We start from the raw sequence: 62,297 nt of genomic DNA, 5'->3' as shown, positions 1-62,297 counted from the left end.
CGGCTCCAGAGTGCAGCTCCCAGGATGACCTGTGACCCTGTTCACAGATCACCTTCCCACAGGACCCTTCCTGAGGTCCCAGGGATGTTTGGGATCTCAAAGCAGAAGTGGCACCATCAACTTTGCCCTTATCTTCCCCAATCTTGGGTGCTGCTACCACATTTTCTGCTGTCTCCCAGTGGCAACTGGCAGCATCCTCCTTCATTGCAGCACCTGGGGGATGTCTTCTCCTTCTGCTCGAGCTCTGCTGCAGGCTGTGGCTAGGTGTGCAAGGACCTGAGCTGACACACCAGGCTGGGTCAACTCAGGTTTCCTCCAGCATTGGTGGGGTGTCCTAGGAGTACGGCACAAAGAAAACTGAGCTGGCCCTTCATGGGGACATCTAAAGGTCTAACAGAAACTTAATTCAGGTGCAGGCTGTGTTTTGTGAGTGAGGAGCTGTGTTGCTACCAAACCTGTCCCTAGAGGCAGAAGATGTGTATTTATCCAGTGCTGTTCCCGAGCTAATACCTATGTCAGGGATAATCTGCAATCAGTGTAACCAGATCTTGGCTCATTGAGAGCTGTTCGTATGCCACAGTGATCCACCAGTTTTTTCATCATTTGAAAATGTGTAAGTGTAAAACACAGTGCATGAAGGGATGGCTCAGCTGTTGAGTCTGGTTGCTTCTGCTGTGAGCATCACCCTTTCATAGCCTGCTCAAAATCCAGCTGAAAAGCAGGGAAGTTTTCCTGCTTCCATCCTGCGCTCAGGCGGGCTGGTTCAGACTTCCTGGGGGATAGGAACCAGCTCCTAAACTCCAGAGTAACAGAAGAGTGAATTTTAACCTGTTTATTCATATGGTTACCTTATCCTTTATCTTACATAATGTCTGTCCAGTGCTGTATTCTTATGGAAATCTAGCCAAAGTAATGAATTTTACCCAAAGAAGAAGTACTATCTTTTATGTTGCATATAAACCCGAATTTATATTTTAGGGCAAATATAGAACATCGATCTCCACGATGCTCTAAAGCAGGATTTCAGCATAGAGCACAGCTTGACAGGCTTTTCCAAGTAAAATTTACCATCTGTAGTTGCCTGTTAAATAATCAGAGCTTGCCCTCTTCTGGTCATAAGCGGTTGTACATGGGAAACCGGAAATTATTATCTAAAAGACTCATTAGCAAATGGTATATTTTAAGAGTTAATGTTTTTAAAATGTATTTTGTTATGCTGTACATGTTTTCCAAAGTTTTGCAGAATCACAGAATCGTCTAGGTTGGAAAAGGACCTTGAAGATCATCTAGTCCAACCGTTAACCTAGCACTGACAGTTCCCAACTACACCATATCCCTAAGCGCTATGTCGACTCTACTCTTAAACACCTCCAGGGATGGGGACTCCACCACCTCCCTGGGCAGCCCATTCCAACACCTAACAACCCGTTCTGTAAAGAAATGCTTCCTAATATCTAGTCTAAACCTTCCCTGGCGCAACTTGAGGCCATTCCCTCTTGTCCTATCACTTGTTACTTGGTTAAAGAGACTCATCCCCAGCTCTCTGCAACCTCCTTTCAGGGAGTTGTGGAGGGTGATGAGGTCTCCCCTCAGCCTCCCCTTCTCCAGACTAAACAACCCCCGTTCCCTCGTACGACATGTGCTGCAGACTCTTCACCAGCTTCATTGCCCTTCTCTGGACACGCTCAAGTAATTCAATGTCCTTTTTGTAGTGAGGGGCCCAAAATTGAACACAGTAATCGAGGTGCGGCCTCACCAGTGCCGAGTACAGGGGTAAGATCACTTCCCTGACCCTGCTGGCCACACTATTTCTGATGCAAGCCAGGATGCCATTGGCCTTCTTGGCCACCTGGGCTCACTGCTGGCTCATGTTCAGCCGGCTGTCAATCAACACCCCCAGGTCCCTCTCTGACTGGCAGCTCTCCAGCCACTCCTCCCCCAGGCCTGTAGTGCTGCTGGGGGTTGTTGTGGCCAAAGTGCAGCACCCGGCATTTGGCCTTATTGAAACTCCTACAGTTGGCCTTAGCCCATCGCTCCAGCCTGTCCAAATCTCTCTGCAGAGCCTCCCTACCCTCGAGCAGATCAACACTCCCACCCAACTTGGTGTCATCTGCAAACTTACTGAGGGTGCACTTGATCCCCTCGTCTAGATCATCAATAAAGATGTTAAACAGGAGTGGCCCCAAAACCAAGCCCTGGGGGACACCACTCGTGACTGACCACCAACCGGATTTAACTCCATTAACCACAACTCTTTGGGCCCGGCCATCCAGCCAGTTTTTTAGCCAGCAAAGCGTGTGCCCATCCAAGCCACGAGCAGACAGTTTCGTCAGGAGAATGCTGTGGGAAACGGTGTCAGAGGCCTTACTAAAGTCAATGTAAGCAACATCCACAGCCTTTCCCTCATCCAATAAACAGGTTGCCCTGTCGTAGAAGGAGATCAGGTTTGTCAAGCAGGACCTGCCTTTCATAAACCCATGCTGACTGGGCCTGATCATCTGGTTGTCCCACATGTGTTATGTGATGGTACTCAGGATGAGCTGCTCCATCAGCTTCCCGGGCACCGACGTCAAGCTGACAGGCTTGAAATTTCCTGGATCATCCTTCCGACCCTTCTTATATATGGGCGTCACATTGGCCAGTTTCCAATCTGTTGGGACCTCCCCACTTAGACACGACTGCTGGTAAATGATGGAAAGTGGCTTGGCGAGCACCCCAGCCAGCTTCTTCAGCACCCTCGGGTGTATCCTGTCTGGTCCCATAGACTTGTGTATGTCTGTGTGATGCAGTAGGTCACTGACTATCTCCTCCTGGATTGTGGGGGGGTCGTTCTCCCAGTCTCTGTCTTCTGGCAGAGGAGGCTGGATTCCCTCAATACAACTAGTCTTGTTATTAAAGACTGAGGCAAAGAAGGCATTAAGCACCTCAGCCTTCTCCTCATCACTTCTTACCATGTTTCCTCCTGCGTCTAGCAGGGGATGGAGGCTCTCCCTGGTCTTTCTTTTGCTGTTGACATACTTATAGAAACATATCTTGTTATCCTTGATTGCTGAAGCCAGATTAATTTCCAGCTGGGCTTTAGACCTCCTGATTTCCGCCCTGCATAGCCTCACAGCCTCTTTGTAATCACTGTGAGTCGCTAGCCCCTTCTTCCAAAGGCTGTAAACTCTCCTTTTCTCCCTGAGTTCCAGCCAAAGCTCCCTGTTTAGCCAGGGTGGTCTTCTCTGGCGTTGGCTTCTCTTACAGCACCTGGGGACAGCCTGCTCCTCTGCCATTAACACTCCCTTCTTAAAGAGTGTCCCGCCTTCCTGGACCCCTATACCCTTCAGGACTGTCTCCCAAGGGATCCTGTCAAGCAGTTGCCTAAATAAGACAAAGTCAACCCTTTGGAAGTCCAGGATGTCAGTTCTGCTTAGCCCTCTCCTGGCCTCTCTAAGAATAGAGAACTCTATTATTTCATGATCCCTGTGCCCTAGTCGGCCTCCAATCACCACATCATCCACCAGTCCTTCTCTGTTCACAAAGAGGAGATCCAGCAGGGCACCTTCTCTGGTTGGTTTACTCACCAGCTGCATCAGGAAGTTATCTGCCGCACATTCCAGGAATCTCTGGGACTGGTCCCGCTCTGCTGTGTTGTACTTCCAGCAGATGTCTGGGAAGTTAAAGTCTCCCACAAGAACAAGGGCAAGCGATCGTGAGATTTCTCCTAAATGCCTGTAGAATATTTCATCCACCTCTCTGTCCTGGGTGGGTGGCCTATAGTAGACTCCTACTACAACATCTGCCCTGTTGGTCTTCCACCTGATTCTAACACAAAGACATCCACTCTGTCTTCTCTACACTTGTACTCAAAGCAATCATAACAGTCCCTAACATACAGCACCAACCGACCGCCTCTCCTTCCTTGTCTGTCCCTCCTAAAGAGCTTGTAGCCATCAATTGTCACACTCCAGTCATGGGAGACATCCCACCATGTTTCTGTAATAGCCACTACATCATAATTTTCCCGTTTCATCATGGCTTCAAGCTCCTCCTGTTTGTTACCCATGCTGTGTGCATTGGTATACATGCACTTCAGATGGGCTGATGTTTTGCCCCCTTCCCCCTTCAAATTAGTTTAAAGCTCTGTCAATGAGCCCAGCTAACTCCTGCCCCAGGATCCTTTTCCCCCTCTGGGACAGGTGCATCCCATCTGATGCCAAAAGGTCTGGTGTCCTGTATACTAACCCATGATTGAAAAATACAAAGCCCTGACGGTAACACCAGTCTTGGAGCCACAAGTTCATCTGTTGAGTTCTCCCGTATTCTTCTTCATCCATCCCCACAACTGAAGGGATGGAAGGTTTGTTTAAAAGTCTGTTGCAACTGAAATAACTAAAAGAAATTTAAGCTGAAGCTCAGCTGTTTCCTTACATCACTTGCTTGGGCTGCATCGTGGATAATGCCTTTCATGTCCTCCATCTTCAGGAGCTGCCCGGGTGCTTCCTTTTCTGGAACATGTTTCACCAAAGACAACGTGTTACAGTAGGAAGACATTTTCCAGCAACTGCTACCCAAAAGAAAGGGAAGCTGTCATCACACTGTAAACTTGAAGAAGGAGAATGTTTCTCTAAATAAATTATCAATTACATGCATTCCTACTGTCTTTGTGGACATTTGAATAGAAAAAAACCCCTCAATTAATTTCCCCAGAGCAAGAGTTAAAGCTCAGATGCTATCAGAGCATCAGCAAAACAGTGAAGTTATGAATGGTTGAAGCACAGGCATTTTATTGTACATTGAAGAAGCCTCTAATCCATGGGGAGTCCATAGCAGGCTCTTGTTTCTGCTACTCACAGAGCTATAGGTTACACTTACATATATACTGCAGGCTGGATTTTAGGCTCCTCTGTCTTGTGCCCTAGTTCCAAGTATTGGGGTGGAGGTGGAGAAAGAGTTCAGTTTTTTCCAAGGATGACAGCTTCAAGGGTGACCATCCTCTCTCCTCTGCTGGAAGATGAAGCCTACTTTTCAAACATGAAACACAGCTCCCTGTATTTCTGATGTTGCTTTTATCACCTCCTCAGTCTCTCTTCCGAGAGGGTTACTGTATATTATCTGTTGCTTTCTAGACATGTTTGGAGTTTCAGTCATGCAGATATTCTCACAGTTGTGAGAGTTTCTGATGGTGGTGTTGCAATAGTTGTAATTCTGGCTACTCCTTGTTCCACATGAAAATATCACCCCTTTTTGGTTTTACAGCTACACATGGTCGTGCCACCCATGTTACAGTGGAGTTAAATCTGAAGATGTGTGGGCTCGGTCTTCAGATTTCAGAGCCACCAGCTACCTTATGTAAAGACCTAGTGTAAGATGTGCAGCAGACTAAATGGATATCCGTCTAAGGAAATCCCTGGTGTATTTGGAGATAATCCCCATTATTAAGACTGACCACTGCATGGCACTATTGCACCAGCATCATTTGTGCCAGCCATGGCACTTGTGCACCAGCATGACTTGCACCAGCCCTCAGGCATGGGAAATACTATCTAAAAATTTCCCATTACCTCCCTCACAATATCCCTTCTTCTGAGTGAATGGCTGCCTCCTTCCACTGCTGAAATATGCTCAGAATGGGGCATGTGCTGCGAGATGGCAGTAGGGCCTGCCTCTTCCTGTGCAATCCTCTCTTCTCTCCAACAAAAACCTGATGAGAGAGTTTGATTCGACATGGTGGGATCTCGGAGCAGTTGGATGAGAAGGAAGATGTTCATGATGCCGTAAATGTAGGTTTCGGACTGTGTCTCTCTCCTTCTGGGAGATAAGATAGAACTACTTCTCTTCTCTGTATGGTTTAAGGTTTTGGGAGTAAAACTCTTTCCTACACTGATCACAGAGCCTGTCCCTCTGACAGGACTGCTGAAAGGCAGACAGGTAGACAACTCTGTCCGTGTGTACGTAGGATGTTGCTGTTTGGGGATCCTGGAGTGAAGAAACAGACAGACATTGCTATTTGGCTGTAGAAGGGTTAGGATTTTGTTCCAGTCATTAAAAAAAAAACCTCCACATGACAAGAAACGTGATAACAAATGGAAAAAAAAGGCGTTGTTTCCAAGTTCAGTGATGGGTTTAAACCCTAGATCCAAGCCTCCTAACTTCGGAAAAGTTTGACTTGGTTTGAGCATAAATTTTGTGGCTTCAGTGGGACCATGTGAACTATGGCAGTTTTGAATTGTTCCTGTTTGACTACTTTGGCAGTGTCTTTGTGGCAACCTTGACATAACTGATGGGTTAGCTAATAGGAAACGGAGCCCTACCCACCCTTGGAGGGACAGTCCTGGGACCTGTGGAGGCCACAGGTCAGAAGCGCCTTTCTTGGTGTGCTGCACAGCTCTGCCCTGCTGCTGAGCTGCTATAAATCTCAGTGAGAGGAGGGAGCATCTGCATAGTGCAACACCAGCGCTTCAGGCTCTATCCTGTCCTGTGGGAGGTTTCAGGCAGCCTACGGAAAATGCTCTGCATTTCAGCACCAGCTGCTCACAGCTCACGGCACGTAGTTGGGCACCTACAGTTAATCAAAGTCCTGAGAGTTCTGCTTGCTGTTGAATTAAAAAATAAACTGAGATATTTCAAGTAGCCAGAATGGTAATACTTTAAAAATGGATGTTTTGAATATTTTATTACTTTTCAAGTAATCTATACTTAATCTTTACTTAATCTATAACTCCACATGAGAGACCCATGGCACAAATATGCTTTTGCTAGCACAAGCAGGAAGGAGCTAGGAAGGTAGTACCAAAGCAAAATATAAGGAAATAATATAAGGAAACAGGAATAATATAAGGAAATGGCCATGCTGCAGCTCTTCAGATACTTCTTTTTGCTATTACAGGTTAAATATGAAGTGTATTTTCAAACAGGCTTTCAAAATACAGTTATACCTTAATAAAATGAACTCTAGACCCACAGCTGTTAAAAGACCCAAGTGAACAGGAGCAAAACATGGCTACAGAGTTCACACTGTCTTGTTCTTCACTCATTTCCCTGGTGCAGTCTTGGTACTTGTTGAGAAGCATTTCCCAGTCAATGCTCGGGTCTGTGCTGGGGTGAGCATGTGCTGGGGATCATCCCAACAGGCACTTTAGATATAGACACCCTCGTTTGTGGAAAAGAGTTTAGCCCCATGGAAGCAAGGCTGCCCTGCTTGACCTCAGCATCAGAGATTTGTCCTTGGCCTGTTCTCTGGGCAAACGTAGCCAGCAGGACAAACAGGAAAAGGGCTCGAAGCATGGCCAGAGCTTGTTAAGGCAATGGACAAGGAAAATGGTAAATGACTTGCCACTGGGAAATGAAACAAAAATTCAGGAGCCCTCAAACCAAGATCCTACACCTTAAATTGAAATATAAGCTTGTCTGAATGACCTTTTCTAATGGGGCTTAAAGCAATATACAAACTTTGAAGGCTTGGCAACGCTGAAGTTCATGACACCCAGATTCAAAGGCTGCTATTTGGCTTCTCCACGAGGTTTACTTCCAGTAATTTTGCCAGAAAGACAAGGAATTCGGTGAAGGAAACTAAGCTGCCATAACAAGTTGGAGTACTCCTCTCATTCTGTGGTACAAAGTTCATTGCACACAGAGCTGAGCTTGCAGCCTTGCACCTAGATCAACCTCTGCTGTTTTTTGACTGCAGGCCAAGTCTTCCAAGGACATAACTTGGCTCTGAAATAAAATAGGCTGCAGGGGTCTGAAACTGGCTGTTGCAGATCAGGAGCTTTTGGTCCATCTCTCTGAAAGAGCAAGTAAATGATGCCACTTTCATGACTGTAAATCAGAAAACTAATCCTAGAGGTAATGCTTGATCACCTGCCAATTCTAAGTGGGATCCGATCCACTTTTATATCTCATCTCTGCCGCTCAGCAGCTTCCCTAGCAATTTTGTGTTTTTCAATAAATTCTGTGAATTACCCTGAAAATCAGTGTGTTAACAGCCAGAATCTTGCTGCAGCTATTCATGTATGTTCCCAGAGTTACATTATTCACTTTTCTTTGCCCAAATTGGTTTTTTTTCCCCAATATTGAGTCAAGATTAAGGTGTGCATGTGCATGTGAGTGTAGCTAGTTCTCTTTTTTAATAAACTCAGTGCTAGAGGTCCCATTTGTAGGCTCACTTTATATGGTAATCTTTAAAAACAACCAGCCTAAGCACTGGAAAACACATAGCAGGGGTTAGTCCTGTATTAGCAGACTTGGTTTATTAATAGGTCTTATTTAAGTCTCATTTCCATGCTTTTATGACTACATTAGGTTTTCACCTCACATGGGCAAATGTCAGAGAAGTAATGGAGCGAGAGAAGAGACAAGCCCTTTTTCAGTTCACAGAACCCCAATTCTTTATTAATCACAGCTTGCTCACAATGACATACAGGAAAATAGCACTAATGAAGAGTAGAATATGCAGGCAGCAACCTCCAGGGGGGTAGGGACAACTTCAAAACTGTAGCTATTTTGGGGATGATGTGTTAGGTTTGGTGATACTGTACTTGGCACAAGCACCCTGTCTAGTCATTCCTCCTGCTTCAGCCCTCTTAGTCCTAGATGTCTGTCACTAGGTAGGGTTGGCTAACACTGGAGAGTAAAGGTCATGATGAATGGAAGTCAGCAGTGTCAAAAAAAAAGGTAACAACTGGCTCATGGGTTCCAGGTGAAATATTCAGTAGCCTCTTGTACTATTACACATGTAATGTGGTAGCATCAGATAAGTATCAATAGATCATGGTACCTACAGATAAAGCCACTTGATGCTATCTATTAGTTGCTTCATCAATAAATTTTCAAGTGGTGAATTAAGCTCACTTTACAATTAGCATTTGTATGGCTGATTGGCATCATCCAGAATTTGTCATAGCTTGATGGTTACAATGTACCTCTTAAATTTGCCTCAAACTGATCCCACTTGCTTTCATTCTGTTGCATAGCTGTATTTGTTGCCTCTCACCTCAAAAAGCAGAAGCAACAAGTACTGCAGGTGGCTATTTAACCTCAATTATATAGCACACTACAGAGTCCTGTAGTGTAAGTTGCATTTGAAGAAACTACATTTTAAGAGCCTTTTGTCTTGGACAGCTGAATGTGAAGTCACAATACCTGTGATCTAGTCACTGTTTCAACAAAGCTTATTGATGGCAAAGCAGTCTAGGTTATTAGGCAATGACTGGTCTCTAGCACCATAGAACTACTACTGACCTCGTGGTGGGTTGGAATGAAAGTCGCAGGGAATGGAAGTAGACGTGAGGTGCTTCAAATGAACAGACCCAGCAAATTCAACCGAGTGGAAATAGACAACATCAGAAGCCTGTTACAGGACATGTAAGATTATGAAATAACTTGCATAATGCAATACTTGTATTTTTTAACAAAAATGTAAGTATTTACAAAATAAGATCCAAGTTTTTTAAACATCAAGCAAATCATTCTGCAAAGAGACCGCATTGTTTTTGTTTTTATTTTTGTTTCTTTTTTGAAGTTTTTTATTGAGTTCTTGATTTTTATTTTTTTTAAACCATGTCATACATTTCCCATACTGATATCGCATGATCCATAATAATATAGGCAGGGGGAGTTTACTAATGGTGGGGATGGGTCACATCCACCATTGCTGTTTTCAGCCAGACAGTTCCACCTGGAGCTCCTTGTTTCTACGGACCTCTGCAGCATGCCTCTCCTGGAAAACATCAAGAAGGGAAAAATCAAATCTCTTTCTCATTCTGCTTGCCCAGGGAGGCTCCTGATGACAACCCATTTAGGCTGCGCATTTCATGCTTGTGCAAAACTTGTTTCACAGCACACCCATCTTTAAGTGATGCAACTCAGGAGAGGTGTCATCCACCAGACCATCCTGAAGCTTGTTCGATGCTTACATTCTACTTATACTCTGGAGCTCAGTCTTGTATCTGATATGGCCTTATAATCCTCAGCACCTCACAGTTTCATTTTAAAGCCCCACATAGAGAGGTGCTGCTTGCAGCATAAAATGTGCCATGTGCTCACATTTGCCCTTTGAATTCCTAGATGTTAAACTAAATATAGGGAAGGATGAGTGGGCTTGAATTAATTGCTTGCACACTGTATGCAAGAAGAAGTGTTAGTTACTGTGTTATCTGTAGCATTTGTGAAGCATAAATAAAGGCCCAAGAATTTAGTTCCACCAAGATGGGTCAATCTGAACATCTCAAACATCCCCTCAGGCCGACCAATGAAACTAACTGTCCTCTCCATTCTTTCTGTGGCTGTGATGGAGAAGGGATGTGGTTGCCAAAAGTCAATGCTAGGCCCTTCTGTCAACTTTCAGCCATGCTGTCTTCCCTTTTACAAAAGCAGTCATAATTCATTTAGACTTACTCGAGCCACTATATATTCAGATACTTCTGTGGAAATGGGCCTGTGGTCAGGAATAACAGCTGTCAAATGAATTTAGGAATGTTGTACTTGGAGTATTTGTAAAACTATTATTTTTGTCACCTTCAGGGTTTTAGGGTTTTTGGTTTATGCCTCTTTCAACTGTCAAACTATCAGACTTTTACCTCTTGTGTCTGTTCACTGAAAAAAACCCCAGACAACCAAATGACAAACATAAGGTGACTTCAGTTTAAGGCACTCCTTATGTATTTCCATGCATTAGAGGGTCTTCTATGGTAAAAAATTCACAGAAGTCAACAGTTATCTTTTTATTCTCTGAGTTGGACTATGGATCACAGGCCAAGACAGTTTATTGCAACAACTGAAACTGTAAACCACAGTTCTTATAAGATCCATAATTCTGAATGCTAGATTTTATAAGGGATTTGTTCCTCAGGGCTGTATTAACTGCAGTATATAGAAGTTATCTTTGATTGCTAGAACACCTAGACACCAATACCTTGGGGCATTCACAGTTCTGTGTAACTTCTGAAGATTTGGACCTAGATATTTCACCTCTTCTTTTCCCGCACATTCAGGGTTTGCTTTCATGTTGGCAAAACTATAGTCATGCAATTTTTAATTACTGGTATGTACAAATGTTCCCAAATGAGTTATGGTCATCTTTGTTGAGAAGCCTTCTTTGGATTTCATGGACATATGCCATCATATTGCTGTGGAAATGGGGTTAACAGACTGTTAACATTAACCTAGGACAGAGAGATGTTTCAGCTGTCCTTCCCATTTCCTTTTGGATGTCAAGGATGGCTAATTGGCTTTTCCCTTTGTTTTCATAAACTTTGGGATATGTGCCTGCAAACTAATCTAATGCAAAAATGCCAAGTAAAAACCAAGTTCTTAAGCTCAAGAATTAACCCATTTGCATACTCACTTGTAACATCATCCTTCGGTTTCTGTTGTTTCTTTCCTACTCTCTGAGACACTTGTCTCCATCAAAGAAGCAAAGGTACTTATGAAGAAGATCTCATTGAAAACCACTGAGAGTTATTTTCTTTCTGTTAGTCAATTTACTAACATATTAGAAAGTTTATCACTGAGAGAAACAAGTGATCACTCATGGAGAACTAATTATTTTTTTCTTAACAGTTCTGAATCTTTATTTGCATGTTTCCCTCTCTTGTGCAGAAGAGTTGTTTTGGAGAAGGGCACATTTGGTCCTGCATGGTGGGGTTTGTGATCTACCTGTTTCTTCTGGTTGCACCAAAGGTCTCCAAAGAAAATTTACTCTCCTAGTTGCAAGACTTATGGAAGACCAGACCTTTCTGATATATATGAAAGATTTTATCCCATATTTTTTCATCTTTGAGAAACCAAGAACTACAGACATAGGACAACTGTTTGATTTATCAATAACTTTTCTTGAAAGACGAAATCTAAACACAAGTGACCTTTCATTTGTTCACAGCACTTCTTAAAGCTAGAAAATCAAACTTTCTCTGGAGAGAGTCCAGTGAAGGGCCATGAAGATTAAGGATCTAGAGCATCTCTCAGCCTCTCCTGTGAGGAAAAGCTGAGAGAGTTGGGACTGTCCAGCCTGGAGAGAAGGCTCCAGGGGATCTCATCAGTGTGTGTAAATACCTGAATGGAGAGTGCACAGAGCCAGCCTCTTTGCAGTGGTGCCCAGGGACAGGACCAGAGGCAATGGGCACAAACTGAAACACAGGAGGTTCCCTCTGAATATCAGGAATCACTTTTTCACTGTGAGGGTGACCAAGCACTGGCACAGGTTGTCCAGAGAGGTGGTGGAGTCTCCATCCTTGGAGATATTCAAAAGCCATCTGGACATGGTCCTGGGCAACTGTCTCTAGATGGCCCTGTTTGAGCAGGGGGGGTTGGACCAGATGACTTCCAGAGGTCCCTTCCAGCCTCAACCATGATTGTGTGATTATAGATGTTCAGTCTTTCAAAAGTGACTGGTGGTTTGGATAGGCATCAGGGGCTCTGACTTAAAAATTGCTCAAGCTGAGATAAGAGCTACCCACAAGACCTCTTCAGAATGTTGATTAGATTTTCCTTTCTAGTCTAAGGTGAGGAGTGGTGGTGTAGTTACCTTCTCTTGGAGACGTTCAATAAGAGCAGCTAAATTAGCTTCACGGTTTTCTTTGATCTGTTCCATTTTCAGTATCAGCTTTTCCTCTGCCATTTTGCTGAAGTTATTGTTCTCCTCCAAAGCTTTTTGAAGCACTTCTCGCTCATGTTCTCTCTTCTCTGCCAGATGTTTCAGCACCTGGGCCTCCTGGGACTGGAAACAGAGACACACGTGGCTGAAATGAAATACTCATGTGGAGCAAAGTAACCTCCATAGGGCAACATTTCACTGAGTTTGGAAACTACATAATGTTTGTTGCTTTGTTGTTACATGCACTGTTTGGAAAGATCACTTCTGTGTACAAACCAGATTAGCTTCAATAACAGGGGTTTAGAGGCACTGGCTAAACGTGGGGTACACGCCTGAGGCAGCAGCAGAGAAGTGTCCAAAGCACTTCTGTTAACAAGAAATGCTGTCATGTGTTACTGACCCGGGTTGTCTGGGTTACTGCAGTGGTTGCTCAACATCTGACAGCTGCAGACTTTTAGCTATAAGACTTTTATTTGCAGAGATAGGGGATTGGGGGCTGAAGGTATGTACAGTGTTAAAAGGGAGGTTGCCGACATGGGAGAGATGCCTATTTCAACTCGGTTAGACTATTCTTTAATGTGCTTGAATAGTTAATAACAGGCTTTGAAATTTACTGTTGTGAAAGACAGAATCAATTCAGACAATGTTTTTTTCCAGTGATTTTTATGTTTGGCTTCATCTCACTGATTAGGAAGGGGAAAATGGGTTTTTATTCTATAGAAAACAAAAAAGCTAGTTTTAGTTAAAAATTAAAATTTTGCAAGGAAGATGAAAACTGCAGGTAGGCATTAAACAGATGCAGCCTATCCACAATACTGTGTTATTCTTCTTTGTAAACTCATTGCTCAGAAGCATAAGCTTTGTTATTTATTTTAAATCAAATTACTAACATGAAACCACTAATCCTAGGAGAGAAGCCAAAGAACTTGCAGCATTGCGCCCACCCTCCAGGCAAGTCTAATCGAAACAACAATATGTTTCAGAGGGCTTATTTGGAAATGATAAAAAACATTGTGCGCTTTTGGATAAAATAAATTAGAGGGAGCATGAGAAGCAAACAAAAAACAGGGAATGAAATATGGCTCTGGAAAGCTAAGTGCATATTTCAGTGCAGATCACAATGCACTGTTGTCATTGTTACCCGTGAAAATGAATTAGTTTAAGGCCTAAATTAAGGACTTTAACCAATAATTACAATTAGAGGTAATGAATCCTATTAAATTCTATCATGTGGCTTTAAATGGAGTGAAAAAAGCTGCAATTCTTTTACATGAGTGAGATCCAACTAGGAGGAGAAAACAAATATTTCAACAAAGGTAAGATACACATAAAGCCAAATGCACTGACGAGGCAAATTAAGCAGATTCTAGAAAAGGCTGCAAAAGCCAGGCAGAACATCTTGCAGCAAGACACCGGAGTAAAACATATCTATCTTTGAAAGGCTGTAATGGTTTGCTTGAGATCAGAGGAAAGAGCTACTTTCATCCATCTTGGCCACTTAATATATTTGCTTTCACCTCTGACCTGGTTGCTGTTCAGGGTTCATTTCTCAAACTGTGATCCCTGGAGCACTTACTGATGGGAATGGTCTACTGAAATGGTTGGTACCTTACAAAGCTGCTTCCTGGCTCTTACCTCCATTATAGCATATGTTGAACAGAGAGTAATAGAGCAAGCATTTTTCAGACCCTTGACTGACAGAAAATAACTGTTTTGCAGGCCACAAGATGCTGCAAATGGGAACAAAAAGTCCCCAGACAGGTACAGCCAAAAGCAGAGGGAGTTTCACTAGTGGAGAATCAAAGGAGGATGAGCCAAACAGAAAAAGAGCTGGGCAAAGAAGGAATTTTGTAGACTAATTGAAAAATCATAAAAGCCCCATAAGTTTAACAAAAAAAATCAATAATTTTAATAATCATATAATAAAAATAGGTTATTTTGAAGCAAAATATTTTATTTCAGATACTTTGCATTTAACATTTGGTACAATGTAAAACTGAAATAATTGAACATCTTCATCTTGCTTTACCATTTTTGGACCAACTTCAGTGGTTCAGTTTGACCAGTGCTTGTGAAGTTACTCTGCATTTTGTGTTTAATTTAGTATTCCATGGCAACCTTTCACCTTTTTGGAAAAGTTATGGTCATGAAATTTTGGTTGCTGATATGAATTTTGTGAACCCTTTGCTTAAGTGATCTAAAAGTAACTTTGATTATCTAAGAATCTATTTTCCTTCCTGTTGGGAATTTGTCTAGAAAAGGTACTATGATACTAATTGTAATGTCCTTTCCCATGAAACATTTAAGAAGTGACTTGTTAATTTGAAAGGCTAACATTTAATCATGTTTAAGTACGTATATATAATGTGTTATAAAATCAAACCTTTTCGGATTTGGAAAACAGACATTTCCAAGGACATATCCAGGGTCTGTGGAGATGCTATAAAAAAAAGTAAGATTTGGACTGTGCCTATAAGCAGCATTTTTGAAAAGAGCATTGGCTTTCAATGGGAGGTAGCAAAATGCCTTCGAGACTTTGGGGCACTTGCCCATTTTTTCCAGATTTGTTTTCTTCCATTCAGACCCTTTGCCATCTGGAACTACTCCTCATTATCATAAATCCAGGAGAACAGCAAAAAATTAGAGTTCCACATCAAAGTACACACAGTTCTGGAGGCTACACTTGCAGACAACACACTCAAAAGTAATTTGTCCACTAATGCACGATAATGAAGAAAATCCTTATACTCTAATTCAGTATTTACTGGATGCAAATTGCATTTGCACCAGTAAGCATTGGAATGAAAGATAAACCAGGCCTAGGAACTGACTGAGCAATCCTCATGCAATTTTTCTCTATGATATGCCTTCAATGGCATTCCTTTTCCTCACTCAAAATGTTCAAGGTACTCAGACTGGTTCAAAACAAAGGGCCCCTCCTCCCTGCCACAAAACATCCACGGGGTAGAGTCTCATTTAGACTGATGTTCCTCTTTCAATGCTGTCGTACCCCAGCTGTGAGTCTGCCTGTTTCCCTGGTGTTCAGAACTTTTTTGAAATCCCCTTATGACAATTTTGGAAGGGTGTTGGTATGTTTTTGTACTGGATTGTCAAACAATTTTCTGTTTCCAACACATTTGGCAAAAGAACTTGGCCATCCTGTCTGTTCAAACTCTACTACACATCCAGAAATGGGTAAATGAATGACTCCGGATACCTAGTGGGGCTGGGATTAATAGACTCCCTTTGTTCTTTGTGTTGGCTTTTAACTGCTGTGTTTGGACTCCCATGGTCTTGATACAAGATTCCAACACGCATAGGAAGTTTTTATTTCAAGTTTATTTTCAATTTGGTATTGTTTGAAGTGCTGGAAAGGATATTTTCAAAACCTTGATAGTCCATGTTCTAACACACTTGCAAATAGCTTATGATAAGTGCTTCTTGTACAGCTATCATGAGAAAATGAGTAAAAAAAGCTGGAAATGGGATGAAAGATAAAGAAATTAATAAGGAGAGTAAAGTATGAAATGGCAGAGAAAGAAAAAATCAATACTCAAGGAGAAGTATCCAGAAGCCACCTTAAATATAGCAAGGCATAATCAATGTGGCTACAGCTGCAGCATCTAATGCTAGATGTGGAGGAATAAAACTGTTGCAAAACATTCCTGGTACAGATACCTTCACTCCTAGAAATGTACTGCTGTGCTAAAAAGAGGGCTAATGCAGGCAAACTCCTACGATATTCATGTCATATTTCTAAAGGATCATGTGCATCCCCAGTTTTCAGAGACGAGTGATTCAGAAGGAAATCCACGTCTCATACATAGCTGGCCAGAGACAGATGCAGACAACTAAACACTCACTTCATAAGCAAAATTATTTATGGCAACTGGCTTTGGAGATACATATCTTTTAAAATTACTACTCAGAGGAAGAAAATGCCTCAGCAACAGGTGCTTTATTTTCTCACATTTATCTATTGTTCTTTGACACATACACCCAATATTGAGTAATTTATGCAGAGATAAAATTAAAGGACTACTTTTAAATAAGAAATGGACTCAGACAACTGCTTTTAAACTGAGATTTTCAGCCTGAATGCATTCCCCTTAATTACTAGGATCTTTAGTTACTAGGATATATGAGGCACACTACCAGTCACGAGAGCTCCACTTTCATAACACATTCATTCACTGGCTGGATTTTTTAAAATTCAATTGTTCAGCAGAAGCTGCATTAACCTTGGTATTCTTCAGTGCACTGTTTATTTGAGAGATACTACTAATGGAGCAGAATGCAAAGACAGGATTAAAGGCTCCTACTGCAATGTAAATGCAAAGGTGAAGCCTAGGTATTAATCAGAAAGAAATGGTGAGTTGAAATAATGATGTTTTCAGGGGAAGTAATTGAGGTTGGGATTTTTCCACGTAAAAGCAAGGGAACTGACTCAAGCTAGAACTCACTCATGGCACTGGCTTCTTCAGATTTCTGCATGGTTACATCCTGTTCTTCAGTGGGAATATTATTTGTATTACATTAGCATCTGTTCCGGGTGTTGTGAGGACTCACTGTCCCAGGCAGTGTGCAAATACATAGGGTGAGGCACCTCGTCTCCCAAAGCAATGACAGTCTAAAGAAACACGAAGAAGAGGGCTCCTGTTTCTGCTCCATGGGTCCCCAGAGCAGAGAAGTGAAATGGCCATACAGCAGAAGAGTCAGAGACATCTGAGCTGTAACCATAGGTGAAGTCCTGCTTCCACTCAAACTAGACGGTGCAAAATTTTGCTTGAATTTAGATAAGGATCTCTTTTTTTTTGCCTGGTCTGCCAAGGGACCTTTGGGTCTGCATTACTAAGAATGTGAAGTAGAGTAAAAGAACATAAAGAGCCCATTCATGATGTGATTCAAAACAACTCACTTTCTCTCCTCAACTGGCACAAAATTGCTGCTCTCAAGATTGTGACCCATGGAGGTCAACAAGGCATGTTGGAGGGATGCAAGGTGTGCCACCTGAGCCCTCCATCTGATGCTCCTCTACCTGCTCATGAGGCATTTTGTGATCTGTTGACAGGTTGAGGGCCTGCATTTTAAAATTAATGAAGATCAATGTCAGTTTGTCTTATGATTGTTCATTAGCAGCAAAACCCATGTCAGACTGCAGGGAGCAGCTTTGCCAGCACTGGTATGTATACTGTCTCTGCTTGTGACTATGTGCTCCGAGACAGACCATGCTGCCTAACACCAAACCCTCTCCTACCTGGTAGCAAGTATCTTCCTGCAGGCACATATTCCACAGGCTTACGCTTTTTGCATGAGGAACTGTGAAGTGGCTTGCAGTTTTGGTATATCTTTTGCAAACATTAGGGGTGAAGCACCATCTGTGGAAATGCTACAGTGTAAATCAAAATGCGGCAGAAACATCCAGTACCGGTACTGATTCCACAAGTATTACTGGGACCCTTACATGGAAAAACACTTCATGCTTTATTCCCTCTCCACACAAGCACAGCTGAGGGCCAGCAGTAACAAAAAGGAGATCAGTGGATGGGCAAGACAGGAGGCAAATGTCTCAGGCAGTGCCTGTCTTCCCTCCCAGCCTGCTTGCTTACAAATTTGGTGAAAAACCAAGGAGGGAAGCAGGAATGAGTTGGAAGAAAGCAACCTCCACTTTTGCCAGGGAAGGTGCTGATCCCTTCTACCCCTCTCCTCTTGCCTGGAGTGGCAGTTTTGTAGGTCCCATGCAATGTCTAGGACGGAGCATTTGTCCCTCAGCTCCACCGCCTTCCCTGCCTTGGCGAAGCCTTTTTCCCCAGCAGCCTGCTGTATCATGAGGTAGAGCATGCGTGGCTTTTTCAATGCCAAAGGAGAGATGGTTCAAGTGTTAAGAAGTGCCTCTGGGCAGGCTGTGGGGCTAGCTCAAAGGGGCGGCGAGTTGGGTGCTGAAGCCTGAGGCAGAGTGTGGCCACAATACTGACAGAGCTGCCCCGGGCTGACTGCTTGCTGTGGGGAGCACAGCGAGCCTTGCCCAGGCTAGGCTGCACAGGGGATTATCTTAGAGCATTTCACAGTAATGGTATTAAAAACTCATGTAACTGTAAGTCTATATCCAACAGCATGAAAGTTAAAAAATATGACTATTCTCCTGCATTCTTTGTAGTGCTAAGCGCTAGGGACGAGCCTGATTCAATTTCATCCCAATACAAAGTCATTAAAAGTATTTAATTACACACTATTTCTCTCCCATAATCCAAAGTCTAGTAGAAATGCACATCCTTTTAGTGGTTCATTTTTATGCTAGTAAGTTGAACATGGGCAGTAAAGATACATAATTTGACATATGCTCTGATATTGATCTGTTGATAAATGTTAAAGATTCTGTAAGAAATAAACTTCTGTTGCATTCAATGTCACTGTGCTCTAATTTCTCAAATGGGAAGGATGAAAAGGTCTGATTATCCACTGAAGTGGGAAAATATAGCACACATATGGCAAAGAAATAATGGGATAATAATGACATGCTGTAAAGAGGATTCTATAAGCGGAAAGGACAAATCTGCAACTAGCCCAAATGGGTCTTGCTGTGTGGTGCAAAAGGAAAAAATGCCTCAGGTGAAACTCTCAGTTTGGTCTGAGAGTATGAGGTCATGACTGTCAAGTGAGGTAGAGAAAAAGGGGAGAAAAGGAAAGAGCCCTGTAAAAGCTTATAAGGGAATAAACAAGAATGATAAACAGGAAACAGCATAAGCAGGAGACGGCTGAAGTGCATGTATTGCTGTAGATGTTCTCATGAGTTTGAAAATTTATTAATGAACACTGCCTAATTAACAGAGCAGAACCTAATTCCTAAACCGTGTGAAATCGATTAGTATTTTTTCCAAAAAGGCAATTCTCATCCATTAGTTATACTTGATTTTAATTAGAACTGTGCTGGAAGGACACGATCCAGAATGGTCATGCCTGACAGCTGTTATACATAGATTGAAAAGTATGATAGCAACTGCCATGCTGAATGTCAGAAAAAGTCTGACTGGTTTGTCTAGCAGCAGAAAGTGGAAGATGCTTAGGGAAAGTGGAGATAAAGTTGGGCAAATCTGCGTAGTCCTTTCCTTGAGATGTCTCTCTCTCTCTCCCCCCACCCCCCTCCCTCTCTCCCTAGCTTTCAGCAGTCACCAGGTTAGATATTTTCTGAGCCAGAGGTTGCATTCATATAAGCATTTCCTACAAGGCAGTGCTCTATCAATTTTGCTATTATCTTTTTGAAATAAATATTTTAATAACCTCTAAATAGTCTGTGATAACAAATATAGCTTTATTAAACAATACATGAAGAGGTGATTCCCTCTCTCTGTTTTGAAATTGCTGTCTGATGATTTCATTGAGTGTTTCTTCCCCTTTGGATTGTGTGAAACAGAATATAATTGTTCCTATTCATCTTCTCATTACCATTCATGACTTTGTAGACTTCTATCTTATCTTTCATCGGTTGTCTCCTTCCAAGCTGAAAAGTGGACTATTTAATTTATTTTCTTATGGAAGATTTTCTATTCCTCTGACTGCTTTTTTATCCTTCTCTGCACTATACTCTTTTTCAGGCCAAACATGAAGGCAATAGTTGAGATGTGAGAGCACCAGGGATTTTAACAGTGATGTAATCAAGTTTTTTTCCCTGTTCTTTGTTCCTTTCCCAGCAATTTCTGCTGCAATGCTAATGTGGAAGATCTTGTCTATTAAAATAACTCAGTTATATGTTAATTCAAAATGAATATAGTACCAAGGGGAAGAAATGGCAGGTGTCTGTACTGCTACCACTGATTATCAGTTTATTGCATAATGAGTTTTTCTTTAGGAAGAAATGAACAGTAATGACATCAGTGAAACGAAATCTCTGGGACATTCAATTTATATTTCCCATGAAGTATATGCATAATATCAGTCTTCTTAATTGCTGCCATTTCATTCTGTGTCCATACTTGAGTATATGTACTTGGTACAGAGGCACTTCACAGATTGAGTCTTTGGGGCATATCATCATGTGCTTGTGTGAAAGCCCATACTTCTGGGCAGGTGCTAGTGCAAATGCATATTCCTTTCACATACAGTCATGTCCTTTTACTGAAATGAATACTCTGACATAAGTATTTCTCTGAAAGAAGCAATAGAGCTAATGTGTGTGCATTAGAAGCATGGAGTCTTGTGTTAGCAAGGCAGCAGGAATGGCAAAAGTGGCAACACTTCAGTGTTCACCTAAATGAATTGTTCAAATGGGTGAGGTCCAGAATAGTCAGGTTTCACTGCAAATCATAACTGTGGGCCAGATTTTAAGGACCTGTCAGTAATCCAGATCTACTAACTTCAATGAACTCACATCTCTCCACACAGCAGTGTAATCACTCCATTGGGTTTTTTTGGAAGCGACCCTGATCTGGTCTGAAAGGAGAATGAAGCTGCTTTTGTTGGAGCCGCAACTTGTGCTATATGTGGCATATCTGCTGTTCCTGGACTTCGGTATGCATTTTTGTCCCTATCCGGAAAAGATTCTGCAAATGTCAGTTTTAGTAACAAATCATATTGTTTAAGAGATAAACGAAAGGCTTAGAGATGTCTAAGCTTGTTTCATTTTCAGATACCCTCTACCAGGGACTCCATGGGCAGGTGGAAGGGGTTTCTAACTCCAATTTAACTGGTGCAAGCAGATTTGCCACAAAATAACATTGATCACCCAGTTGAAGGGCACAGAAAGTCCTTCTATGGCTCCTGAGGTTTCTCAGGCTTCTGTGGCTCTCTTTTTATGCCGTAGCAAAAGGAAACATGGATTAACCAGGACAATATATTACCACATCTTGAGTTTTCTGTGGCCATTGCAGCCAGCCACGACTTTCCTGAAATGGTGCAACACATCATAAACATTGGGCCCATAGAGAAAACTGCTAATTTTCAGACTCATAGTTCAGGCTGGCTATGGTGAGTGTCTCATTGGCTTTGCCTGTGATTCTCTAACTTCTCTGATCTGGAATTTGGCCTTTTATCTTCTGAAAAGAAAAAGCAATCTGAGCTAGCTCTTGACTTACAGCAGATAAAGACCTCTTAAACACATCAGTCAAAATGAAAGCCAAATGAACAGTTAATGCAGACTTCCAACTCCATGCACCCTGCATTTGTGCTAACCGTTGTGAAGAAGGTGTAACAACCCTTCTAAACCCTGTGTGACAAACTTACTGATTATGAAACAGGGCTTTGCCGTTATGGGTAAGGTCATAAAGAAGGGAAGACTTAGTCTGTAGATAGCCTTACAAGGCCAACTTCCAGCACTATTGAGACTGTCTGCTATAAATGCCTCTCTTATAGCTGCGCTATGGTAGCATCTTTATTCAAGTGTGTGGTGAATGATCCAGAACGCTCTTTATTCAGGGCTAACATGTTTCCATACTGCATAAATAAGACATTTTAGCTGCCTCAGGCAGGCCTTGTGAGTAATTTCCATGGGCACTACAAAGAGTCAAGATTTGGTAGCCCATACAGTAGCTGTTTGAATTGCACAACCATTTCTTAAACTTGGACACCAGAAGAATTGCACTGGTCTTCTGCAACTATTATAGATGCTCTGAATGAAACACACACTTACACTCACACAGTAAGCATGCATATTTGAACCCACTTGGTCCTCCTGTCCGAAGCTATGTGTATTTTGTGATGCATACTTCCCAAGCATCAAAACCAGTGAGGTTTGTTTGCAAGCTGCTGAAAGAAAATAAACTCCCCAAACCAGGACACATGTTAACAATTTTTGTCCATGCAGGCCACTGTGAGTGGCAATGGAAAACATACAAATGGACAGGAACTCAGCTGTTATTCTGTACACTAAAGTCAGGTCTAATTGCTAGCATTTTTTTAAGGAAAGATACCTTTCTCCTCTCCTCTGCAGCCTCCAGCTTTTTCTGGATCTCCTCAAGAGAGAGTTCTTTCTTCTTTGGAGAAGCTAAAGTTCGTGGTGCTTCTGAGACCGGAGATGGAGGCTTTAGGATCAGTTCAAAGGCCTGGCCTGAGGCACGTTTGTTGATTTGTTTCACTTCCATGTCTGCACAATAAAGTGAGAAATGGTAAGCCCTTCAATACCTCAGTGGTATCAAGGAGAGAAGAAGCACAGACATTAGTGTAGGATCAGAAGTACAGACAAAAGATTTAGCATCTTGGCCTTGGGCATTTTAAATGCAATGGCAGATTATGGGCTGAAAACTGTTCTCAGGAGAAGTACATTCCATTTTATCTGTAATAGCTTAATTATACCTTAATCTCATAAAGATAAAAATTTACAGCAGTTTTGGAAGCTTATTTGGGTTCTGTGTCACTTCAGACCCCCTGCGAGCAGTGCTCAAGCCGATTAATTTTTTAAGTATGCTTTCATCTTTTCTTGGTTTCCTTGGGAATTATGTCAGCTGTAAAGAGCCATAATTCTCAAATGGGTAGTAGGAAAAGTACAGCTCAGTATGTGAGGCCTAGCTTTAAGAGTTAGTTGCTATTAGAAATAATATCCAGCATCATGGGTAACACACAATCAGTAGAAAGTCCAGACCAAACCCAGCAAATAGATTGTTAAATCAGCAAAATATCCACTGAGTAACGCTATATGGACTGGGATGTTCAACTGAGTCATTTCCCAGCACTAGCACATTATCTGGCCTGCCAGATGAGTTCCAGTGAAAGTCACTCACCATCATATTTATAGATGTTCATGTTGCGAGGTTCCGGGTAAAAACAGGAGCAGATCAGAGACAGCATGGACAGCTCCTTCATCTTTTCCTTGTAAGCTGAAATGAGAGATCTTATTAACATGCGTCACTTTCTCAGCTTCTCCTCAGTGAATCTCTAGCTGAGGTGACTGGCTGGGGACCAGCAAATCTGCTCTATCACCCACCTGGCAGATTTCTCTAGAATATTTGCTTTCAAGTATTTCTTCTGAACATTAAGCCTTTATCAAATCACAAATGTGATGCTCAGTACTGCAGAGACTGCTTCTGATCTCCTGCATGACTTCAGCCTTAGGTGTAATGCAGATAGTTCTCTCTGGTTTATAGAAAGTGAATCTGGCTACCAGGAAATGTATTTAGCATTGGAAGAGTGCCATGACTCCACTCTCTCCTGGCAGGTGGAGAGCCATGAAGCTCTTACAAATTCTCTGACGTATCCAAATGCAATTGAGAACAGCTCTGAAATGCTGCCCATGTGTTGCCATAGGCAGATGCTAAAGACATTATCTGTTACAAATGAAAATGTCATCCAGATAATTAAAAATAAAACCAAAAATGAGGATACATTTATCAAATCCTTTGCCTAATGTCCTTAATATGCATAACTACTTGAAACAAAGCTTTTCCTTCCTCGCTTACTGGCCAAAATATGGTGCTTCCATACTCAAGGTCTAGTGTATATCAGCTGATGCAATAAATACCCTTTTCACTTACCTTTACGATGTTACCTTTACTGACTTTGTAATGCCTACAGGCCCCAGCCATGGACTGAGGAGGAGCTGGTCTAGAAATGGTAGTACCAATACCTAACCATTATACAATGTTCTGCATTCACCCTTTTTAATTGCTATCATCCCAGCTTGTAAGTAGGAAAATAGTCTTGTATCTGGTCACTTGGCAAGTCAATCACAGAGCCCAGCCTAGAGCCAGCTCTCCTGGGTCCTGGGGCAATACCCTAGCCACTGCCCACATTGCATAAAGTATCTATATTGAGGGGAGGGTTGCTTCAAAATTCATCTTGGCACACAGAGATCTCTGTTACTATCAAAATCATATCTACAGAGGTAGACACTCATTTGCTGCCAGCATGTGGAAGGCATGGCTTAAAATACAACTGTGGCTGAAAGTCTTGTACTTAACAGAGTAGACCAAATTAATCCTTATGTTACTAAAGGAAAATCAGACAGCCCTTTGATCTTCAAATTGTGGATACATATGAAATTGTCATTCAGCCTTTATCATTGATGCTCTTGTGCTTTTTGAATTTGATTTTCCTACTCAGAAAGGCCCCTGAAGTTGATGAGGGCTTGAGAGCCATTGGGTTCTGCTCAGTATGATGGTATTTGAATGATCCATCAGTTCAGGAATGGATTTCTAGCTGCCAGTGGATGATTAACTTAATTAAGCTTTGCATAGGGGCCTCTAATCATGGACACTAAATAACACACCTAAAGGACATACAGCTTTTCAGAAACCATTGGTGAAAGCCAGCTTCTCGGGTCAAGAGTGTACTGAAGATTTTGCCTTCTGTGTGAGGAAACTGTCAAGGAAGTTTGGATTTGACCGGTTATTTGGTTTGAAACATAACTACCTACTAGCAAGGAACAACTCAAAAATCCTCTGAAGAGACAATTCATGTCCAACTGATGTCTGTTAATAGTCAAACATAATGATATGTTCATTCAGGCCTCCATCCAACAAAGCATTTAACTGCATGCATAATTCTAAGCACACCGGTGTGGTTGTCCAGCCTGTCCTTTGAGGAGGGCTTGCCCAGGCGGCTGCCCACACCACCAAAATTGTATCCTTTTCAGCAGGGAGGTTGTGGAGTGGGTGCACATGAGACCTCACGTGCTGCCTGGAAGGCTGCTAAACATACAGAAAATGGACGCTGAGTTGTGTGTTAAAGACATGGCCATTGATGACACAAGCTGAAAGCTAAACCTTCTTGTACAAGGTCGGCTGTATCACTGCTACAACATATACCTTGAAACATCTTTGTAGAAAGAGGCATGCAAAATAGCGTCCTAGGAACCCTGCCTCTTTGGGCCCTTCTTACGATTTTTTATCTTTGCTTGACATTGAATATGTCTTGTTTTCTAGCAGCATCTAAAACAATTAGAAGAAGGTGTTTGCTCTCCCAGCTTGCCATCTACAAAACATGGCTGGAGAAAGATAAGAACGTGCTCAGCTCTCTTTCCTTTCAGTACAATAGCTGCACTGAAAGCACGCTGGTGAAATCATTGTCCTATTTCATTCTGGCTACTGACAGAATTAGGATGACTCTCCATGCTTTACAAGCATTACATTTTCTTTTCTCATGGTATTGATTTAGTCTCCATTTGCCCTAGAAAGTCCTTCAAGCGTAGTTGAAACTTGGTTTGAATACTCACAGAAAGTTCTGGAGGCTGCTGCAACCCTGGGAACCAACCAGCCTGCTGTGTTGACAAGTGCTGTTTTTCCTGTTGGAGACTTAAGGGCTGAGGGCCTCAAAGGAACTGAAGAGCTACACACCTCCCCAGGTGTCCAACATCAGTATTGTGATGACTTGTACCCCTTGACTAGACACAAAACCAGCTTATTTGGCAGCATGGAGAAGCAGGAGCTCTGCTTTGCTCAGCTATCCTTTCCTTAAACCACCATACATTAGGAAAAAAAAAAAAATCAGTAATGTTCACCCAGTTAGTGGTCTGATTAGAGTGGCTGGCCCATGTCACACAGGTTGAACAGGGAGATAACTGCTTTTCCAAATCCCAAGAAGTTAGTGTTTTAGCCATGGAAGCCTGTTCTCTCAAAAATAAATGTTTTTTCTGTTAAAAAAGCAGTACACTTAGGCCAGAAAGCCAACAGCACAGCATTTATGCAATCTGCACAGGACCTCTTGTGTTAACTGAAATAGGCACAAAAATTATCTGTGGAGCTTTTAAAAACGCTTGAAGACAAGCAATGACTGCAACAAAGTTTATTTTCCAAATGTGTTTCAACTGGCTTGCTAATTATATAGCTCCTTGTGCAGTCATGTAGGGTACATATCATTCCATTAACTGTGCAAGTTAAATGAAGGAAAGTAAATGATGGTAATTGTAATAGTACAAAAGCTCTGAGATGGAAATTGCTAGGAAAGAACAGTTAACAAAAGCTGGCAACAGATTCTTCTTAGTTATATGCAGCAAGATTTAAATGTTTATATGCATTAAAAGCTTCAAAGTTGGGCAAGAGCAGAACTCTGATTTTTGCTAAAACCAGAAGGGATTTCAGTATTAGAAATTCTTGCAGTTTTGCTGTGAATATCCTAGTATTCACAGGTCTTCTTACATTCTGAAGCTGTGTGATTATTTCAGAATCTCATGTATTCTTTAAAAAATAAATTCCTCATATTCAGGGTTGCAGAGAAAGCCTTAGAAATATTATCTAATGCCCCTAAAAGCTCTGACAGTTTCAGAGAAGGAAAAACTCATATAGCTTTGAAACTCAAGAATGCATTATTTTTTTCCGAACGAGTCCCAGATGCACCTTACCATACTGCTTTAAACCAATTTTATCATTTTCTCAAACTTCAGGCATTATTTTTAACAGCTACATTTAGAAACTGTGAAACCACTCCCTGAGTTGGGTGAACATTTCCATGCTCTTTATTTGTGGGCTCTTTACTTGCTGGTCCAGGTAAGATCTCCCGGAGGCTTTCAACGGTGCCAGTGCTACATCTGCATGAGCAAGCAGGGAAGCACAGCAGGACTGGGTGTCCAGAGGGGAACAATTCTAAGGACTTCATGACCATGCTGTATGCATTTTGGGGGTCTTTTCTTTAGATTAGTTCAATCCCATGGTCTGAAGAACCATTAGTGCCTGGACCATAGTAGATATACTGCTAACGCACACCTTCCAGTTTCATTACCTATCAAGTAAACCAGTTCGTGCACTCTTGAGACTGCTCTGCAATGTGAACTAAAACATGGTCAACTGGGGTGTTTTGATGATTGTCTTTGAAAGTACTCTCATCTCAAATAATATGCTTATTCAGATACATCCTATATTCCTCCACTAATGACAGAAAATTAATCTACTGCCAGTCCTGAAGCTCACTTGCCCACTGAGTAAAGCTAAGGAAGAGTGCTATGGCTGCCATTAGAAGTCAGCAACCACCTATTTGTTGCTGGAAGAAATAGGAAGATTAGGGAAAACACTGGTAAAACCACCCCGTCTGTTCTCATCTGTTATCCAATAGCTATATGGAATTTTTTACACTTTACAATGTAAAATGAAAATCTGACTGACAGGCCATGGGCAATTTGGGTCACATTTTGTTCCTTGGCAAAGCATAGTTAGGACAGATTGCTGTGTCACAGCAGAGACCATTATTCATAAGCAAGACTATTTTTAACACATGAAAGCAGAGAGATAAGTGTAAATGTTACTTATAATTAACATCTGATGAAGGCAAATCTGTTGATTCCTTTTGCCTTACTGAATCCAGTCCACATGTAATAAAGTGTTACTGATTTTTGACACTTCAAGTCCCACTAGCCAACTAGTTCTTTAATTTCTGCACACCTGGAAGGAAACAGAAACTGGCACATTGCCCATGGTCAAAAAATGCAACCCATAACACAGCTCAGCTCCATGTTCCCTTGCCAGGCATTTGTGAGACAGTCAGCTTTCTGAGACTGAACTGAAATCCTGCTTTGTTTTCTGCTTTGGAAGAGACTGCAGGAGTAAGAGGGAAGATTGGGTGAAGCATGAAACACAAGGTAGAGAAGGCCTACCACAGCCATCCTTCACATCGATTTCTCACAGATGTCATTGACAAAGCAGTTTGTTACAAATTTCACTTTGATAATGCTCCCTTTGAGGTGCTAGAGTTTTTGGTTTGTCAAGACAATGCTTTAAGTCATGAAGAGCCATGTCATTTTGTAAACAAGACTCTCTTGGACAGTTTTCTAATAATCCATTTTAGTAGTGTGCTGCATCCTTTTCTGTGAAATGAAATAGTGTTATATGATCATAACTGCAATTGTTTTCCCAGAGCTGGTGAGGTATTTGAAGAAAACTGTATGATGAGTCCTGGTAAAGTGGTGAACTAGTACTGGGACTAGTACATGGGACTGGGAGAAGCAAAACTCAAGATGGGGCATGAGTGATAGGGATTCTACAGATCATTTAATTTTTGGCACTCATCTGAGATGTATGAGTCTGAGATTCACTTTAATTAATGCTGGCCATCTAATATTTAAGACAAGCTGGTTTGCAGCAGTCATGGAAGCTTTCATTTTAGTCGATGGAGAGAGAAGCACCACCAGAGAGCGATTGGTCCCATTCCAAGAGAGATGTCTAAGATAAATGAATTAGGTTGTCTTAAGGCCAATGAATCTCTCTCCATTGTCAGAAAACCTAAGGATGTTTGTTTATAGGCTTATGGAGTCACCAGTGATGGAGGGAATGAAAGCAAAAGCCCCTGCTGTGAATACATCTTACCCTTATGCTCAGTCATTAGCGACATCTCATTTTGGTGGTTCACACAGGTGAGGCTTATTTTGTTGTTGTCTGAATGCAAACCACTGCTCAAGAGAGTATTTGGTGTGAGTCCATCTCACAACCTTATGTATATGTGTGCTTTTCCAGTTTCCCCAAGAAAAATAAGGTCGCTTTAAATTGTGCTAACAGTTGATGGGGTCTTTAATGCCTTACAGTGGTCACCTTTTTCACTGGTGGGAAAGGTGGCACAAGACCCTCACTCACCTGGGGCCATTCTTTGGTGGTTAAGTCTTTAAAATTGCACTCTTCATATACTGCAATGCAGTTCAATATAGAGATGAGCATAGGGTTTTGGTCATCTCCCCTGTCCCCGAATTTTTTGATATTTCTGTATCTAGGCCATAGAGTAAGAAGGTACTATAAAATGGAAACAAGAAACAGAAAATGAGGAAAAGAAATTGTGAATTACTGAGTTTCCTCTGTTAACAGAGACTAGCCTTTCCTACCATATGTCCAGAAAATAAGAAAGAAAGAACCTGAACAGATCTATTCTGGTTTTGTGGCAACTGAGAGTTTTAAGAAGTAGTTTTAGGCATTAATTTCTGTAACCCTCATGACTGTTCTGAGGTCACTGAAGCTACCTATGTTTTGACAGAAGTATTAGCAATTTCATTCTCTCCAACAAGAGATCCTTTTAACAAACAGCTTTAAAATGGTTTGGGATAGAATCAAGCATTAGTGTCATTCAAAAAAGCACATGACGGCAGTGAAAATCAGGAAGCACTGTAGCATCAGTTCTTCAAAACACAAAAGAGATGTGATGGATGTGACCCTTTAGATTTATTAAGACTGTGTCAAATTTTACAAACGAACCCTGTCTTCAAGTGCAAGCCCTTGTATCCCACTTCTACAGCATAGTTCAGGTGACAGCACAGGATCTGGCTGGAAAACCCATCCCAAGGAATACACAAGCAGCTGTAGTAATGATCAAAAAGTACTGCCCAGTAATGATTTTCTTGCATCTATGGTGTGTAGGTGCAAAAATGCAGTTTGAAGGGTGGCACAAATCTGACTGAAAGTTGCCCCTGGATTTACAGCTTAATCACTGATGATGACTATGGATTTTTGGACTAAAATGGACTACTCCAGATGCCAAACACTGTGATTTTTAGTTAATGTGTGTGACTGGATTCAAATGTCTTTGTTCACCTTATTTTCTGATGTCAGAATGCTAATGTTAAGATGTAAAGTTACTATTTTGTATTATTTCAATTTATGTAATTTTCACTGGTGAAGCAATGAGAAAACCCATCTGCTAAACCCTGGCTGTTACAGTCACCTGTGACATGAGTTAATGGGACTATTTTCTTGGGCAAATACAACCACATTGTCAAAATGAGATTTTAATGGAAAGGTTTTTTTGAATTTGGGAAAAAAAAAGGCTTGTCACGATTACTCAAAACAGTGATGCAGATGCTTTGCCATAGTCACTATTAGAGAGTCTTGGGCCATACTGTAACATCCATTTACAGAAATGAAAACACACACATTTCCTTCCAGTGTGGAAGGAGTATAGATGTGTGCCTGTCAGAGCCTGTTGGTGCACTCAGGGCCCTGATAGCCTCACTGCACTGCACGCTGGTGGACACATGGGAAGAACAGACAAGAAAGCTATGGGTAAGCTTCTCCTCCTTCTCCAGCTCTGCAGAAACTGGTCTGTAGCAGTGGCAGAGCCAGACGCTGCACTCTCTTCCGAGCCACCCCTTTGGAGAGCCAAGTGCATCACATCAGCATGAGGAAGCCCTTGGCAGTTCCATTCCAACCGTCCTCTGGGACTGAGGGGAAGTCAACAGAGCCCAGTGCTAATACAGAGGTCTGTGGCCCTCCTGAAATCCATTTGAACTTCAGGGAACTTTAGCCACGGTGAAAAAAACACCTATTTTTCCAAGGGGAAAAGACCTCCTCCTTTAAGGTCTGCTTTGCCTTTGTAATTTTTTCAAGGCACGCCCCCCTACCTCCACCCTTCCTTACCTCCACACCCCACCTCCCTTCCCCCAATTTTCTTCCCATAGAGCTTTTTATGTAGGAAAGGATGTGAGCTACTAAAACAGACTCTGAAAACAATGGAGAGGATGAACAGTGAGGAATGAACTCAAAGGCTACAGGACTCCTAAGACAGCTTTATTTCCTGCTAAACATTAGCTAAAAACAGCTGTTTAGTTTTTTTGCAGTGAGAAGTTCAAGCCCTGTTCTTCAGATTCTTTGGTAAGATGCTGACATTTAAGAGGTGGAACTTAAGCCTACCTTCATAAGAGGCCTCCACAGCGACAGATAGTTCCTGATACACTATTATGACCTAAGTGTGAAAGTCATGTAAGCATCAATAGTTTGCAACTCTTGAAGGCAGCCCCATCCAGTAACCATTCTGATACCTGCTGTCCCTGTGTTCTGTGGAAGCACAAAAGACTGTGGAAATTCAGCTATGGGATGATGTGAACTAAAGAGATTTTCCTGAATGTGAACTGTGTGGAAAAAGGGAATAGTCTGTAGCAGCTGCACCAGGAGGAAATAACCCTCCTTACCTGGCTCACCTTACCTGCTTGACAACTGATGTTGGTCTTGTTATATACATGGACACAGGACAAACAGTCTCTTTTGACTGATATTGTAGCAACCTTGGCTCTGTCATGTCTTACAGAAAAATTCTCAGTTTTAGTTTAGGACTAATGATAGAGTAGTAGTAATAATTCTGCACGTATCATTCTGGGTCTGGTCCTATCATTAATTTTCTTGTTTCAAGAAAAATCCCTATGCCCTGACCTATCACTCAGAGTCTTATATGAATGATTTAAGAATCAAAACCTTAAGCCCTGGATTTTTGAATGGTCAGATTTGCTTTCCGTGACTTAATGCTCACTGTGTGTAACATATTTCCTTCGCATCTATGCCTGAAGGGTTGTGACATAACCTTTAATGCCATTAAACTCTCTTACTTCTTAGACAGGTTACACACAAAATGGCTTAAAAAGCCAGATATTTCACTCCAAAATTTCCACTAACATGACTTTGAAGATCCCCCCTGGTAAGCAGCACTGAACCAGAATCTCAGTCTCGGTGCAGGCTAAAAGCAGCATTTTCAAGAATGTTAATGTTCTCGTGTGAAGGCCAGAGAAGCAGAAGGCTTCTCAGAGACTCTCCTCAACACACCTACCCCAGCCCTGCTGTACACAGATTATCTTGTCTCAGCATTTCTGAGATTGGGGCTACCATCTGTACTAGCCTGCCATAACAGCAGCCTAGTAGAGTTTGCTTCAGGACTTCCCTGCAGCAGGACAACCCCCAGATTTATGATCCTTCCCTCAGAAGTGGCTGTGTAGTGCTTAGGAGCCCTCTCCCCAAGCCATGCTGTTTCCTAGGTGCAAAGCTGTGGTGCCTGGCTTCGTCCTGAGGCCATGCTGGCGGCTGAAGCACGGGGGAAGGATTTGCAAAAGACGTGGTCTTCTTCAGTGTCTTTGTAAGTGCGATGTGGACTGAATTACAGCTTGGAAGTTGCAGAGCCTGCAGACAGCCTGTGTTCCCTGGACAGCCCTGGCATGCAGATATCAGTCACCACAATGGAGCATGCCTACAAATTGCTACTAATCCACGCACTGGGTGGGAAATGCCATTTTGAGTCTTTGTGTTGAGCACACTAGTTTCCCCTGGAGCACACCCTGCAGTCAGGGACTAGGCTACCAGAGACTGATGCTACGATCTTAAGGGTTTTTTTGTTATTGTATTGCAGGAGGACGTGGAGGCTCAGCTGAGATCTGCACTACTTTCTGTACAAACATGTCTGATGCGAACACTCTATGTCAAGGAGCTTATGGTGTAAGTGAGAAAGACAGGCAAGGGATGCTGGGGGAGAAATGACCCAGAGGTGAAAAGAACTGCCACAGGTCACAGACCCGCTCTGTAGAAAAGCTTTATGGAGAACACAGGTGTCCTGATTTCAGGATGACCGACACCTCTGCTGGCAGATCCCCGTCTCTTTGAGAGTGCTGCAGGCAATATGGGTGCTGGCTGGTGAAACAGCCCCTAGAGTGAGGATGCAAATCAAGCATGATGAAACAGAACGGCAAAGGTTTAGTTATGTAGTCTACTATGATCAAACAGCATCTTCCCAAGGTGTGAATCGTGCTTCGTGTTCTGTTTTAGCACAGTAAGACTGGGTTACTACAGCACGGTGCGACAGAGCTGGCTGCCAGTACTTCTTTTATTTTTTTGAATCTCATCCTCAGCCATGTGTGTTTGGAATGGTGGCATTTATTAAATTCTTCCTAATGATGTCTTCAGAGGCTTCCACTGGCTTAATTCTGCATCACCCTGATCCCTTTATGTAAGCTCAACAAACTCTTTCTGGCCTTGCATCACCCAGCCATGCATCACCCACTGACGACATATGTAATTTTATTCCATGGTGGCTGCGTATTATCATGCCTAGAGAGTTATGACATAATTCTGGCATATTGTCAGTCTTCGTAATTGAAAAAAAATACGGTTTCTTTACATCTGGACACAGTAGATCCTTTCTGGTTTTGTACTGATATTATTTCAATTATGTTATGAAATCCCTACCCCCATCTTTGGTCTGAGATTACAGTCAAATTGTTCTAAGAGCTTCTCAGGAGAGCAAATTCTTAGCAGAATTACCCATGTTCTGAAAGCAAGCCATTGAAACAGCACCAAGCAAAGGAATGGCCCAAAATGCTTCAGCAAAGCAGGCAATTAAGAAAGAAGGGGTAAAGTATCCAACTTTTTCTGTTTTCATCATTCAGGGAGTCTCAGCTGTTGTGGAGTACCTCAGTCAATGGAACCGAGATGCACTGTTACAATGCCAGTTTCTGTTAACAGATAGGCTGGTCCTTGCCATTTGACAGGGACCAGATAAACATGTGGTTTTAATAGAACTGTAAGTCAGATACAAAATGTGACTTTTTTTTATAACTCATATAGGGGTTGTAACCACAACCATCATTAATACACATCCTGTGCCATTCCAAAGTGCAGATATCTGTGATGTCTTCCAGTATTTTAAAAATTGTGCTTTGAACTGATGAAGGCCAAGATATTAGCTAGTTGTAACTTAAAGCTCAGGAAACAATAAGCAAATTCAATTGCAAGGTGCATTTTTTTTTTCCCCGAGGCAAAGAAAATACTGAGGGCAATCAGCTAAGTAGAAATTTGTGTTTATATTATGTGGGATAAATGCAATTATAATTTGTAGTATGGTTGGACTCTTGATCTTTACATTCCCGTAATCAAATGCTTTCTTTGCTTGCTGAGTCATTTCACTGAGTACAGAACCTATTGCAATTATTTTCACACTATCATTACCAGGAGAATCCATTTTAGAGACAATATGCTGCTGTGAGGGCTGTGGAGGGTACCCCTCAAACTAATAATTTCATATAGACTAGAAACCCCATTTTATAGTGTCTGAATAGCAAACACATAGAAGCATTCATTATTTAGTTTATATATATGTGTATACATAAAAATGTATATGTATAAAGCTTTTTTTACATACGTTTATTGGTTGATTTTGAGCAATCTGCATGTATTTAATGTACTTATCCCAAAGCCAAATATGTGTAGCCGTGTCTTTATGCTACACATTCATTCTTACTGACTGCCATGACTACAGATTGAATGTCAAAATGCAAAAGACAATGAGAGGATACAGTCTGAAAAATCTAATTTTCTTCTGGGTTTTGAATGGAATTTTAATTTTGTGGTACATTTTAAAATAAGAATGTCTCATCAGTTTGAATAAAGGCATTAGTTTGCTTTCTGTACACAATTGCAAATGACATAAGTAGATTACTTAAAAATGAAGGCTTCCTATCCTTGCAATAATACAGACAATGGCATACACATTATAATTGTATTAATTAAAAATAGTATTTTAAATGTAAATTACTTTTAAGTTTCTGTATAAAACTGCTTGATATTAGAGTTTGCCTGTCAACGTAACTCGTATTTGTGGAGGATTTTGCTTTAAACCCAAGGAGGTGTGATAATGGAAATTGTGTTGCAGATGCCCTGATACTCTGGTTTATACTCTGGTGCTTTATAACATATGGCTTAATTTCCCTTTTTCATAACAAAGGTTATAGAAATTGAAATGCTTTTATACAAATTTAAGAGTCTACTCAACTGGGTATGTGCGGGAGCAAGGGGCTGTATTTATTTAATTACAAGATATTCCAAAGGACTGAATTTCTGGGTTTAGAGACATTTAGACCCTAACTTAAGAAAGTTTCCCTATGTAGGAAGCCTATCAAGGGTGTGTCTGTCCTCACAGAAACCCTTTGGTTCAAAAATAGTATCTTTAAGTTTTGTAAGACTTTGAAAGTCCTGCCAAGTCCTGCCAAAGAGTTGGCAGATGTGCTTGCCAAGCCGCTTTCCATGATTTACCTGAAATCATGGCTAACTGGGGAGGTCCCATTGGACTGGACAACGTGACACCCATCTACAAGAAAGGCAGAAAGGAGGATCCAGGAAACTATAGACCTGTCAGTCTGACCTCAGTGCCAGGGAAGGTCATGGAGCAGGTCATCTCGAGTGCCATTAAAAGTCATATAATGGACAACCAGGGCATCAGGCCTAGTCAGCATGGGTTTATGAAAGGCAGGTCCTGCCTGACAAACCTGATCTCCTTCTATGACAACATGACCCGACTATTGGACAAGGGAAAAACTGTCGATATTATCTACCTGGATTTTTGAAAAGCATTTGACACAGTTGCCCATAGGATTCTCATAGAAAAACTGGCTGCCCGTGGCCTGGATGAGCCAACGGTCTGCTGGGTCAAGCACTGGCTGGGTAGACGATCCCAGAGAGTGGTGGTCAGTGGAGCTAAATCCAGCTGGCGGCCAGTCACAAGTGCTGTTCTTCAGGGCTCGGTGTTGGGACCATTTCTGTTCAACAACTTTACTGATGATCTTGATAAGGGCATAGAGTGCATTATCAGTAAATTCGCAGATGACACCAAGTTAAGTGGGAGTGTGGATCTGCATGAAGATAGGGAGGTTCTACAGAGAGACTTGGATAGATTGGATCGGTGGGCCAATGTTAACGGCATGAGCTTCAACAAGGCCAAGTGCCAGGTCCTGCACTTGGGCCACAACAACCCCATGCATTGCTAGAGGCTTGGGGAGGTGTGGCTGGAGAGCTGTCTGGAAGAGAAGGGTCTGGGGGTTCTAATTGTCACGCAACTGAACATGAGCCAGCAGTGTACCCAGGTGGCCAAGAAAGCCAACAGCATCCTGGCTTGTATTAGAAGTAGTGTGACCAGCAGAAGTAGGGAGGTGATAGTCCCCCTGTACTCTGCACTGGTGAGGCCACACCTTGAGTATTGTGTCCAGTTTTGGGCACCTCAATACAAGAGGGATATCGAGGTGCTGGAGCGAGTGCAGAGGAGGGCAACAAAGCTGGTGAAGGGCCTGGAGAACAAATCCTATGAGGAGCGACTGAAGGAGCTGGGACTGTTTAGTTTGAGGAAGAGAAGGCTGAGGGGAGACCTCATCACTCTCCACAGCTACCTGAAAGGACATTGTAGAGAGGCTGGTGCTGGTCTCTTCTCACAGGTGATTAGTGACAGAACAAGGGGGAACGGCTTTAAACTCCAACAGAGGAGGTCTAGACTGGACATTAGGAAAAAATTTTTCACAGAAAGAGTGGTCAGACAGTGGAATAGGCTGCCCAGGGGGTGGTGGAGTCACGATCCCTGGATGTGTTTAAGGGTCGTTTAGATGAGATGTTGGGGGATATGGTGTAGGGGAGAACTTTGTAGAGTAGGGCTGATGGTTGGACTCAATGATCCAAAGGGTCTTTTCCAACCTGAATGATTCTATGATTCTATGAAAGCACTGCACAGCGTAAGTAAAAATGACAGCAAATTCCTGATCAAACATGTTGATACAACGTAGATTCTGTAAAACTCACCTTTTCATTTGGTGTTATCTCCTAACAAGTGGGCAGCAGAATGATTAGGAAAATTATCTTTTGGCAGGTTCCCAAATCTAGAAACTGGGGCTATGTCTAGACATTTCAATGTTCAACATATTCACTGTGAAAATCTATTTTCACATCATTTAAAGACATAAGATAATTTTCTGCTAGTATTCTACACAGTCCTAAAGAGAGTACAAATGCCCAAGTGAGATTTCAGATGATGTTTCAGGGAGTGGCTACAAAGACTCATAACTGTCAATGCTGAAAGATAAAGTCTAAGCACCAAAATAAGAATGGATACTGGGGCAGTGACTTTTTAAAAAATAAATTTACAGAAATAAATTCAGCATATGTAGGTTGCCTCTGTGAGTCTCACAAGGAAGAGGTTTTTTGCTGTTTTTTCCACCTTTCTTTTAAAGGGGTCAGACTGGGAAAACGCAGAGAGGAAGCAGGCCAGAAGAATCACTATGTGTGAATCAACAGAAGGGGAGGTTGGGTTCACCAGTGGTTGAAGGTATTTGGTGCTGTGGAGCTGCACCTGAGGTACTGCATCCAGTTTTGGGCCCCCCAGTTTAAGAGGGACAGGGAAGAATGGGTGAAGGAAGGCTACCAGGAAGGTGAGGGACCTGAAGCATGTGGCCTGTGAAGGGTGGTGGAGGGAGCCAGGTTTGTTTAGTTGGGCAAAGAGGTGGCTAAGGGACAATATACTAGCTGCTTACAACTATTTGAAGGAAAGATCAATGAAATGACAGACCCAAACTCTGCCAGGTAACACAAGAAGGAACAACAGCCGCAGGATGGTCTCACAGCTTGTGAGATCATCCATTCAGAAGCTGGCTAGACAAAGTTGTGATGGTCTATCTTCAAACAGGACAGGCTAGATAACCTCTAGACGTCCTTCCAACCAGGTTCTCCGTAGTTTAATTCCCAGAGCGAGCTCAACTTTATGTGTGCTGTTGTGGGAGGGAGGGCTTGCTAGCAACTTACAATCCCAGCTCCATTTCTCTTTGTTATTCACATCTTTCGGTGCTTGCTATCGCAACAAAAACTCATCTCATCTCACTGGACCTCTGCACTACTGCTATCATTCAGGATTTGTGCTTTAGCTGCAGACTTTTGGTGAGTTCATCCCCAGCACATTATAGAACCAGATCCCTCAGGCTCCTTTCCTGGCTCTTCCCCCAACCACTCACTCGCTGCCCTCTATCCTACCTCCCTTCTTGCTGAAGAACCTCGTGGTTTCCTTTTGTCACGTTCCAAGAGACCTTGTACGGGTAGCACCAGGAAGAGATGCCAGCTGTTCAGCTGCTGGACTTCAGATGAGACAAACACCATCGGCCACTTTCCCAGTCATCCCACCTCTTTTCTGAAATGCGGTCTTCCAAGTACCCTTTCAGATCCGGTAAAAATGCTCTCAGCGTTTAAGCTTGCTTGCAAAGCAAGCAATAAGCCATTCAGAATGGACATAGGCAATAAAAAAGATACATAAAAGCAAATAAAAAGAATTATTGTCATTATTCTTTTAAATTTTGGCTTTGCCTCACTGAGAAGATTTTGTATAGCTTGCAGAGTCTAAATGATCATTTCATTCTTGGAACCGTTGCAAATAAAATAGCAGTCTGGTCATCAGTGAGTATTAACTTATGTAGCAAAACAAATCTGGTGTCTCTGCAAGTTTTGTTATTGAGCAAAACCATAAATCATACAGGAAATACAGCATGTGGGTATAAACGTGACTATTTTAACCAGAAATTGGCACAATTGAAAACATTTATATAGGTCAAACTTAAGACCTAATCTAGACCACAAAATAAATCTGAGAGATTAATTTAATTGGACATTCTGCTTTTTTAGTAAAACTGATCTAGGCAGTGACAACAATCAGTGAAGTGACTTGTGTGAAGTGATGGATGGAGACTTCAATAACCTTGACTTCTGCTAGGTAACAAGCATTTTCCAATTTGTCACATCCTTTCTTAGCCTGAGAAAAAATGTATGCAAAGCACGTATGCTAAAATAAAGCTTTAGCTTGAGCACCCATTGAGCTGTGGCCATTTATCGGTGGACCTCTAGAAGCCCATCTAGAAGATATGGCCCATGTCCTGCATCATTCTACTGTCATGAACTTCTCCTGACTCCCAGTAAAATTAATTACAATAGTTTGAAGTTTTGTCAGTCCTGATCTTGAGCTGATTAATACTGCTTTTCTAGCAATCAGATCATTCGTGGATGAAATCCCAAAAAGTTCTCCTTGTCTTTTCGTGCATTTAAGTTTTATCCAATAAATGCTTTCTGGGGGGCTTTCTAAAATGGAATTTTTTAGCTACTCATCACATATCTGTTATTCTGTGGCTTTCAGATTTCTCTGTATGATCTTTAACTAAACTAACTATGCAGCTATTATTACTAATTACCTGATTTATACTTTTACTATTGTATCCTGTCATGTCTTTATGCATATATTCAAACAGTTGATTGCCTCCATTAAGAAAATTATGATACCACTCAACAGCATATTGCTAAAATTTATCATAGTTAGGCATAGATTATAAATATTATTGAGTATTTTAATCAGAATGTGTGCAAAATGAATGAGGAAAAAATAAAAATAAAGAATAACAGCCTCTTCTTTGAAACCATGCTGATGGTGCAAAGAAATTAGTGTATTATTCAGAATTGATTAAATTGGCTGAGAGAGAACATTTGCTGGTGGGATACTTTTGTTACAATTCATGCTACAATAAAACTAGAACAAGAACCACCAGTCAGAGGAAGCAACCTGTGTTTTAAGTAGCTTTGCTCAGACCTGCATAGTAGAAATACATTGATTTTTGAAGATGTAAAATTAATACATAAATGTCTATGCTATGACAATTTATATGGACTTTCACTGCTCCCAGTTAAGTCTTTCACAATCCACCTGTTTTTCATCTTTTCTTCTCATTCCCTCTTTTCTACTGTTATTCAATTTAGTGATTTTTTTTCCTGTTCTGAAATATTACTGAAGATTTCTAGAATTCATTTGCTCTGTCAGTCTATTTATCTCTCTGTAACTAGCTATCTGTCTCTCTGTCTCTATTTTTCTGCAGTACCAGCCTCCACTTACACAGAAGAGGATCTCGATGAATTCAGAGACACCACTCTGCTACTAAATTAACCCTGTGAGGAGTCGGTCCCTGCAGAGATGCTCCATTGATTTCTGTGGGGCTCTGGTGTGAGGGCGCTTGGCTCATTTAGAATAAAAAAGGATCTTCGCTTGCAATAGCTAGATTTTCAGGGCATTGTGCACCAGCATATCCCAGCATCAACAGTCTGCCATTAAAGGCAAATCAGAACTTCTCCTGTGTTGTTCAGCCCATCCTTTATAACAGACTTATCAAACTTCCAAGACAGGCTTGGCCGTCATTTTTTTCAGTATGTTCTAAAAGTAGCAGGAGCTGGAGATATCCAAATGTCAAGTTATAACAGCCTGTTTTTTCTCTTTTGTTGTATAATCAATTCTTTTTCCCATATAAAAAAGTCTCTTTTCCTGTATAATCAAATTCTCCTTTATTACTGTAGCTGACTTTTATATGAATTTTCAAAACAAAGATGCTTCCTTCCTAAGTTGATGCTTCAGGAGGTTTAAAGGGAGAAAAAAGGAGTTCATCAGATGTAAATCAATAGGGGTCTACTACCCTAGACTTCCACTTGGTTTAGGATCTAATTCTAGAAGACTGGTGTTCCTGGCCTTTGCATATTTTAGCCACTTAAATGGGCAACCCATACATCACAGCAAGCAACTGCCATCTCCCATCTAGTGCCACTTTTTTCCCTCCACTGCATTAGAAAATATAGGAGACTTCCTTCCACTGAACATCACTTTGTTAAATTACAAATTACAATGGTTTGGCCTACGGTTTTCTTGGCTGGAGGGCTGCCTCTTGCTGAATTTTGGAGCAGCTTTTAGCAAAAATCATTTCAGTATTTCTGTGAATATGACTAGGGAAAAATACATGCACATTGTAAACTAAACAAGCACTTACTGTATTTGTTTCAAAGGCTCTAGCACTTTATGCCAGGAAATCATTCCTCATTTGAAAAATCTGCCCAGGCCTGGCTGTGGAGTAAGTTATTGAAATATCTGATTTCAGGCTTCACCATGGCTGGGAGAGGCATGTCTGAGATTTACAGCCAATTTGTTTGAAGACACTTTGTGCTGGACATGACTGATTCCACATGGGTCTCAAGCACAGCTCCTCCTGGTTGCTGTGAACCGGAGGAGTGCTGGAAATTGGAAAAAGAAGAGGAAACAACTATCCTGTGGTCTTAATTCCTCCCCTTCTGGCCCTGCAGAAGTGTGCAGGATTATCAGAAGGAGTGGGCTGCGTGAAGGGACAAGAGTTGAATCTGTCTGGTAGAAGAAATTGTTGAAAACAGGTGAACTAAAAAAAAAAGGGAAAAAAAAAAGATAAAGTCAATCAGGGGATGGGATGATTGAAAATGGACCAAGAATGAGGGTGACACTATAGCTGACTGAATAAAGGGATTAAGTTAAGAAAATGAGGGAAAGTGTACCAAGGAAATGGATGGGGACTGGAAATCAGTAGGTGGTGGAGATGGAGCAGATGGGAAACTCTGATTAGGATGGCAGATTGTTCAGAAGAAAGTTCAGAGTCATCTGAGATAGAAATCTGCCTGACTGCTATCTCAGACTTTCCTCTAATATGTAAATGGCATTAGAAGACTACAAAAATATTAGAGTAGCAGTTCAGGGACAGACTAAAGTCCATCTGATAAAATATTCTGTTTCCAGGACACTTTTTCTTAATTTTTGTTTTAATCTAGGAAATTATATCCATATAACTACATAGAAATGTACTAAATGTAATTTTGTAACCTTTATATTGTAGACTACTCCTGTTTGCATCTCTAACTGCCTTGAATTTTCTGCCAGAGTTCAGGATTTATTTTTATTATTACAATTTTTTACTCTTGACAGTTCTGTTCACATCTTCTGTGTAGAAACCAGGATGCCGGCAGAGCTGAGACCTCTAGAATAGCGTTGGCGAGCTATGCAAATTGATAATTACAATTTTGCAGAGTACTTAAAAGTACCTTGGTCATATTTAATCCTGTTTTTCAGGTCTCCCACCACTAGAAGGTGAAATTCTTTACACTGTTAGTCTAACGCAGTATGATTCTCTAAGTAAAAACATTTATCTTCTTAATGTTTCACTGCAAAAAATGTGAATGCACTTCAAAAGGGAGTAAGTTGAATCCTCAATGCAGATTAAAAAAAATATCTTGCTACTACTTTCCTTAAGAAGTCATTATTGATATTTTACTTAGAAAATAATGGTTTAGAGGTTGAACATTGTTTCCCCAGCAAGAAGCTATCTGCCTTGCAGAACAAGTGCTTTGTTGACAAATATTAAACATTTTGTTTCTTAAACCACAATGAATATGGGCATCTTTCCTATCTACAACATATAATATTGAAAGCTCCCTGACTGCAGTCTTGACAGTGTCAAAAAATATCTAAACACATATAAAAGATATTAGCTTAGAAACAGTCTTTTGTATTACATCTACATAAGTTGAATAAATGCCAGTACCTGGAGACAAAGACTGTATAGCGACTATAAACATGACTGCTGAGTCAATACTTGTACTTTCTTTTCACATGAATGATATAAGAAACAAATATATCAAAGTAGTTAAATGTGATATTTAGTAAAGGCTAATAAAATGGGTTACTGAAGTGAATTTCACTTCTAAAAAATGTCTTTGAAAAATTATAGAGCTTGATTCATGTATTCATTTTAAATTAAAAGATTTCCTAGGAGCATGCAAATGTTTCTTACAGCTCCATTCAGGTAACTGGAGGATTTGCAGTACAAAAATACTAGTAAACAAAAAAAATTATTTTTTGCTACACTTTTATATACAAATGTAGGCAAAAGCTTTTGTGCATCATTGACCTGGCTGTAGTCTCTACAATTTTTTGAAAAGGAAAAAATAATAACCATAACAGTATTAGACACTTCAGGGAGCCCTGCCAATGAAATTACATCAGGAGTCATCCTAGTGGAAACCAGAGGATGAATTTGAACAGGTGTATATCAGAAATCTCAGGCCAAAAGGACAATTTGTGTTTTCAATAACTTTAGAAAGGATCAAGAACAGTATCAAGATCAAAAGTTATAGCTATGTAGTCACTTACTGACTAGTGAATATATTTAAATGTAAAAAACTTAAGCATTAAAAGGTACCTTAGCTAGCTTCATGTAAAGCATACCTCAGCTTAAAGTAAATTCTCAGTTTGTAGACTTCTATGCCTATCAGTAGTATAAAATACATACATCGTTATTTTTTCTTTACCTAAGAAATTCCCTAAGGATTATAAAAAGTACCTGAGTATCACAGAATGCTAATACAGCTTTAGAAGGTAAATTGCTCTGTTTCCTAATCTGATCAGTATGGATTTTTAAAACTTCTCTAACATCAGGGCATTGTTGCAGAGTTCCATGCAGTATGGAACATAACCTCACATCAAAACTCTGAGATAAGTATGTAAGATTATCCCCATCTTAATAAAGAGAAAGTCAGGCCATAAAATGATTAAGGGACAAATCCAATAAAGGATCTAGGTGCCTAAAATGGTATTTAAGAAAAATTCAGGCTTCTAAATCCAAAATGCAGATTCTGCAAATTCCTGCATGGCTACAGAGAGGTCATGAAAATCTATAAATACCACAATTTGTGCTCTTCAAATTGGTGGTGCATCATAGCGTTCTACTTTGTTGTACAAGCAAGGGTGCCTCAGACTTTAAATGTTTAATCCCTTAACACTGGATATTGGGTGTTCTTCCAACCCAGACGCCATCCCCTGAAGAAATCTGTGTAGCCTATTTCCCGAGAACATGTGGCACACATAGATAGGACAGGGTCCTTCATAAATGCAGGGACACCCATTGGTTTCTTTTAAACTGCAGCTGAGGGGAAACCTTGCTGGCTGTCTTGCTCCTGCCCTTTGGGACAACTGTCTACAGTGAGCACCTCTGACTGGGAAATGCCAGAGCCGGGTTCAATCTCTTTCAGAAATGAGGGGATTCAAGCTGAAGGGTCCTAACTGCCACCCAAAAAACCTCAAGCTTTATTTTCTGCTCCCACAGTTTCGTTCCGTTGTATCATACAAAGCCCAGCGATAGTTCTATAAGCCAGGGCTTCCCAGTTACTAGGTGGAGGTCATCCTCCCTCCTGTGTGCTCTCTTGTCCTCTCTCCAGTGTGATGCTCTTCCCAGGGGAGGGTGGGAAAGGCCCACAGCTTGGTGGCTCTTGTGTTCTCTGGGGAAGGAGGACACGCAGGGGCAAGCGACACCAAATCCCAGCAGCACACTTGGAGGCCAACCACCAACTGTCTGGCTGAGAGGCAGGAGTGCACCCACTGTCACCTCTTTTTCCTCCCACCACAATTAAGGAGGCCGAAGCAGGGCTTCTCTGCAGCCATGGGTGAAGTGCCCAAGGGACGGCTGAAGTCTCACCATTCCCCCCTGCATTTCCCTCTGGGTCACTTGAGTGATGAGTACGTTCACTCTGGGCAGACCTCAGCAATGTGCGGCTCGACCATAGTCACGGGCACTGACCTCTCCCCATGTGTTGTGGAGGTACAGTCACACCTGTATCCCACCACAGGTGCCTTAGAGCTTTACTAACTCTATCCTCAGTCACCTCCCTAAACTAAACCACCTGCTTGGGGCAAAACTAATAAAAAATTCTATTTTGTGATTGTGTGCGTCCACACAATAACTGCTACAACAGTGATAGGTTTTGTGTATTAGAATGAGTGCATAAATGATAATTTGTTTATGAACTTCTTGGATTAGACGGCTATACCTTCAAAAAAGTAACATTCCTAAATGTATTCAGCAAAGCGTAATGTTTTGTGTAGATGCTGTGCATCAGTTTAACTGCACATCCTGGCAGAAAGGGCTTAAATTCACTTCATTTCTTAAATTATGTATTAGCAGACAGGAAAAACATAATAAGTGGAAGAGAAAATGAAGTAATTACAGAGCAGCTTTGTCTGCTGGTATTGCTTAGACACACGACATCTTGAATATTTTGTTCCCAGGAGCCAGCATTTCCGCATCAGTCCATTTTTTTCAACTGAGGATGCAGATCTGTGCAGATTTTTTCTGGTTTTGGAAAGTCCTGAGCAACTAGAGCAATAGATACTGCCTGCACTGTAGTCATGGGTGCCCAGCACCTTGCAGGACTGAAGTACATGTCCCACATAGAATTGCTGGCTGATGTTCACAGGGAGACTCACAATTCCAAGTGGGATCAACAGTATTTTTAAACTGAATGAAAACCAGCAACACCTCAGACTGTATCCAGAGAATTCATAGCGTGACGATTGTGTGTAGCCTAGAAAGAATTGTGAATAGCAGCCATTCGTCCAAATCAGCTACAAATTTCTGTGTCCCCATGGGCTAAGGATCAGCTGATTGTACCGAGGCCGGTGGCTGAACTCCATTGGCTCCTGTGAGGCAAGACTGATTTGCAAAGTTGGTTCATCTATCATCCATTTTATGCACACTGCTGAAGAAGACATGTTCTCTACAAGCCACACAATGACAGCAACAGTTTTTGTTTATAAAGGTGACTTGTATGGAGAATTAACATTGGATTTTTGAAGGCAGTTACTGCAGAGGTAAGCACTGCTGGTTCGTGACGTGACATTTGCTCCTCCTTAAAGCATTGGGCAGAACTACTGAGAGTGCCAGGCTTTGAAGCCCGCTGACACGAGTCGAAAGGTAAATGTACTCAACATATTACAGCCTGAGGTGGAACACACTCTGCAAGAAGACTTGTTGGAGGACTTCACTTCCAGCTGTGTTGCTGCCCACTGGTCACAGGGCTAGGAGGCACCGTCAGGCCCTTACATTCAAGTGGTGACTTTCTTGCTGTATAATCTTTAGCAAAGCTTTTAGTGAGTTAATTTTCCAACTGTATCAATTATTTGGAGTGACACCATTTTAGGATGCCTACTTTAAGATACCTAGGGCTTGATGTTTTTCAGGAGTGCTCAACATCTCTTGTTCCTTTTGACTATGAACTAATAAGGTAGTTAAATTAGACCTCCATGAAAATGCTGCACAGGTCAAGTATTGCCCAGACCTACCTATCATAGGAACCCTCTGATCTCTGTGCTTCAGACTACATAATAACGCCTACTTCTCACAGAAGGCTCTTAGGAGAATTAATTAGTTAATTTTGTACAGTCTTTGAAGGCTAAAATGCTATCTAAATATATTGCGGGATATGAGTGCCCCATCTCTCTTCTGTAATGAGTTTTTTTAATTAATGCTATTAATTTGAAAATGGAGAATTCTTTTCTAAAGAAATTAATCTAAATGTCACCTGAGAAAAATGTAACCATGAGGTTAGATCGCACATATATTTATAGTAAAAAATAGGTGTGCAAAATATAATCTAGAGAAATGTACTATTGTAGAACAAATACCAAAGAAATTTTTAAAAAATCCAGGCTTAATTAATTAATTAAAGGAATTTCAAATTGACAAAATCAATATGAATGCAGGAATTAAATAGGAAAGTCTAAGTCTAAACAGAATTTACATTGGGATAAAAAGGTGATGGAGGTGGAGGTGAGAGAACATTTTGGAAGTGTTCAAGCTGCTGAATTTTATTTTTATTTCCTCAGCATGTTATGGGATCTCTTCCATAAAATGATGGAATAGATGACGCTCCATCCTCCTGCCTGTACACTTCAACAGGGTAAGTAAAGAACTGCTAGGAGGCAATAAAAATTCTTAGCCATATGGACTGTTTTTAAAATTAATACTGCCTCAATTCTCAATAGCAGAAAGAATAATCTGCTCTTTAAATCAGGGAAAGAATATGAATAGGTGTTAACCTTCAGTTCTCTTGTGAATTCTACTTGCCAGCAACTTTATATTAGCTTAGCAGTCAAAATTCTCAGAAAAATAAACTAATTGAAATGTTTCTTCTGCTAAATCTTGACAAAATCTGGAATAATGGTGTCTCAGTCAAATCATATTTCTGCTAACATTATGAGACAATAAACTCTTTTCTGAATCTTGTCTACATTCATTCTCATCTTAATTTCCTATTTGTCTATTCAGATATGTAATTTTCTGACAGTTGAAAATAATTCAGTGCTGATTTGTGTTTATTTATTTATAAAAGGGAAAAAACTCATTTATTTATAAAAGGGGAAGATTAAAACCTTCTGCTAAACCTGCATAATACAGAAAGGAGCATGTTCAGTCCACATTCAACCTGGCACTTAGCCATATGTTGTTTAACTTGAAGCTTGTTGCTGCCATTGATGTCCAGGTGACTACTCATGTGCCATTGTCAAAGACCAAGCAATTGTTTAAGTGTACTGGCAGATCAGAGGCAGAATCCTTATGCCTCTGCAGTAAAAAAGCCTAGTTATTAAAATAATTGAACCAGTTAAACTCAACAACCTTACAATTATTTATGACTTCATATGTATGTTTACATACCAGATAAACCAATAATGCAGTACTCAGTTAATATACAAACTCAGCGGTGACATTGCATCCATCAAGCTAAGTATCGAAGTCTGAGCTTGTAACTAAAATGGAAATGACAAAGTAGAAGAACAGCTCTGAAGTACTTTTACAACAGTTTAATCAGTCTCACTGAAATATGCAAAGGAGGCAGCGTGGGGCTGCCTGAATTCCCGTATCCTCATAATCCCACCCATTTATCACCTCACAGAGTTCCTGACTATCTCAAAAGGAGTCTGAATTAAAACAATTCTTTAACACACTATTAACACATATCCCATGTATTTCTGTTAAACAACTTCCTATAAAATAAACAAGAACCATAATCGGGACTGAGACTTTCTGTATGATATTTGTCTGAAGATGTTTTCATAATAAATATCCTTTAAATCAAACACTGCAAGGAAACAATGAAATAATGGTTTCAGACACCATTTTTAGTTCCAGTGTCATCACTGACTGCTTCACCCTCACACTGCCATGTACCTACCTGAACAAACTTTATCCAACCAGGTACATGGCCTATCAGGTCTGTAGTGATCCCACCTGCAAAAGCTGCTGATTTATGTAACATGCATCCTGTAAGGTAGGGAGCATAAGGTATGAAGGAGTCCACCCATACAACACAGATTTCACTTGGTGTCAAGGGCAGGTTGCAATTTAAAAGCTCCCAGAATTCCTGTACAGCCATGTTGTATGGAATAAAAAAGATACACTTAAATATAAGTAATCAATCAAATAAATAAATAAAGGGGGAGGTGTGTGTGTTGTGTCTGATGTGCGTCATTCATATACTATGAAAAGACCTTCATAGGCATTCAGGATGTACTGAGCTCCAGAAGTTCTTGCAGCTGTTGAAATTCCTATGTAAGTCAAAGGATCTTTCCTTGAAAACCTTTTATTTAACAGAGCCTAAGAGAAAATGAGGCTTAATTTTGCTTTCTGTGTCTGAATATAAACACAGGCTTATCAAGGTATTTAGCATCTGTGTAACCTGAGTTATGTGAAGAGTTCTGTCCAAAGCCAGTAGGACTATTCACATGCTCAAACTCAGACACCTGCTTAAGTGCCTTGCTGGACCAGGGCCAGAAATGTAATAGTGGGCCAGTTTAAGCTGATTAGAAATGTTCTGTTGGCTCCAGTGGCAGCAGGATCTAGCCTTTATTGCCACTTTGGAAAATATGGTGCTCAACAAGGGAAAAAAATCAGGCACTCTGTAGTTCTCTCAGTGGTCTATTGGGTAAAGCTTGCGTACAGAACAAATGCAGCTTATTTAGCACTAACTGGAAATGTGCACGACTGAGAATGCATCTATTTTTCCACATGAAAATGAAATTTGTTGCCTTGAAGAAACTCTCGAAATAAAGTGGCTTATTCTAATAGGCTGTCTAGATCCAAATTTTCTCTACAAATAATTACGACAAGGAAGAATAAGGTTTAAAGAAATGGTGAAGAGAATCCTTAACCTTTGTGAGTTTAAAGAGGGAAGATGCTTTTAATAACATATTTTTCATTTTTAAATTGAATGCTGTTGTAATTAGTATTTTTAGAATCGTGAACTACATCGTTACATTGCTTTTTATTGCTTGTGTATGTAGCTTGTTAACCAGGTATCAATAGGCAAACTGGGGTGACACTGTCAATCTGTCTCTGGGCAAATCTAATGATTCCAGCATCCCTCTTGCTGCAGAAACCTTTCTATTTGTGTGCTGCGAGATCATTAACCAAAGGCTGAAGGGCCTTTTCTTCCCTAGTGACAGAATTCCTAACAGGGCCTTCTGCAGTGATAAGTCTCCGACTGACTACAAATTATCAATACTGATTACCAGATTGCTGCAGTGGGGAGGGGACGGCGTGCTTGGCACTGCAGGGCTGGCCAGACTCCCACAGCCCTTGTCTCCCTTCTCTATTTGCCTCTACAGCTGTCTCTTGCCTTGTTCCCAGGGGTGCCACAGCCAGGTTAAAATGCTTTCAATCCACACCAATTATTCCTCGGGAGCAGAACATCAGCATTCAAACAAATAAATGTACAATGCGTCGGTTACAGGCAGTGCCAGGAGGATTCGGTGTAACTTTGTGCGACGTGATTAACAGTGATAACAGAGTCTGCACTGAACGGGAATTTGAATGGGATTTGTTTCGTGGGGAAGGATCATAATTGCGTTGGAGCTCTCCATCCTTATTTTGTGGGATTTGTGCGTGCATGATTTTAATGGTGAATGATTGTGAAAACTTGAATTTGAATGCGTCAAACGTAGGTCCTGCCTCACTCCCCCCCCCCCCCCACCCAAAAAAAAAAAAAAAATCAAGGCGCTATAGGGTCTGGATGCTTTCAGCAGCCTGGCCCCACGGTTGCTCCCCCACCCTCCACTGCGATTTTCCGCTCCCCCACCCGCTCCAGCAGCCTTCCTCGAACAAAGGGGCCGGGGCCGGGCCGCCGCCTCTGGCTCCTGCCGCTGACGCCGGGACAAGCGCCCCGTACCCACCGGGGACCGAGGGCCAAAGGCTCCCCGAGACCCGCCGGCTCCCCGGGGCCGCGGCTGTGGCGGGGATCGCGCTGCTCCCGCGCCCCGCCCCGCCCCGCCCGGCCGCGCCCCGGGGCCGAACGGGGGGGGGGGGGGAACGGGGGGAGGGGAGCGGGGGGGGCGGGGCGCCGCGGCGGCAGGGCGCAGGGCGCGGCTCCCGGCCGGGGGAGGCGGGGGGGGAGGACCGGGAAGGGGGGGGAGGATGCTGTGCTTGCAGCTGAGAAACGCGAGCTAACCACAGCCCTGGAAGCTGCCCCCTGGGAGAGAAAAACAGGGTGGGAACTGCTAGAAAAGACCAGCTATCCATGATGCAGTGACCTACTTCAGCGTCTGTGTGTCCCCCGTCGTCCCCCCCCCCGCCAGACTGCAGGTGTGGGCAGCGCCGGGGCAGCAGGGACCCGCCGGCTCCTTCCTCTCGCCCCCCCGCAGCCCCTCACGCCCGGCTGGGCGCGGCCGGCCCGCAGTGCGCGTAGCGGCAGGTGCCCGCCCCGCTGCAGCACCCCCCCCCCCCTCCCGGCTCTACGGGCCCCCGCGCCCCCCGCCCGGCCCTGTGTGTCCGCCCTCCCGCTCCGGGGCCGCCGCCCGCAGCCCCCCGCCGCCGCCGCCGTGCTGGGTGCGCTCGGCGGTGCTTTTCCTCCTTCCCTCTTTTCTTCGGCTCCCCACGCGGGTCGCGGTTCGTTTCAGAAGCAGAGGGGAGAGCTGGCCCCGGGCGACAGGGGCTACGGGGGCGTGGGAAGGCATATTTATAGCGGGGGTAACTTTGCGATTCGTTTTATCTTTTTTTTTTTTTTTTTTTTAAATAAAAGCTATAATACCCAGATTCATCTTTAAAATAATGAAAGCCGTTTCAAAATTAGGCTGTGCTCGTGTGCCCACTTCACCCATCAGTAAATAATCTGATCTCAGGTTAGGACGTTATAAGAGCCCCGGGATCCCACACCCACTCCCTTATTTTTTTTTTTTCTTTTTTTCTGATCAAAGAAATTAAAAATGTTTAGCGTCGTCTTGATTTTTTCCTAAACTCGAGGGACCCTGAGAAGAGCACCCAGTGCAGGTAGCGGTCCTAGGAAATAGTGGCCGTTGTACTGGCTGAAGAAAAAGAGATGAGGTTTCTTACCCATTGCTGTTTTAGCCATGGTGGGATGTGCAGGCTCTCAGAGGTGCTGAAGGCAAAGGGGTCCAGCTACAGCAGTGGAGAGAGGGAGAGAAGACTGAATAAGGCACTGAGTCAGCAGAGTGGGGCTGTGCAAGAGAAGGAGCAAGAGGCAGGAGCCCATGAATAATTATCACTCCTCTACCCAAGCAGATTGGCTCTAGAGGTCCCCTGACATGACTCCTGCAGAGCCAGAATCTCCGGGCATTAAATATTGATCCACCAATGGTGCTGGAGTACAAAGTGCCAGAATGCAGTTTGAAATGGAAATCAGTCCTTGAATGCCTCTCCCCCCTCGGTCTGGCTTTAATAGTACATTCCATGTCAAATGTTTTATGTCTTACATGAAAAAAGCCTATTGGTGTTGAAGGCTCTGCTGTTGCTACCTGTAAAACATGCACAAATTCACTTTAACACATTTTATTCCAAAGATACAACAGAAAAAAAAAAAGGACCAATGGCAGGGATTTTCTAAACCATTTCAGTAAAACAGCTGCTCAGGTTATTTTTACCTTTACATCTCATTTCCTACAAATGCATACAGATACCATATACAATTGTTTTATACTGAATGTTTCTGCATTTCAGTATTTGTTTTAGTGTCCCCAGACCTAACCCTGCACAACTTGAACTCTGCTAAGACTTGGGGAATATCAGCTGGTCCTGTTTGCCCTCTCAAAGGGCTCTGGAAGGCCAAAACCAGGATAAATGTGAAAAGAAGTCAATAACCCCTTCCCTGATGCACTTTAACAAAACCCACGAGGAAGCTGCAAGCTTGATTCACTTGATAAAGGGTGCAGAATGGGACCTGATATGATTATTACATGAAAGGTGGTGGATACATTCTAAGGGTTCTCTAGATTAATTTTAAGGATTCTCTATCCCCAACAAGAGGAAAGCCAGTGGCGTGACTGACAGCCACTAAACAAATGAGGATGGCTAATTGAAATTCTTGCTATAAACATGGCAGGGATCTACTTGTACACCTCCTAGGGCGTGAAGCAGTTGCTGGCCTAGAGGAAACAGTATCCAAGATGGTGGTACAAAGAGGATGACACTCCATCTTTACACTACCTTCTCATCCTTACAGTGTCCAGCTGGAGCTCATTTGCCTCTCCCAGGGGAAAACCAGCCTTATTGTCAAAAGCTTGCAGTGATAACCCTCTCCCACACTGCTTGCAGCCAGACAGGGCATAGGGCAAATTTTCAGCTTGGCATTTGGAGGACGCTCCAAACCCCTCGTGGAGTTGTTTCATCTGTGTATGGGTGGGTGAAAAAAGTAGGAGAGTGGGTAGAGGTCTCCAGGGTGGAGCCATGTCCTCCCAGAGCAGGCAGGGCGTTGGCACCCTTCTCCTGCTTTCGGCGGTGCCTTTTGCAGCTGCACAGTGCGCACAGTGTGCTGTCACTAACTGTCATGCTCTTCCTCTGTGTGTGCTCCCCTAGAACGGGTAATGCAGGATTATGCTTGTCCGAGCTTCCTTGAGGTCAGTAAACAGCATCTTTGAGTAAAGCAGGGCCCAGAGCATGAGTCTGAGGCTAGCTTTCTCTTTTGAGTCGCTTTTGACAATTTCCGAATTGCAGGAGCTAGTTGTGTTTTGTTTTTTTTTTTTTCTTTAAATAATAATAGTAAAGTCTGGAGGTGAATTTGGGGAGAGAAACATCCCCACACTGTACTGCGTGCAGAGAGACGTGTGTGACTCACCCCGTGTGCGCTGGCACAGCACGGCAGATGCTGCGATGGCTCCTGCGGAGGCACCTCTGGCTCGCTGGAGGGAGGGGATGAGGCGGCTTTGCTGGGGTGCAGGGGGGGATCTGGCTTCCTGGGAGGCCCTGCCCTCACGGGGAGCGGGCAGGCGGGCGGCCTGGGGGCCCTGCCGCTTTTTGGGGTGAAACGCTTCTGGGCCTTCAGCTGTGTGGCTGCGTGTGGGGTAGGGTGAGCAGGAGACGGAGACCTAATTGTGCCGGGATGTCTGTAGTGAGAGTAGCTTATCCCTGAACGGAAACGGTGAGAAACGACCGAGAGCTGCGCATACAAGGGCGGAGGGCGGGGGACGCCTCATAGGGCTGGGTAGCCTCGCCCTAACCGAAAGACACCCCCCCGGTCCCCCGGACCCCGGCGGGGGTGGCCCTACCCCGGGCTCAGGCGGGTGCATGCCGGGGTGAGGGGCTGTCTCGGCAGGGCAGCAGGCGGAGAGCGCGGCCCAGCCTAGCTCGGCTCGGCTCGGCTCGGCCCGGCTCGGGGGGGCGGGGCGGGGCGGGGCGGGAGGAAGGTGCCGGGCGCTGTCCCTGGTGCTGGAGGCGGCGGCGCTCCCGGGGCAGCGGCGTCCCGGCCGGGGCGGAGGCCGGGCGGGCCGGGCGACAGCCTGGGGCAGGAGTCAGGCCAAGAGGGGGCAGGGAGGCAGGCAGGGGCAGGGGCAGAGGCGGAACGACGAGGGGTCAGGCAGGGGTTAGGCGGGGCGGCGCAGCGCGGCTGCCTTCCGCACCCCTCCGCACCCCCCCGCGGGCACTGCGCCAGCGCGGCAGCCGCAGCGCGGCGCGGAGCGGGTGAGGGGCCGCGGTGCCGGCTCCGCCCGAGCCGGCCGCTCGCCGCTGCCTTCCCGGCCCGGGGCGGGGCTGGGCTGGGCTCTGCGGGGCGCAGCTGCCCCGGGGCGGAGCGGGCACCGGGACGGCGCTGCCAGAACGCAGCTTCGTTGGGTCGGCTCCCCATCCCCCGCCGCGGCACCCGGCACGCCCAGCGGCTGCAGACCCGCCCTGGCATCTGTCTGTTTTATTTCATTCTGGTTTTCCTCTCCTCCGAGCTAACCCAGCAGCCAAGGGCGGCAGGCAGAGCGGGAGGGTTCCCACAGCCCCGGCCGGAGGCAGCTCGCTCGCTTCGGGCCTCGCTGCGGCCCCGCCGCCGTGTCGGCAGCATTTCCCTGCTGCCCGGCGGTGCGGGGCGGCTCCCCAGGCCGGCCCCCCGCTGCCCCCGGCCGGGGCGGGGTCGGGCCCCTCCGCAGCCCCTGCCCAGGGGCCGGCGCGGCACGGCCGCGAGTTGCCGGGCAGGGGTGGGGGGGGACAGCTCGGCTCTCACCCTTAAAGGGTGTGCCAGGCTCCTGGGGCGGGGGTTGCCGAGAAAGCGGTGCAAGAAATGGCATGGCAATCACTGTCATGTCAAACCCTTGGCGAATACGGGAGCGGTTAATGAACACTCCATATATCATTTCTGATCCACTGACACCTCTTGATGTTGTGTTTCACGTAAATTTTAGTGAAGCATGAATTGAGCTCCAGCATGCCCTCGCAAGGCGAGACTTGTCTGCTTTTGCAGGCTGGGCCTTCTCTTGATTGACATGAAAATGCATTTGCAGCCCGGCCTACCTCCAGGTCCGTGGGTGTACGGGCTGTAAGGATGTGCTGCTGAGCAAAGCACTCCTTAACTGCTTCTAAATAGCAGTGGGATATAACTGGGGCTTTCATCCCACAGTTGTTGAACACTTCTTCTGTAGCCTTGGGCAGATCATTGGAAAGCTTTTGTTCATTTTCCCCATTTGTTCTTTTCTCCATTTATTAGAAAGGATCTTACTTTTTACCCCCTTGCAGGCAAGGGGGAAGGGGAGGTGGTACTGTAAAGATAAATGTTTATGCAGCACTTTGAAGACTATTGTTGCTAGGTAAATTAGCTGCATTGGCACTGAAATAATGCAAATGGCAGAGATGGGAGAAGGTCGTGAATCTCTTACTCTCTGCCTGTGCTTTGTGTCTCTGCTGCGTAGGCTGGGAGACTGTGCAGCCTTGTTTAGCTTTCTTAAATAACTTGAGAAATTCAGCTTATTGACTTTTGGGAGACTTGTTTACACTTAGCCTTTGTCATTAGGAAATGTAATGTACCTTATTTAGAGCACCTGATTTTTTTTTTTTTTTTTTCTTTTGGTCACTGCTACTTCTTCTTTACGCTTCCTGGAGCAATTTCTCTCTGTGTCTATGCAATATAAAAAACAATCAGTAATTAGTTCATGATTAGCCTGTTACCATCCCTATTGCTTCCAACCCCTCACCAAAACCTATGGTAAAAGATATTATTCAGACTGTACAATGAAGTCCTCAAAAGTCAGAGAAGAATGGTGCCTGTGCAACCTCAATTACCCTTCCTATGCATACATATCATGAAACAATTTTAATTATATACTCACATGCTATTTTTTCCACCAGACTGCCTACATACATAACAAGATGGATGGTACTCCCTCGGTGAGCACTATTTGATATTTTGTTTTCATTCTGTTCTCCTAAAACAGAACCTTGTCACAGTCCTCTGTGCCCTTGAAAGCATGGATATGATAAAGATTTTTTTGAAGGAACGTTTGCCAGAATATTTTCCTAACATGGGAGGAAAAATCTTTTGTCTAGCCTTGTTCTTTACAGCAGGTTAAGTATAGATTAGAAGATGTTAGCATAGTTTGTGTATCAGTAAGCAACTAAATTCTGTGTATTTTAATGTGAAATTTAGTGAGACTACGAACATATGCATGTGTGATTTTTTAATTTTTTGTGAAGTTTCGGCTTTTTTTCTAACTTTTCTGAAATTTTCTGCAGAATGCTATAAATATACCAAGCAGATGAAAAGATTAGCTGTGTACTGAAAGCATAGAGAGAAAGAAAGAGTACTGATACATATGCGTAACTGTGTCTTATATCTGAAGCATGGTCCCCATTTTCTTCTTGAATTATATTTTTCTTAGCCTTTAATTTTCCTAAGTAACATTCGAGTTATAAAGCAGTAACGTGCTGTTACATTTCTATTAGCATTTCTCTGCTTCTGAAATTGTGCTTTTTTGCTGGGCATAGCCTATCTAAAAATAATTTTGTTAAAGCTTGATAGTGGTTTGATAAGCCAGCTGCAAACAATGTCACCATTAGTGATTTCAGTTGCTGCTCATTCTACATACACGTTGGAATAGTGCAGCTTTAGTGCTTGCCTGGTTTCATGCAGGCTTTTATACTTGCGTGGCTGCACATAGTGTTCCTTTCAGCAGCATTCAGGATCACCGTGGGGAAGCTGAATAATGGTATTTGTGGATACTTTTTTCCCTAGAAATCTGTAAGCAATGGCTTAATGCTAACACAGGGATTGTACATAATGAGAACTCCTTCAATGCCCTGGTCTATGAGATGTGAGCTAGAGCTGTGCAAGGCTGCATGATGGGAGTGACTTGGTTGCATCTAGACTCTGTCCCATGCTGCAAATACATAAACCACCATAGGCCTTGTGGGGAAGGATGGGGGAAGCCTGTGTGATTCTGAATGAGGACAGCACGTTCATGAGACCATGAGAACTGTTGTGTGGGATCAGACCAAAGGCCCATCTATCCAATAGCCTGTAAATTGTATATCCTCCCCTTCCAAGGCCCCACCAGATAAAAGGATTTTCTAGTCAGTGGTGTTCTTGCCTTGGGTGAACCTGTCATCCACAGCTCTTAGAGGAGGCAACCTGAATGGTTGTGGTCTGTGGGCCTATTTTGGTTTTCTCATCCTGACCCATCTCTGGGTAGGCCACCACTGGGCAGTCTCCACCACTGGGCACTCCCCACATCCTTGCCTACATTCAGAGTGCTCACAGGAGTGCTGTTAGAGATGCTCAGCTTGACGTCCCCCTGTGAATCCCTATTTTCTACACTTACAATCCTTTGACTCTCCCCTGCCTTCTTGCTTCTACTTCCATATTCCCTTGCATTTATTTTCCCTAATTTCTTTCCTCTTTAGTTCACTGTTCAGAGGTTGGGTTTTTTTTTTGTTTTTGTTTTGTTTTGTTTTTTGTTTTTTTTTTTTTGGGGGGGAAGAGCTGACACCTGTCTCTGAAATGGAAAACCATGTAGGAAAAACAGCCATAAACATAGGCTTAGGAGTAAGGCAGCAGAGAGCAAGCATGTGTGATAGAGCTCCTGTTATTCTCCCAGTATATGCAGTTTGAGGTCTTCCTGTGATTTCTACACATTCAGCAACCTTCTAGTAGTCCAGCCTCTCCCTGTTATCACTGGCTGTAGGTGAACACTGGGGGAAGGTTGAGTGTAGAAGCATGTGCCGTACCCCCCCAGGGATCATTCCAGCCACTGACTGCTCTCAGGAAATGCTTGAGCCCGATACAGTTTTCCTACTCAGTGACCCTTGACAGATCTTTCTTTCTTCTACAATGTCTACAACGTCCCATGGCAGTTGGTTCCACAGGGCGGCTCCTTGCTGTAAAGAGGCAACATCTTTTGTTTATTTTAAGCATGTGTCCTACGAAGACCTATTATGTTTATCTGGATGTGGTACGCTTCCAGTCCTAAGTACGCTTTCAGTCCTAGAATCATAGGGTAATTCACTCTTTAAAGTAAATGTAATGGAGGGAATAATACCAGATCCAATTCTCCTTTCAAAATGGAAGGAGACAGGTAGGTGATGCAGAAGAGTTAGTTTAGGGTGATGGGGGACAGTGCCATCCACCGCACCTCAAAGGTTCACAATGGAGTTTTCCTAGAAAAACGAAAGTGCCAATATTCGGCAGATCTAAATCACAAGTCATTCCAAGACCCGGAGGCCTAGTTTGAAAGTGTCCTCGAAGTGTCCTGTTGAAACAAAGTATATACTGGCACATTTCTGATTTGTTTTCCTGACTGTGCTTTTCTGAATAGCAAAATGTTTCTGGTGTAACAAGAAATCAAAATTATGCTGCAAAGTGCCTAATTCACTTTGCTCTGTCTCCCTTACTGTTTGCAGTGAGAAAGTACATGACTATTTTAACTTTGTTTTTCTGTTTTTGCTCTTCTTTGGGTTGACTAGATTTCTTGTGACTGTTGCCTGGTTGTCAGCTGTTTCATCATGGCTTTTGTCTCACACCCCTTGGAGAAGACCAACAGACCACTTGATGCTCCAAGTATATTCTAGACCATTTTTCTCTATGTTGTCAGACATATCCATAAATATGTGTGTTTTAGGACAGTAAGCATTATTGCTGGCTCTCTAACAAGGATCCAGTTATTGATATCAGGCTCATTATCTATTCTTTTTGCAACTAAAATTTATTTTGACTTACTTGGTGATTTATCACAGTAAAGACAACAGATGATGATAAAGTAAAAATATGCTGAGGATAGATAAAACAGACTTTCAAGATATTAGTTTCATTTGGGTGAAATTCGCACTTAGAGGGAAACGGTAGCAGAAAACCACTTTGAGAGTGGAGTGTAGGAGAACTTTTTTATTTCTAGTCTCGCTTTTAATGCATTAAAAATTTTACAGGAAATTTCATTTAACAACTGTTTTTGCTCACAGCTTTGCCAGACTTCTTTATCTTAATACGACATTTTCAGTGTTGCATGCCGATTGATTATTGTTTGTGTTTGGAAGAATTCAGCTGAGATGTCTTAGCTGGTTTTGAGGATAAATTTTATGCAATATGACAATGTTTTGCTCATTCTGGTGATCTTTTCTTGGAAATGCAGTAGCATGCCCTATTCTGCAATAGATAATTGAAATGTGGCAAGCAACTGTTTTGGTAGCAGAGAGATGGACTGCCTTTTCACTGTAAAAATCTGCTTAAACTTGGCAACATTTTAATGCTTTAGAAAAAACTGTACTTTATATTGCTTTTGGAGACACTTGCTAAAATCTCTGAAGTTTCCTCACTGAGCATGCTTTATTTTTTTTTAACAGTGGCTGTCTCATCTTTTGGGACTGAGAGCTGGTCAGGGAAATAGGAAATGGGATGGACTAAATGCTAATTATGAAGAACACAAAGACAGAATAACAACTGGAGTAATGAGGAAAGCTGGTACTGGCAGGACAAAGAAACTGCAGTGAAGAAGCCTTTGGGACCATGGGTAATTAGGGTCGCAGCAGCAGACTAGGGAAAGAGTAGGGTTGTGAGACAGGGCCTGGCATTTGTTTGCTGAAGAGATGAAGGACAAGGATTTGTGGCATAATGTGGGGAGGTGGTTGCTTGGCAACCTTAATTCGATCCCCTTATGATACATGTGTGATCACATTTTGTTTTTATGCAGGATTTCTGGCTCAAGCATTGTGCAGGATGGACCTGCTCTAGGGATGTACTAGGACTGTGCAGGAGAGATGAGTGATGCCCACGTGACTCCTGCCTTATTTATTGCTTGAGCTGGGAAGTCATTAATGAATGAAGCAAGGGAGGGTAAAGGAAGGCCATGTGACTGAAATAAGGCACTGTTGCACTGGACTTTTCCTATCTAATGCTAATATAGCCACTTAAACCAGTTCTGTGATCTCTGTATGTGGAACCTCTAATAATCTAATAGCTTCTAATTATCTAATTTTTAATGACTACCTTTAGAATCCTAAATCCAATTTGCTCAGCAGTCGCACCTGTGGCTGATGCTGCAACCTCTGTGTTTGAAATATTGTCAAATACTTTTAAATTATATCTATGATGCCTCAGACAGGACACCTAAAATCAGTGAATACCTCTGCCTTTAATTTTTCTGTGCCTCCACACCCTATGTTTTAGACAGCAGTAGTACCTTTTCTTGGCCACTGTGGATTTTTGTGAAGCTGAATTAATTTGCATTTGTGCAGCACTCAGATATTGAAGTGATGAGCAGTATTGAGAAGCCCAGGAGGAAATTAATAATTCTGCCATCATAACAGAATTGAATAATGGGCAATAAACGAAACATGGGCCACACAGTGAGTTATGAGGTGAAAGCAAAATATTGTTTAGCTGTTTGGTGAATGAAGCAGTGGTCCTATGCAAAAATAGTGATTAAAGACTGTGTCAAAATACACAGATACCAGATCTTTTTATCACTCTTGTACAGGAGAGGGATGTATGTTTGGATAGTATGGAGTTTCAGGTTTGTGATGAGTACTTTAATATACTCCTATTTTAAGTGTGTAGGGTTCATGAGTGCACTTTGTGCTGAGAGTAGAAGGTGATGGAGTTTTTGGAGGTTCTCATCTTTTGTGGGAATTTGCTCCACAGTATGCCCCACATAGTGGGGTATACTGCTCACTGCCTCTGAGTAGTATGGTTGGGTACACTCAGGGTAAATAGTGCTTAGGTAGAGATCTAATTGGTGCCATGGAAGATATTGGCAATGCATTAATGGCTTGAGCTTGGTTGGAAATTAGATAAACATGTTTAATGCTATTGATTGCAAGGAAAAGGGTATTATAGTAAGAGTTCATGCAGGTAGGGAGATATTGGCTTACTAACAACAAAAATTGCTCAGAGACAATAAAGAATTGTTTCCTTTTGTATTGACCTTTAATTTTGATTATTGATACACAAAAAATGTTTTTTGTTAGTGTCTGCTTGGAGGTCCTGTAGGACCTTTTTGGATCACATAAAATTTCTCCTCATGCTTGTTGGTCCAGCTCTGAACTTGCAAAAGTCCATGTACCACCTGAGTTTCAGCTCTGTGACATGGGTGTTGGTTCTACTGACTGGCATACATCTGTTCTGTCCCTTTTTGCTTTTTCTTGTTTTTATTTTTATATGTGACTCTGCAAGGCCTGTATGGTGCAGTCCCATGTCACGAAGTGCCCCCTCAGTTTTTAACCTGTAACATCATTGAAACAGGTCTTAATGTTTGCCATATGGAGAAGGTGGTAAAAAAACAGTGCTACCAGCAGCCTATATTTTTATGCTTTTTGCTTTGCATAGCTGTTTCTTTTTTACTGTCTGGAGTTTGAATGTAATCACTAAGTCCAGAAGGAATGAATCTTTTCCAGTAAATCTTCAGACGAAGAAGTAAGAGGGAGTCTTATTAAACCACAGAACTTGAAAAGACTGAGCTATTATTCATATGAGCTAATTCAACAGCCAATTAAAGCAGTAACTCACTTTTATCTTTTCTAGGACTGAAAAATTCCTGTCTGACTTCTGATTCCCTATTCAGTCAGATGCTAATAGAATCAGGTCCTGTAAGGGCTCTAAATTTAGCCAGAAAATGAAAAAAAAAGAGCAAAAGCTGCCTTCCTTTGTCAATGACTCCATGGTACGTAGCCATTGTAATAATCAAACATGGAAAATCACATTAGATTAAAACTTCCTGTTCAGCAGCTGCATGGGACTGGCTAGGAGTGCATTTTCATACTGCTTTTTAAAATTAAACTCAAATTATTCAAAAGTTCTTTGAAGTGTGGGGTTTTGGAGTGGACTTATATTCCTCCAGAGAAGCTGGTAGGTAGAGAAGTCTGGGTGTGTCATACTGTTGGTAACCTACACATTACAGCTTCACTCAGCAACATGAAAGCTGTTTTTATATGAAGGCTGAAAAGGAGAGATGGTTGAGGGAAGTTCCTGGGGAAAAAATGAGGTTGTAAGATGAAGAGCACTTCCTTTCTAGGGAAGATTCAAGTAGGAATCTACGCTGGCAGATGAATATGTACTTCTGTTGCTAGTCACAGTTGTATTCTGTGGACGACTATAGGATATCATCTTCCAAGGGCTGGTAGCTTTTAGAATTAAGTCAATTTTAGAATTAGAAATATTTCATTACCCAAAATTTCAGAATTTAGAATACTATCTTTTTATGATGGTTTGCAGTAGAAAATCCAGCTGCTAACCCAAAACTTTTTGCTGTCCTTGGTATTCTAATACTCTCTAAAGTATAAGTAACATTTTGTTGCTGACTGAAGCTCATGACACCAAGAAAATTAAGGCTGTAAACTCATCTCCTTTTGAGGCTGTTGCATTAAAAATTGCAGTGTATATGTGACATGAGATCATGCAATATGTGGAAGGTACTACAAATGTAACAATATGACTTTCAGGAAGACACCTTTAAGCTCTTGGATTTATAGATTGAAGAGGTAGGTAAGGATCAAATTCCATTCTTTCAAAATGTGGATTTTCTGAAAATGCATGTTAGATGCCTGGTTAGCAGTGAAATTCTGACAACAGGACTCATTGAGCCAGAAAACTTTGTTGATCTCCTTTAGCTGAAATCTTTGCACCACTGACCTTTCTACCTTTGCAGATGGACAGAACAGAACAGTAAATCATAAAGTCCCTTTCTTTTATGTATTGAACAAATACACAGTTACTCTTACATTCTAACAACTATTTGGCAAAATTACTCATATTTTCCTAAAACTTTTCTAGAAAAGTATCTAGTCTTCACCTGAGGCACTGGGAGATGAAAAATCCTAGTCCTTGTGAAAAATGATATCTAGTTTTTAATTTGAATTTCTCTGCCTTCTGAGTCCATCTTCTGGTTTTCTTTGTGTCTTCTGTTTTAGTCTTCTGGTTTAGTTTCCAGTCTCTTC

The 62,297-nt window shown here is 42.5% G+C and overlaps 1 protein-coding gene across 1 annotated transcript; it reads right to left on the bottom strand.

The window, feature by feature from the left end:
- Positions 1-8,346: 8,346 nt before the first annotated feature.
- Positions 8,347-51,204, bottom strand: STMN2 (stathmin 2). The gene is made up of 5 exons (XM_074883437.1): positions 51,003-51,204; positions 23,287-23,382; positions 22,480-22,652; positions 12,509-12,700; positions 8,347-9,703 (listed from the first exon to the last, which is right to left on the bottom strand). The coding sequence occupies exons 1-5, from the start codon at positions 51,019-51,021 to the stop codon at positions 9,644-9,646; spliced, it is 540 nt and encodes a 179-aa protein (XP_074739538.1). The 5' UTR covers positions 51,022-51,204; the 3' UTR covers positions 8,347-9,643.
- Positions 51,205-62,297: the final 11,093 nt, after the last annotated feature.

This window comes from Strix uralensis, chromosome 1, assembly GCF_047716275.1.
Source record: "Strix uralensis isolate ZFMK-TIS-50842 chromosome 1, bStrUra1, whole genome shotgun sequence".
Lineage (NCBI taxonomy): Eukaryota > Metazoa > Chordata > Aves > Strigiformes > Strigidae > Strix > Strix uralensis.
Note: the sequence above shows the minus strand (reverse complement) of the source record. Positions and strands in the feature narration are given on the sequence as shown.

Bases quoted from the DNA above. Each gene is read 5' to 3' on its own strand.
- STMN2 (XM_074883437.1), bottom strand. The intron at 12,701-22,479 runs GTATCTTTCCTT...CTCTGTTTCCAG, and splicing joins CTGCAGAGGAGAGGAGAAAG to TCCCAGGAGGCCCAGGTGCT. The intron at 9,704-12,508 runs GTAACTACACCA...GATGTTTTCCAG, and splicing joins TTGAACGTCTCCAAGAGAAG to GAGAGGCATGCTGCAGAGGT.